At 45.1% G+C, this 72,089-nt stretch overlaps 1 protein-coding gene and 2 pseudogenes across 1 annotated transcript; all 3 read left to right on the forward strand.

Annotated features, from left to right (window-relative positions):
- The first annotated feature begins 35,276 nt into the window (after positions 1-35,276).
- LOC134913851 (5S ribosomal RNA) lies at positions 35,277-35,396 on the forward strand (annotated as a pseudogene).
- A 229-nt stretch (positions 35,397-35,625) lies between these two features.
- LOC134913800 (5S ribosomal RNA) lies at positions 35,626-35,745 on the forward strand (annotated as a pseudogene).
- Positions 35,746-49,761: 14,016 nt separating this feature from the next.
- On the forward strand, positions 49,762-54,195 carry LOC134911235 (putative nuclease HARBI1). The gene is made up of 5 exons (XM_063919538.1): positions 49,762-50,302; positions 50,388-50,760; positions 51,069-51,090; positions 52,395-52,967; positions 54,094-54,195. Exons 1-3 carry the CDS (start codon positions 49,912-49,914, stop codon positions 51,070-51,072), a joined length of 768 nt encoding a protein of 255 aa, XP_063775608.1. The 5' UTR covers positions 49,762-49,911; the 3' UTR covers positions 51,073-51,090; positions 52,395-52,967; positions 54,094-54,195.
- Positions 54,196-72,089: the final 17,894 nt, after the last annotated feature.

A 72,089-nucleotide genomic window follows, 5' to 3' on the forward strand; every position in this document is an offset into this window, starting at 1 on the left:
GGGTGGCTGGAGGGGGGACCCCTTGATTTAAGGGGTTCCCACTCCTCCAGGGTACCCCGGCCAGGGGTGACTAGTTGGGTATGTAATGCCAGGGCCCAGTATAAAAGTGTCCCCCGGCTGTGGCATTATGTACCTGGCTAGTGGAGCCCGGTGCTGGTTTCAAAAATACGGGGGACCCCTACCCTTTTTGTCCCCCGTATTTTTGGAACCAGGACCAGGCGCAGAGCCCAGTGCTGGTTGAAGAAATATGGGGGAACCCCTGTCATTTCCCCCCCCCCATATTTTTTCAAACAGGACCGGCTCAAAGAGCCCGAGGCTGGTTATGCTTAGGAGGGGGGACCCCACGCAATTTTTTTTTCAGTTTTTACACTAAACAGACCCTTTCCCATAGATAACCATGCACATATCTCACTAATCCGTGCATGGTTATCCAAACTCGACTGAAAAAAGCAGGTCTATTTTTTGCTGCTTTTTTTAGCGATTCGGAAAAAAACAGACCCGCACTTGAGCACTCAGAAACTAACACCCAAATACGAATGAATAGTGAATGCCCGTATTGTATGAAATAACAGCCGTGTTTGACCGATGGTCTATTCATTCGTATTTCGGAACTTTGCAAATCAAACCATTACGAATAGTCCAAACACTGCCGAGATTGGTGCTTAGTGAATTCCCAGATTGGGACTTAGAAAAAAACACACAAATCGGACAAACTCGAATTCTTTGTAAATATTGGCCCTGGTCTCGGATCAAGGTGTAAAACCAGACCCAAGGAAAATATCAGCCATAGTGAACATGGAACGTCCGAACAACAAAGACGACGTCAGAAGATTCCTAGGAATGATTACTTACTTAGGAAAGTTTATTTCTCAACTCTCTGAACGAACAGCCTCTCTTAGATGTTTGTTGGACAAAGATAACGAGTGTATGTGGTCACATGAACAAGAAGAAAGTTGGCAAAACTTGAAACAGATCATTACAGAGCAACCAGTGCTAAAATTCTTTGATCCTGCGAAAAGAATAAGAATTTCAGCAGATGCTTCGCAATTTGGCCTAGGCTCAGTGCTGTTACAAGAACATGAGGATACATGGCAACCAATAATCTATGCATCAAGAGCACTGACAAGTGCTGAAACAAAGTATGCTCAGATAGAAAAAGAACTTCTAGCGATCACATATGCATGTGAGCGATTTCATCAGTTTGTGTATGGTCAAACATTTACAGGGGAAACTGACCACAAGCCATTGATAGCTACCATGAGAATTCAACGAATGCTTATCAGACTACAGAAATATGATGTACACTTGCTGTACTGTCCCGGCAAATACATGTACATTGCTGATACACTTTCTCGTGCTGTGGACAAAAGTGAAGGTTCTAAAAGTCTGATGGATGAAGAGATAGAAGCCTATGTTAATTTGATCGTAGCTTCTCTACCAGTGTCTCTTGCAAGACAAGAACAGATTAGGAAAGAAACTGAGACAGATGACACAATGAAAGTGTTGAAAGATATCATTCTGAAAGGTTGGCCAGCAGAAAAACATGCGTGCCCGCTGTCTATTCATGACTATTGGATGTACCGCAGTGACCTTACAGTTGTCGATGGTATTATTTACAAAGGCAATAGGTTTGTCATACCTGCACGACTAAGAAAAAGTATGCTGTGCAAGATACATGAAGGCCACTTAGGAGAAGAAAAATGTAAGCGGAGAGCTCGTGAAGTTATGTATTGGCCAATAATGAACCAAGACATAGAACAGACTACAGCTACATGTGAATGATGTCTTACGTATAGACCGAAACAACAAGTCGAGCCACTGAGTCCTCACCCAGTGCCAGAGAGACCGTACCGGAAAGTTGGCGCAGATTTGTTTGATTGTAATGGGAAAACGTACATTGTCGTGACTGATTATCACTCTAACTACCCTGAGGTGAAGACACTACATACAACTACTAGTAAGCCGTAATCAATTGCATGAAATCAATCTTTGCAAGGCATGGTGTTCCTATGGAAGTGTTCACTGACAATGGTCCTCAGTTTTCCAGTGCTGAATTTAGACAATTTGTTGATGAGTGGGAATTTGTCCATACTACGTCAAGTCCCCACTATCCACGCTCAAATGGGTTGGTGGAAAGTTCAGTAAAAACTGTAAAGAGTCTCATGAAAAAAGCTCAAGAAGGTAAAGAAGATTTCTACGAAAGTCTTTTAATCTACAGCAGTACACCTTTACAGAATGGACTTTCTCTTGCACAAATGCTGATGGGAAGGAGGATTAGAGCAAATCTCCCGATACATGATGAACTGCTTAATACACATAACTCAGCGTTGGTCAGACTGAGTAAGGAACGTCAACAGGCGAAACAGAAACTGTTCCATGAATGGCGAGCAAAAAACTTGTCACACTCATGGCGCTGCAGCTGCTGCGCTTACCGCGCCGGGTGCGCTGGGTCTCCCGGCAGTCGTCGCCCCCGGTGGGCTCCGGGTCGTCACGTCTTGCTGGCGCTGCCTCCGGCAGGTTCCCGGGGTGTGGGCGCCGCCATTGCGCCCGGCATCCACGAGAGCGTGGTGAGCGGGTGACGTCATCGGCCCCTTTCGCCAATCGGGAGAAGGCGGGAAGTTCAAAGGCAGACGCCGTACAGAGCCCCGGCGCCTGAGTATCGTCTTTCCTATGATCACCAGTGCTAGCAGCGTTCAACGTGTTCCCAAGCTGAACGTCTCCTGTGTTCCAGCGTTACAGAGTATCTTTCAGTGGGACATTCCCTGTGCTACCAGCGTTCAGTGTATCACTCAGTGGAACCTTTCCTGTGCTACCAGAGTTACAGTGTATCACTCAGTGGAACCTTCCCTGTGCTACCAGTGTTACAGTGTATCACTCAGTGGAACCTTCCCTGTGCTACCAGCGTTACAGTGTATCACTCAGTGGAACCTTCCCTGTGCTACCAGCGTTGCAGTGTATCTTTCAGTGGGACATTCTCTGCGTTACTAGCGTTACAGTGTATCACTCAGTGGGACATTCTCTGTGCTACCAGAGTTACAGTGTATCACTCAGTGGAACCTTCCCTGTGCTACCAGTGTTACAGTGTATCACTCAGTGGAACCTTCCCTGTGCTACCAGCGTTGCAGTGTATCTTTCAGTGGGACATTCTCTGCGTTACTAGCGTTACAGTGTATCTCTCAGAGGGACACCTCCTGAGCTTCCAGTATTGCAGGGTATCCCTAAGTGGAACGCCTCCCAAACTTCCAGAGTTACACTGAATCTCAAATCTTCATTCATCTCTTCAGCATCGCTCACAAGTTCTGCATTCTTCTGTGTGCTTCAACATCGTTCTCAAATCTTCATTCATCTCTTCAGCATCGCTCACAAGTTCTTCATTCTTCTGTGTGCTTCAACATCGTTCTCAAATCTTCATGCATCTCTTCAGCATTGCTCACAAGTTCTTCATTCTTCAGTGTGCTTTAACATTGTTCTCAAATCTTCATTCATCTCTTCAACATCGCTCACAAGTTCTTCATTCTTCTGTGTGCTTCAGCATCGCCCCAAGCCTTGGCCACAACTAATTCTTTAGCATTACACGTCGGTTACAACGGCTCAGTTCTGCATGAGGAAAACATACATCCGGCCATCCCTGCTCCGGCCCAGCTGTGGTTCCTCTTCCCAATCATCGGAAGAACCCCCGAGTTCTCAACACTCCCAACCCAGGTCAGTGACAAAGCTTATCTGATCTAAAATCGGGTGACCAAGTCCGTCTCAGAGATCACGAGAAAGGTATTTGGGGGCAGAAAGGTATTGTGCAAGCACAAGTAGCACCAAGATCTTATACTATACGTACAGAGCATGGAACGGAAGTAAGAAGAAATCGGGTGGATTTAAGATCTCAACCTTACCATAATGAAGGCAACATGACTGAAGAATACCCTTCATCTGACATGTATGATGATCCTCATAATGGTGAACAAACCACGATTCTAGAAAGGTCCAACATGGTAGATGAAACACAGACTGTGTATGAAAGACCCAAAAGGGAAATACGCAGACCTGAGAGACTCATTGAAACGTGTTAGATGATGTTCTTAATGTGACGTTGTTAATTGTTGCATTGAAGCGTACAGGGCTTATCTTTAAAGATAAGAGGATGTGATGTTAGTGTATTAATATTTGTAGACACTCCCTTACTAATAGCTGTAAGCCTGAATCTTTAGTGATGGTCCCTGGGACCACGGGGATGCTGGGAAGTGGATGGTCTATTGTGCAGTGTGCCTGGAGTTGGAGGGAATAAACAGCACAGCAGTGAACTCACAAATCTCTGTGTCCTGATGACTGGATTTACAAATATATGAACAAAACAGTAAACATACGGAGGGGTGCCAGAGGCACACACTTGAAGGGGGTAGAGGCAAAGATGTGGAGGGGAGAAGGCACACATACAGAACTGTAGGCAGATACAAATACATAGGGGGAGCCAGTCAGGCGAGGGTGAGATTACTGTACTCACATTGTCTTCTTAGGCACAACAGGTCCCACCAATGCAGAAGAAGCTGGTAGAGGAAGAGAGAAGGGAAGGTCTGAGTGGGGATACACATGCTTGAAGTTAAGTGCTGCTCTGGTCAGGGGGAGGAAAAGAATACATAAGCATAGGGGTCCTGGGCCCCTTACATTTGCACCGCCTGTTCCCTCTCATACAGCGATTCGGACCTATGGTTCTCCTTAAGGGCTGATGCCTGGAGGTGAATAGGTCTTTGTTTATGGAAGTTATGCCACTGCTCAGGGGAGCTGGTATCCAGTCACCAAGAGAAAGCCCCTTTAGAGTGTGTAACAGCCCAGGGTTGGTGGGTATGTTTAAGTGGTTGGAAGAGGTATCACAGATGTTAGGTGGCTATGTGACAGATCTTTTCCCTAAAGTGTTCTGTAGTACCTTTCCTAGAGAGGTAGCATATATTGATACACAACAGGAATGAGACAGCAATTCCAACAGGATGTCGTTTTATTGAGCCGCAGTGAACTCTGGATTAAAGATGATGATTAGTTGTTTGGTAAAATTTAGACAATCACAAGAATTACATCAAAGAAGATGGGTAAATCACAGTTGACTAGCTAATGACATGCAGAACACAATTAGTAATTCAATAGGAAAATCAATCTAATCACAGATATATGCTTATTCCAATAAGACACAATAATAATGTGATGATGAGAAGAGTGATGAAAAATCCAATTCACAATGACAGTTTCTATACTCCTAGCTTTCCCTAACAAGGATGTTTCAATCTTCACTGGCAAATAACGTTGGATCTCTCTACAAATCCTGAAGTGCCACAGTTTTGCAAAGGGGGTAATGGCACATGTGAATACAATGAATCGTGTGTTAACAAGAATTTTACTATAACCTAGTCTATGGAAAGAGGATGAAACTAGCGATGGTATATTAGTGTCCCTCAACATATACAGCTCATTTGTAGTAAGGGTTCCTTGGGTAAATAAACTCAGTCCTTTCCATGTAAAGTAACTTCATTTCACTTGCACAAATGACTCCGGGCCTAATTCAGTAGGTATAATTGCGTTTGCATGCTGAAGCCCAGTGCAGTTTGTACACGCGCAGAAGTGGGAGGGGGTGTCAACTCGGCATTGGGCGGGGCGCAGTTTGGATAATGCAGGCGTGTCCAGACCGGTTGAGGGCCAGGCCGCTGCGGTTGGCGTGACATCACCAGCAGCCGCTGCGACCCAAAACATGGCGGGTAGTCGCCTGCATTCGCAGCTAGGCTGCGTAGGCAAAGCGCTACCCTAAACATGCAAAAGCATCGCCTCTGTGTTATGCTTTTGCATTTTTGGAGGGGGGCCGGATCCGGCATGTGGGTCGGACTTGGCCTGTGCTGGACGTCCGTCCGCATGTCAGAGTTTTGGATCGTAGATGTGCATTTTGTCGCACATCTATGATCCATGCTGAATGAGGCCCTCAGTCTCTTTCTCCTTAAAGATCACTTAATATGTTTTTCAGCAGTTCTTGAACAGAATGTGTTTGTCTTAATAGTTGCACTCAAGTGGTAACTCATTTTATATGCTGTAGCTTTGAAGGGCTGTATTACACTGCTTGTTCCATTTACAGTGTGCAGCGTGTGACAAATGGACACTTGGGCTTGGCACTTTGTTTGCCTGTTGCTTGCAACAATAACTGTCTGTGTGTACTCACTCAGAACTTCTGTGGTAGGTGTACTCATTAGCTGAACCTGTCTCAGCGGTTCCTTGCTGCACAAGATGGCCATGGCATATGCACCTTTCAATAGGCCAGGCAGTGTTCGGTCCCCAGCTACGAAGTCTCAAGCTCGCTCACCCAGTTGTCTGCTCCCTGGTACCACCCCATTGCTTCTGCTCTGCAGCGCTGCTCTTACCATCCAGCGTGATCACACGGTTAACACCTGTTACTCAGCTCCAGCTCCACTCTTCACTCAGCCGGTCCTCCCCGATGTGTCCAATCACTTCCAACAGACTCCACCTACTTCTTCCCACAAGGCTCCTCTGCTCCCAGACTGCCTTGTCCCATCCACACTCACCATCTTGAACATCAGGGCCGTAACTACGTGTGTGCCAAGGGGGCTTGGCACACAGCGCAGTTGCCCTGGGGGCGCACGGCCAGCGGCATGTAATGAGTCAAATTGACTCATTACATGCCGCCTCTGTGACTGCGCCGTGCGCCGCGCTGGAGGAGAGAAGACAGGAGCGCCGGGCAGCGGAGGAGGAGGGAGGGGGAGCAGAGAGCCGCAGCAGCGCTATTTGATTGGTAGTAAGCGCTGCTGCAGCATCCCCCTCTCCTTCTGTATTGGCTGCCTGGCGCTGTTGTGGATGCATCCAAGCATCCACAGCAGCGCCAGGCAGCCAATACAGAAGGAGAGGGGGATGCTGCAGCAGCGCTTACTACCAATCAAATAGCGCTGCTGCGGCTCTCTGCTCCCCCCTCCCTCCTCCTCCTTCTCAACTGACTTCACACTGCACGGAGAGGAAGCTGCACGAGGAGCCTGTCAGCGGGGAGAAGGTAAGTATGTTTCTCTCTCTCTCTCTCTCCTGCAATGTGTAAAAAGGGGTCCCATCTGCTGCAATGTGTAAAAAGGGGTCCCATCTGCCGCAATGTGTAAAAAGGGGTTCCGTCTGCCGCAATGTGTAAAAAGGGGTCCCATCTGCCGCAATGTGTAAAAAGGGGTCCCGTCTGCCGCAATGTGTAAAAAGTGGTCCCGGCTGCCGCAATGTGTAAAAAGTGGTCCCGGCTGCCGCAATGTGTAAAAAGTGGTCCCGGCTGCCGCAATGTGTAAAAAGTGGTCCTGGCTGCCGCAATGTGTAAAAAGTGGTCCTGGCTGCCGCAATGTGTAAAAAGGGGTCCTGGCTGCCGCAATGTGTAAAAAGGGGGACTGGCTGCCGTAATGTGTAAAAAGGGGTCCTGGCTGCCGCAATGTGTAAAAAGGGGTCCTGGCTGCCGCAATGTGTAAAAAGGGGGACTGGCTGCCGTAATGTGTAAAAAGGGGTCCTGGCTGCCGCAATGTGTAAAAAGTGGGACTGGCTGCCGCAATGTGTAAAAAGGGGGACTGGCTGCCGTAATGTGTAAAAAGGGGTCCTGGCTGCCGCAATGTGTAAAAAGGGGGACTGGCTGCCGCAATGTGTAAAAAGGGGGACTGGCTGCCGCAATGTGTAAAAAGGGGGACGCTGTCTATTGTAATGTATAAAAAGGGCTCTACCTGGTGTAGTGGCGCTACTGTGCAGCGTAATTTGAATAATGGAGACTACTGTGCACTGTAGTGTGAATTGCTATTATTTTGTTGCCACGCCCCTTCCCGTGAAGCCACGCCCCTATATATTTTTTGCGCGCCTACGGCGCGCACTGCGCCTATCTTGTACGGGGGGGGGGGGCGCCAATGTCAGTTCTTGCACACAGCGCTAAAATGCCTAGTTACGGCACTGTTGAACATATGACGGGGCCAGGGTCTGTCCTTAACCCCTGCTGCACCAGCATTTCACCTTCTCCGGTTGCATACAATGTAAGTTAGCTTTAAAGGTGCACACACATCAAAAGTATGTTGCACAGTCTATGACGGAATAAGACACTTTGGGGTCTATTTACTAAGCCTTGGATGGAGATAAAGTTGCTGGAGATAAAGGCCCTCATTCCGAGTTGATCGGTCGCAAGGCGAATTTAGCAGAGTTACACACGCTAAGCCGCCGCCTACTGGGAGTGTATCTTAGCATCTTAAAATTGCGACCGATGTATTCGCAATATTGCGCTCACAAACTACTTAGCAGTTTTAGAGTAGCTCCAGACTTACTCTGCCTGTGCGATCAGTTCAGTGCTTGTCGTTCCTGGTTTGACGTCACAAACACACCCAGCGTTCGCCCAACCACTCCCCCGTTTCTCCGGCCACTCCTGCGTTTTTTCCGGAAACGGTAGCGTTTTCAGCCACACTCCCATAAAACGGCCTGTTTCCGCCCAGTAACACCCATTTCCTGTCAATCACATTACGATCGCCGGAGCGATGAAAAAGCCGTGAGTAAAAATACTATCTTCATAGCAAAGATACTTGGCGCAGTCGCAGTGCGAATATTGCGCATGCGCACTAAGCGGAATTTCACTGCGATGCGATGAAAAATACCGAGCGAACGACTCGGAATGAGGGCCAAAGTACCTAACTGCTATTTTTCAAACACAGCCTGTAACATGACAGTTAGGAGCCGATTGGCAGGTGCTTTATCTCCAGCGACTTTACCTCCATCCAAGGCTTAGTAAATAGACCCTTCAGTTATTTACCTGCTGCCTGCCAGTCCTGAGCAGGTCATTTTGTATCCAGTACCCTTGTGTCTTCAATTTGTGATTTTGACTGCTGCGATATCCCATTAACAATGCTACAAAAACAGATGTCAGGCTGCCACAGTTACATTTAAATTATTATACCCCGAAAAGGGAGCGCTGGCCGCATTATGGGGGTCATTCCGAGTTCATCGCTCGCTAGCAGTTTGCAGCAGTCGTGCAAACGCTAAGACGCCGCCCTCTGGGAGTGTATTTTAGCTTAGCAGAAGTGCGAACGAAAGGATCGCACAGCGGCTACAAAAAAAAATCATGCAGTTTCAGAGTAGCTCCAGACCTACTCAGCGCTTGCGATCACTTCAGACTGTTCAGTTCCAGATTTGACGTCACAAACACGCCCTGCGTTCTCCCAGCCACGCCTGCATTTTTCCTGCCACGCCTGCGTTTTTCCGAATACTCCCTGAAAACGGTCAGTTGACACCCAGAAACGCCCACTTCATGTCAATCACTCTGCGGCGGACATTGCGAATGAAAAGCCTCGCTATATCTTGTGTAAAACTACATCGCTGTTGTGAAATTACGTCACGCGTGCGCATTGGGCCACATACGCATGCGCAGAAGTGCATCTTTTTCACTTAATCGCTGCGCTGCGAACATTTTTATCTAGCGATCAACTCGGAATGACCCCCTATCTTGCTTAACTGTTTGGGTTTCACAAAAAAGTAAGTGACTTTAGAATTATACAACCATTTAGGAATTCTTTACTTGAAACGACAGTAGCCATGCAAAATATATTTCTCAGAAATTGCCCCATTTAAAATATAATGCTCCTTGTCCCGTCATCCCTAAGTGTTTAGTACTATTTTCACCATCTGTATTTCAATTGCAGAGCACTAGTTACAGCTCAGTGAAGTGGGTCAGTCCAAAATTTGCCAAATGCTCTGCCTTCCCCTCTTGTCTGCCTGGAAGAAAATGAATCCAATATTTGTCTCATTACATCAGTGATATTGGGCACAGCTTCCATCTGCAGATGCCAGGGCAGCATTGTGTGCATGGCACCTGTGTATTGGAATCCCACTACATATAACGACAGGGTACAACTTTATGCCAACTTCTCAACCCACTCCTTAATCACACCGCCTCTCTGCTCCACCAACATACTAAAACTCTGACTGCAACAGCACATTCACCTAGACAGTATATTCTATAAATATAATAGATAGATAGATAGATAGATAGATAGATAGATAGTAGAGACTATCAGCAAATGACAAGTTTTACTGTTACAATTTTTTTTGATAAATAGTACATTTATTAAGATATGTTTGTGTATTAATATCTGTATAATTATGTAATACTTATTTACAGTATTAGGAATTCTTAGGAGAAATTAAAATCATGACTGGGACATAGCTATACCGGTATATACTTTATTTAGGAAGGATAGAATGGTAAAAGTCGGAGAAGGGGTAGCAATGTATGTAAAAAAAAGCATAAATACTACCGTAATACTAAGTATTGAAGAAAAAACTGAGGCCCTTTGGGTGACCATAGAAACAGGGGAGAGTCGATTATTAGTAGTGGCATGATATACAGGCCACCAGGACAGGAAGAAGAACTGGACAAGAACCTATTGCAGGACATAACTAAAATGGCATTAAAAGGAGAGGTAATAATCATGGGAGACTTCAATCTTCCTGATGTAAACTGGGAGGTGTCTATTGCTAGTTCCACTAGAAATAGGGACATTTTAAATTCCCTTTAGGAAGCATCCCTCCACCAATTGGTGAGGGAGCCCACTCGGAAAGAAGCAATATTAGACTTAATACTTACAAATGGAGACAGAATAAAGGACGTAAAAGTGAATGAAAACCTGGGATCCAGTGATCATCAAGCAGTATGGTTCAGCATAAAGACAGAGGCTGACTCACCCGATACAAAAACAAAGGTGTTGGATTCTAGGAAGGCCAATTTTGTAGGGCAGGAAAATGTGAAAAAGCGATTCTTTGGCAGAGTGGAGGAACTTGGAAGCTGTGCAGGAGAGGTGGGAAACATTAAAAAAGTGCAATATTAAAGGCAACAGAGCTTTGTATCAAAAGTGTTAGGAAAAACACAAGGAAAAGGAAGCCAGTGCGGTTTGCGAAAGAAGTACAGTAGCAAATATTGGAAAGCAAAAAAGATGGCTTTTAGGAAATATAAGCAGACACAAAAAAATGAAGACAAAGAGATATCTTTTTAGATAGAAGGAGACTAAGGGGGTCATTCCGAGTTGATCGCTCGCTAGCTAGTTTTAGCAGACGTGCAAACGCTATGCCGCCGCCCACTGGGGAGTGTATTTTAGCTTAGCAGAAGTACGAATGCATGTGCAACCGAGCTCTACAAACCAGTTTGTGCAGTTTCAGAGTAGCTCTGAACCTACTCAGCACTTGCGATCATTTCAGCCTATTCGTGTCCGGATTTGACGTCATACACCCGCCCAGCAAACGCCCAGCCACGTCTGCGTTTTTTCAGACATGCCTGCGTTTTTGCAAGCACTCCCTGAAAACGGTCAGTTGACACCCAGAAACGCCCCCTTCCTGTCAATCTTCTTGCGGCCGTCAGTGCGACTGCAAACTTCGCTAGAACCTGTGCAAAACAACAACGGGCTTTGTACCCGTACAACGCGCGTGCACATTGCGGTGCATACGCATGCGCATGCGCAGAAAAGCCATTTTTTAGCCTGATCACTGCGCTGCGAACAACTGCAGCTGGCGATCAACTCGGAATGACCCCCTAAGAAGGTAATCAGATGTGCAAAGGCACAAGCTGAGGAGAAAATGGCCCAGTCAGTGGGTAAAGGAGGTAAAACGTTTTTTAGGTATATAAGCGAAAGGAGAAAAACAAAAGGTAGAATAATAAAACTAAAGACAGAGACTGGGAGTCTTGTTGAGGGAGACAATGTAATAGATCATCTTAATAATTATTTTTGCTCAGTATTCACTACTGAAAGAGAGGGGAAGGGGCTACAGTTAAGTTGCAAGGAGAAGGTCCTAACAGAACTTTTAAAGCTGAAAGTGGAAAAATCTATGGGGCCAGATGAGATACATCCAAGGATACTGAAAGAACTTAAAGAGGTGCTGGTAGCACCATTGACAGAATTATTCAACCAGTCATTAGCTACAGGAGTAATTCCAGAGGACTGGAAAAGAGCAAACGTAGTCCCACTGCACAAAAGTGGAAGCAAGGAAGAGGCAAACAACTACAGACCAGTGAGTCTTACATCAGTAGTAGGGAAATTGATGGAAACACTCTTAAAAGAAAGAGTTGTGGATTATCTCAAATCCAGCAATTTATAGGATCCCAAACAGCATGGATTCACTGGGGGGAGATCATGTCAAACAAATCTTATTGACTTTTTTGACCGTCTGACTAAAGTGATGGATAAAGGCGGAGCCGTGGATTTAGCTTATCTAGACTTTAGTAAGGCTTTTGATACTGTTCCTGTTCCACATTGTACACTGCTAAATAAATTTGGAAGTTTGGGATTGGATACTAGGATTATTGAATGCATAAGATAAGATCTTGGTTGCAGGATAGAAAACAGAGAATTGTGGTAAATGGAGTGCATTCACAGAAGTACCCCAGGGATCTGCACTTGGACCAGTGCTTTTTAATATCTTTATTGGCGACTTTGCAAATGGCATTAAAGGGAAAGTATGCCTTTTTGCAGATGACACAAAGGTATGCAACAGGGTAGACAACCCAGGTGGGGTAAAACAAATGATTGAGGGTGTAGGTAGACTAGAGGAATGTTCAAGAGTGTGGCAATTACAGTTTAATGCCAAAAAATGCTAAATCATGCAATTGTGTCTCAAAAATCCAAAGGCTAAATATAGTATTAATGGCACTATACTGGAAACTACTAAGGAGGAAAGGGATCTAGGATTCACTATTTCAGGTGACTTAAAAGCAGGTAAGCAATGTAACAAGGCAATGAGGAAGGCTAGTCAGATGCTTGGCTGCATTGGGAGGCGAATCAGGAGCAGAAAGAAAGAAGTAATAATGTCACTGTATAGGTAATTAGTACCGCCTCATCTAGAATACTGTGTTCAATTCTGGAGGTCATATCTTCAAAAGGATATTAATACATTAGAGACTGTACAAAGAAGGGCAACTAAAATGGTCCATGGCCTACATCACAAAACGTACCCACAAAGATTGAAAAATCTCAATATGCATAGTTTGGAGCAGAGAAGGGAAAGGGGGAACATGATAGAAACTTTCAAATATATCAAGGGTTTTAACAGAGTCCAGGAGGGAAACATTCTCCAAATGAAGAGAAGCAATAGGACACAAGGACAGTCTGGTGGGGGGGGGGGAGGTTCAATTTGAGGAAAAATGGCTTCACAGAAAGGTTAGTGGACAAGTGGAATAGACTCCCATCAGAGGTGGTAGAGGCTAAGACAGTAGAGCAATTTAAACATGCACGGGACAGACATAAGGATATCCTTACAAAGAAATAAGGATCAAATAAAGTTTGAGATATAAATATGGTAAAAAAAGGGGCAGACTAGATGGTCCAAGTGGTTCTTATCTGCCGTCCAATTCTATGTTTCTATTAAATGTTATGTGTCTTTTATCTAATGAGTCATATTAAAGATCTTCCAGTTATCCATTCATTAATGGTGACTGAGGATTAGCATACCACTTTGCTGATCCATAGTACAGAATATTATTTTCTGGGGCATCTTCATTAAGAAGTTGATCCATTACTCAGTGGAAGTTGGATCCATATATAAATGCATAGCTTAGTTTATGTGTCTATTATTTAGCTTGGATTGAGAATTTAATAACATTGCTTTAAAGTAGAATAGAAAAGAGGAAGAAGGCAGAAAAAGCAGGTGGCGAGCTTTAGCTCAGTCAGGTCTCTCCTCCACCGATGTATCCTTGGCTCCACCTGGTGTCCAACTCTTGATTACTCTCATATTGTGCCTGCTTCTCAGTCACGTGCATCTGTGGCCATAGCGAAAAGGCTACTTACTTCCTTACAAGAAGCTGCCAAAGATCCGAGCATCTGCATGTGGAAGCCTATCTCACCCTCTGGTTTTATGTCAGCGGCTGCAACATAGCGGGCATACACACTCATAACACTCCCATGACACTTTCATGACACGCCTAAGACACTCCCATGATACATGCATGACACTCCCATGACACGCGCATGACACTCCCATGACATGCCCGTGACACTCTCACGAGACAGAAGAGTTCCATGCAAACTCATGATCAACACCCAGTTACCAACCAGAAACACCCATTACTTGGACAGTGTATTCCGTAGATGGACAGATCAATCAGTTTGCACCAGCGATTGTCATCTGTGTGCGTCTGCCTGATACGGACCAGTATACTGAAATCCACAAGACCATTTGCATGTCCACTTACGTCCTTCTCAGAATCCGGTCCATTGTATTCCAGACTACTTTATCATCCCTCAGGTTTGTTTTTACAATTTAATTTTAGTAAATTCTCATTACAAGTATGGGAAATGTGATCTGGTTACTATAAAAATGTAAATTTAAGGGCTGGGAGGAAAATTTTGAAAATTCTCATCCAAATGCACATTAGCACACCCAGGTGATACTAAAATAATGTGAAAAAGGTGTGAAAACACATTTTTTCCACATTATTTTAGTAAAAATAATTTTTATAGATATGCCCATAAGGCTGAATGAATATTGTGGGTTCATATTTCATGCATTCAGGGGTGTATCTAGGGGTCCAAGTGCCCCTGGCAAAGTAAAGGACTAGTGCCCCCCCCCCCCCTGCCATTTTTGAAATAGGGAAGGTGTGTGTGCCAAAAAAGTGGCATGGCCACTGAATAGTACCCCAATTCAAAATACACCAAACAGTAATGTTTCTTACTCACATCACACAGCAGAGTAATGTCCATTCACGTTATGCCACACAGAAGTGCCCATACATATGGGAAGGCATACGTGCTCCTGGGAAAGTGGGTGTGGCCTCATTATTTTATATTATGATATCAAACTATAAATATATAATCATACCCTCCTACACATGTACACACACAATGCCCACAGTAGTGCTCCTTACACATAATGTCCCCATTATAGTGTCAGATACACATAACATACCCCAGTATTGTGCCAGTTACACATAATGACCCCAGTAGTGCAGTGCCGGATACATATAATGCCTCCTAGTATAGTGCCAGACACACATATGCCCCCACAGTGCCAAACACACACATGCCCCCACAGTGCCAGATACACATACTGCCCCCACAGTGCCAGATGCACATATGCCCCCACAGTGGCAGACTCACATATGCCCCCACAGTTCCAGACACACATGCCCTCATAGTGCCAGACACACATATGCCCCCACAGTGCCAGATACACATACTGTCCCTACAGTGCCACATACACATAACGTTCTCATAGTGCCAGACACACATATGCCCCCACAGTGCCAGATACACATACTGCCCCCACAGTGCCAGATGCACATATGCCCCCACAGTGGCAGACTCACATATGCCCCCACAGTTCCAGACACACATGCCCACATAGTGCCAGACACACATATGCCCCCACAGTGCCAGATACACATACTGTCCCTACAGTGCCACATACACATAACGTTCTCATAGTGCCAGACACACATATGCCCCCACAGTGCCAGACACACATATGTCCGCATAGTGCCAGATACACATATGCCCCCACAGTGCCAGATACACATACTGTCTCCACAGTGCCAGACACACATACTGTCCCCACAGTACCAGATACACATTTGCCGGCATAGTGCCATATACACGTATGCCCCCATAGTGCCAGTCACACACATGCCCCCACAGTGCCAGACACACATATGCCCCCACAGTGCCAGATACACATTTGCCGCCACAGTGCCAGATATACCCCATATTGATTTTACTATTATAGACAGCAGGTTTAGATAGATTCACTTCTAGTGGCAGCAGCTATTCCCCCACCACCGTGTTGTTCCTCACCAGCAGAAATGCCCAGTAACAATCACAGCATGCAGCAGCGGCAGCCGCTGTAATTGGCGCCGGTTTCCGGTACCACACCACACCACACTACAAACAAGACACTCTACATAAACGACAGCTCTCAGCAACCTTTGCTCCCGGGAGCTCCTTGCAACAAGGGCTGCTGGTACTGTAGGTGTAGTTAATGTAGAGTTTCTTGATTGTGGTGTGGTGTGGTGCCGGACCCTGGCTCCAATTACAGTGGCTGCAGCTGCTGCATGCTGTGATCATTACTGGGCATCCCTGCTGGTGAGGAACTACACGGGGGTGGGGGGGATAGCTGCTGCCTCTAAAAGTGAACATACCTACTGGCCGCGAGGCCCTCCTCGGCTGGAGCCCCTGGCAAATGCCATCCTAGCCAACAGGTAGGTACACCCCTGCATGCGTTCTGTGATCTAGTTCAGACCTGGTTCATAATAGTATGTCCTCAAATTGAATTAAATATTACCACATTTTCATAAAAAATGAAGTAAGACCCATTCCTCAGCTAAATCACACGATGACAACTAAAGTATGTTCCAATGCCTCTATCACAAATGCTGTGGGAGGCTGCTCCTGTGCCAGTACCACCTAGTCTCACATTCTCTGTTATAACCAGGGGCTGCCACACAGGTTTTATTTATACAACTGACCCAAAAAAGTAAGTCTGCTGCTAGAATAATTGAAGTTGCCATGGATTCTGGCTCCTGGGATTTGCTGCTCACCTATGGCTGCGAAATTCCAATTCCCTATGTTGCTTGCTGAGTCAGAGCGACACTCAGGAAAAGACACAGGCATTTATATTAAAATCTTTTTTTTTATTTTTTTATTAAACAATGACGCTGACACAGTTATTATAGACCACAGTCTGCATCTTATTGAAGTCATTCTTCTACATTCATGTTTTTCAACTGACAACCATAGCTGGTAAAAATAATGTGCACCAGTCATCTACACGCAATGGAAGTAAATTATTGACTGTAAAACGGCAGAGGCGCAGACCAAACTCCTCTTTGCTGGCTCTTTGTGACTCCATTTATGCAGTTGTGCATACTGTGAATTTCCAACAAAGGCTATTGAGTTTGTAGAGCAAAATAATGTTGTTTGTAGAGGTCCAATATAGAGATGAGCGCCTGAAATTTTTCGGGTTTTGTGTTTTGGTTTTGGGTTCGGTTCCGCGGCCGTGTTTTGGGTTCGACCGCGTTTTGGCAAAACCTCACCGAATTTTTTTTGTCGGATTCGGGTGTGTTTTGGATTCGGGTGTTTTTTTAAAAAAACACTAAAAAACAGCTTAAATCATAGAATTTGGGGGTCATTTTGATCCCATATTATTATTAACCTCAAAAACCATAATTCCACTCATTTTCAGTCTATTCTGAATACCTCACACCTCACAATATTATTTTTAGTCCTAAAATTTGCACCAAGGTCGCTGGATGACTAAGCTAAGCGACACTAGTGGCCGACACAAACACCTGGCCCATCTAGGAGTGGCACTGCAGTGTCACGCAGGATGTCCCTTCCAAAAAACCCTCCCCAATCAGCACATGACGCAAAGAAAAAAAGAGGCGCAATGAGGTAGCTGACTGTGTGAGTAAGATAAGCGACCCTAGTGGCCGACACAAACACCGGGCCCATTTAGGAGTGGCACTGCAGTGTCACGCAGGATGTCCCTTCCAAAAAACCCTCCCCAATCAGCACATGACGCAAAGAAAAAAAGAGGCGCAATGAGGTAGCTGACTGTGTGAGTAAGATTAGCGACCCTAGTGGCCGACACAAACACCGGGCCCATTTAGGAGTGGCACTGCAGTGTCACGCAGGATGTCCCTTCCAAAAAACCCTCCCCAATCAGCACATGACGCAAAGAAAAAAAGAGGCGCAATGAGGTAGCTGACTGTGTGAGTAAGATTAGCGACCCTAGTGGCCGACACAAACACCGGGCCCATTTAGGAGTGGCACTGCAGTGTCACGCAGGATGTCCCTTCCAAAAAACCCTCCCCAATCAGCACATGACGCAAAGAAAAAAAGAGGCGCAATGAGGTAGCTGACTGTGTGAGTAAGATTAGCGACCCTAGTGGCCGACACAAACACCGGGCCCATTTAGGAGTGGCACTGCAGTGTCACGCAGGATGTCCCTTCCAAAAAACCCTCCCCAATCAGCACATGACGCAAAGAAAAAAAGAGGCGCAATGAGGTAGCTGACTGTGTGAGTAAGATTAGCGACCCTAGTGGCCGACACAAACACCGGGCCCATTTAGGAGTGGCACTGCAGTGTCACGCAGGATGTCCCTTCCAAAAAACCCTCCCCAATCAGCACATGACGCAAAGAAAAAAAGAGGCGCAATGAGGTAGCTGACTGTGTGAGTAAGATTAGCGACCCTAGTGGCCGACACAAACACCGGGCCCATTTAGGAGTGGCACTGCAGTGTCACGCAGGATGTCCCTTCCAAAAAACCCTCCCCAATCAGCACATGACGCAAAGAAAAAAAGAGGCGCAATGAGGTAGCTGACTGTGTGAGTAAGATTAGCGACCCTAGTGGCCGACACAAACACCGGGCCCATTTAGGAGTGGCACTGCAGTGTCACGCAGGATGTCCCTTCCAAAAAACCCTCCCCAAACAGCACATGACGCAAAGAAAAATAAAAGAAAAAAGAGGTGCAAGATGGAATTGTCCTTGGGCCCTCCCACCCACCCTTATGTTGTATAAACAAAACAGGACATGCACACTTTAACCAACCCATCATTTCAGTGACAGGGTCTGCCACACGACTGTGACTGATATGACGGGTTGGTTTGGACCCCCCCCCAAAAAAGAAGCAATTAATCTCTCCTTGCACAAACTGGCTCTACAGAGGCAAGATGTCCACCTCATCATCACCCTCCGATATATCACTGTGTACATCCCCCTCCTCACAGATTATCAATTCGTCCCCACTGGAATCCACCATCTCAGCTCCCTGTGTACTTTGTGGAGGCAATTGCTGCTGGTCAATGTCTCCGCGGAGGAATTGATTATAATTCATTTTAATGAACATCATCTTCTCCACATTTTCTGGATGTAACCTCGTACGCCGATTGCTGACAAGGTGAGCGGCGGCACTAAACACTCTTTCGGAGTACACACTTGTGGGAGGGCAACTTAGGTAGAATAAAGCCAGTTTGTGCAATGGCCTCCAAATTGCCTCTTTTTCCTGCCAGTATAAGTATGGACTGTGTGACGTGCCTACTTGGATGCGGTCACTCATATAATCCTCCACCATTCTTTCAATGGTGAGAGAATCATATGCAGTGACAGTAGACGACATGTCCGTAATCGTTGTCAGGTCCTTCAGTCCGGACCAGATGTCAGCATCAGCAGTCGCTCCAGACTGCCCTGCATCACCGCCAGCGGGTGGGCTCGGAATTCTGAGCCTTTTCCTCGCACCCCCAGTTGCGGGAGAATGTGAAGGAGGAGATGTTGACAGGTCGCGTTCCGCTTGACTTGACAATTTTCTCACCAGCAGGTCTTTCAACCCCAGCAGACTTGTGTCTGCCGGAAAGAGAGATCCAAGGTAGGCTTTAAATCTAGGATCGAGCACGGTGGCCAAAATGTAGTGCTCTGATTTCAACAGATTGACCACCCGTGAATCCTTGTTAAGCGAATTAAGGGCTCCATCCACAAGTCCCACATGCCTAGCGGAATCGCTCCGTGTTAGCTCCTCCTTCAATGTCTCCAGCTTCTTCTGCAAAAGCCTGATGAGGGGAATGACCTGACTCAGGCTGGCAGTGTCTGAACTGACTTCACGTGTGGCAAGTTCAAAGGGCATCAGAACCTTGCACAACGTTGAAATCATTCTCCACTGCGCTTGAGACAGGTGCATTCCACCTCCTATATCGTGCTCAATTGTATAGGCTTGAATGGCCTTTTGCTGCTCCTCCAACCTCTGAAGCATATAGAGGGTTGAATTCCACCTCGTTACCACTTCTTGCTTCAGATGATGGCAGGGCAGGTTCAGTAGTTTTTGGTGGTGCTCCAGTCTTCTGTACGTGGTGCCTGTACGCCGAAAGTGTCCCGCAATTTTTCTGGCCACCGACAGCATCTCTTGCACGCCCCTGTCGTTTTTTAAATAATTCTGCACCACCAAATTCAAGGTATGTGCAAAACATGGGACGTGCTGGAATTTGCCCATATTTAATGCACACACAATATTGCTGGCGTTGTCCGATGCCACAAATCCACAGGAGAGTCCAATTGGGGTAAGCCATTCCGCGATGATCTTCCTCAGTTGCCGTAAGAGGTTTTCAGCTGTGTGCGTATTCTGGAAACCGGTGATACAAAGCGTAGCCTGCCTAGGAAAGAGTTGGCGTTTGCGAGATGCTGCTACTGGTGCCGCCGCTGCTGTTCTTGCGGCGGGAGTCCATACATCTACCCAGTGGGCTGTCACAGTCATATAGTCCTGACCCTGCCCTGCTCCACTTGTCCACATGTCCGTGGTTAAGTGGACATTGGGTACAACTGCATTTTTTAGGACACTGGTGAGTCTTTTTCTGAGGTCCGTGTACATTCTCGGTATCGCCTGCCTAGAGAAGTGGAACCTAGATGGTATTTGGTAACGGGGGCACACTGCCTCAATAAATTGTCTAGTTCCCTGTGAACTAACGGCGGATACCGGACGCACGTCTAACACCAACATAGTTGTCAAGGCCTCAGTTATCCGCTTTGCAGCAGGATGACTGCTGTGATATTTCATCTTCCTCGCAAAGGACTGTTGAACAGTCAATTGCTTACTGGAAGTAGTACAAGTGGGCTTACGACTTCCCCTCTGGGATGACCATCGACTCCCAGCAGCAACAACAGCAGCGCCAGCAGCAGTAGGCGTTACACGCAAGGATGCATCGGAGGAATCCCAGGCAGGAGAGGACTCGTCAGAATTGCCAGTGACATTGCCTGCAGGACTATTGGCATTCCTGGGGAAGGAGGAAATTGACACTGAGGGAGTTGGTGGGGTGGTTTGCGTGAGCTTGGTTACAAGAGGAAGGGATTTACTGGTCAGTGGACTGCTTCCGCTGTCACCCAAAGTTTTTGAACTTGTCACTGACTTATTATGAATGCGCTGCAGGTGACGTATAAGGGAGGATGTTCCGAGGTGGTTAACGTCCTTACCCCTACTTATTACAGCTTGACAAAGGGAACACACGGCTTGACACCTGTTGTCCGCATTTCTGTTGAAATAGTTCCACACCGAAGAGCTGATTTTTTTGGTATTTTCACCAGGCATGTCAACGGCCATATTCCTCCCACGGACAACAGGTGTCTCCCCGGGTGCCTGACTTAAACAAACCACCTCACCATCAGAATCCTCCTGGTCAATTTCCTCCCCAGCGCCAGCAACACCCATATCCTCCTCATCCTGGTGTACTTCAACACTGACATCTTCAATCTGACTATCAGGAACTGGACTGCGGGTGCTCCTTCCAGCACTTGCAGGGGGCGTGCAAATGGTGGAAGGCGCATGCTCTTCACGTCCAGTGTTGGGAAGGTCAGGCATCGCAACCGACACAATTGGACTCTCCTTGTGGATTTGGGATTTCGAAGAACGCACAGTTCTTTGCGGTGCTACTGCTTTTGCCAGCTTGAGTCTTTTCATTTTTCTAGAGAGAGGCTGAGTGCCTCCATCCTCATGTGAAGCTGAACCACTAGCCATGAACATAGGCCAGGGCCTCAGCCGTTCCTTGCCACTCCGTGTGGTAAATGGCATATTGGCAAGTTTACGCTTCTCCTCCGACAATTTTATTTTAGGTTTTGGAGTCCTTTTTTTACTGATATTTGGTGTTTTGGATTTGACATGCTCTGTACTATGACATTGGGCATCGGCCTTGGCAGACGACGTTGCTGGCATTTCATCGTCTCGGCCATGACTAGTGGCAGCAGCTTCAGCACGAGGTGGAAGTGGATCTTGATCTTTCCCTAATTTTGGAACCTCAACATTTTTGTTCTCCATATTTTAATAGGCACAACTAAAAGGCACCTCAGGTAAACAATGGAGATGGATGGATACTAGTATACAATTATGGACGGACTGCCGAGTGCCGACACAGAGGTAGCTACAGCCGTGAACTACCGTACTGTGTCTGCTGCTAATATAGACTGGTTGATAAAGAGATGTCGTAGTATGTATGTATGAAGAAGAAAGAAGAAAAAACCACGGGTAGGTGGTATACAATTATGGACGGACTGCCGAGTGCCGACACAGAGGTAGCCACAGCCGTGAACTACCGTACTGTACTGTGTCTGCTGCTAATATAGACTGGTTGATAAAGAGATGTCGTAGTATGTATGTATGAAGAAGAAAGAAAAAAAAACCACGGTTAGGTGGTATACAATTATGGACGGACTGCCGAGTGCCGACACAGAGGTAGCCACAGCCGTTAACTACCGTACTGTACTGTGTCTGCTGCTAATATAGACTGGTTGATAAAGAGATGTCGTAGTATGTATGTATAAAGAAGAAAGAAAAAAAAACCACGGTTAGGTGGTATACAATTATGGACGGACTGCCGAGTGCCGACACAGAGGTAGCCACAGCCGTGAACTACCGTACTGTACTGTGTCTGCTGCTAATATAGACTGGTTGATAAAGAGATGTAGTAGTATGTATGTATAAAGAAGAAAGAAAAAAAAACCACGGGTAGGTGGTATACAATTATGGATGGACTGCCGAGTGCCGACACAGAGGTAGCTACAGCCGTGAACTACCGTACTGTGTCTGCTGCGACTGGATGATAAATAATGATATAAAAAATATATATATATCACTACTGCAGCCGGACAGGTATATATATTATATAATGACGGACCTGCTGGACACTGTCTGTCAGCAGAATGAGTTTTTTATAGAATAAAAAAAAACACACCACACAAGTGAAGTCACACGACGAGTGTTTAACTTTTTCAGGCAATCACAATATAGTATACTACTAACTATACTGGTGGTCAGTGTGGTCAGGTCACTGGTCAGTCACACTGGCAGTGGCACTCCTGCAGCAAAAGTGTGCACTGTTTAATTTTAATATAACATGTACTCCTGGCTCCTGCTATAACCTATAACTGGCACTGCAGTGCTCCCCAGTCTCCCCCACAATTATAAGCTGTGTGAGCTGAGCACAGTCAGATATATAATATATACATAGATGATGCAGCACACTGGGCTGAGCAGTGCACACAGATATGGTATGTGACTGTCTTGTACTCCTGGCTCCTGCTATAACCTATAACTGGCACTGCAGTGCTCCCCAGTCTCCCCCACAATTATAAGCTGTGTGAGCTGAGCACAGTCAGATATATAATATATACATAGATGATGCAGGCATGCAGCACACTGGGCTGAGCAGTGCACACAGATATGGTATGTGACTGAGTCACTGTGTGTACCGTTTTTTTCAGGCAGAGAACGGATATATTAAATAAAACAACTGCACTGCTGGTGGTCACTGTGGTCAGTCACTAAACTCTGCACTCTCTTCTACAGTATCAGCCTCAGGTCAATCTCTCTCTCTCTCTCCTAATCTAAATGGAGAGGACGCCAGCCACGTCCTCTCCCTATCAATCTCAATGCACGTGTGAAAATGGCGGCGACGCGCGGCTCCTTATATAGAATCCGAGTCTCGCGAGAATCCGACAGCGTCATGATGACGTTCGGGCGCGCTCGGGTTAACCGAGCAAGGCGGGAAGATCCGAGTCGCTCGGACCCGTGAAAAAAAACATGAAGTTCGTGCGGGTTCGGATTCAGAGAAACCGAACCCGCTCATCTCTAGTCCAATAGTCTGCACCATAGGCATGTGAATGGGGTCCTCAACATCTATCTATAGTGTCTCCTACCATCATCTCAGCCGGCTCCCATTGAATCCAAGATGGCCTCTTATTGAATCCAAGATCAGCCATCTTGCATTGTAAAAAAAGTTGCCTCTTCTCTGAGAGCCAGCAACAGCAGGAAGAATACTACAAGGTTAGTATTACCGGTATATGTCCAAGTTGGGGATTTGCAGTGTGGGTAGTATATGACTGGAAGGCAAGCTGGTAATGTCGATGGTGGATGTCCATGTGTGTGTGTGCATGTGTAGAAGGTTTGGTAGTGTGGGTAGAGTAAGTCCCGAATGAAAGGCAGGGTAGTCTATGTCTCGGGGTAAGGGGTGCTTTGCTACACACCCCTTTCCCTGAGCCTGCGCACCCTATGGTTTGCAATATCCGAGGTGAGCACTTGTGTCTACGTTTTCAGTGGTGTTTCACTCAAAACACCAGACTTTTATACTTTATTTGTAGCCACAATGGTGGTCATTCCGAGTTGTTCGCTCGCTAGCTGCTTTTAGCAGCATTGCAAACGCTAGGCCGCCGCCCTCTGGGAGTGCAACTTAGCTTAGTAGAATAGCGAACGAAAAATTAGCAGAACTACTAAATATTTTCATGCAGTTTCTGAGTAGCTCCAGACCTACTCCTAGATTGCGATCAGCTCAGTTCGTTTAGTTCCTGGTTTGACATCACAAACACACCCTGGGTTTGGCCAGCCACTCCCCCATTTCTCCAGACACTCCCGCGTTTTTCCCTGACACGCCTGCGTTTTTTTTTGCACACTCCCAGAAAACGCTCAGTTACCACCCAGAAACGCCCCTTTCCTATCAATCATTCACCGATCAGCAGTGCGACTGAAAAGCGCCGCAGGAACACCAGCAAATCTACTAAGTTTTGTGTTAAATAACTTAGCGCATGTGCTCTGCGTACCATGCGCATGCGCATTTAGCAACAAATCGCAGCATAGCGAAAATCGGCAACGAGCGAACAACTCGGAATGACCACCAATGTGCTGAATACAAGGAAACATTTAAATACACAAAAGAGACATGTAATAAAAGGTAACCTTGATGTCGCCTGTTTTTCATGATTATTGTTATGCCATAAATTAGTATATTAGGAGAAAAATGTAAAACTTTATTTTAATGAGAGGCGGGTTCAAAATTCAAAACTTTCTACCTTTTGGTAACCTCCCAGTATATTTCATTTAGATAGAGGTAAGCTAAGGCAATTTGCAGTGCCCATCCAGTACTCTTACTAAATGAGGACTAGTGGGGGCAGCAATTTGTGGGCTGATAATAATCATAACAATATTTACACAATTTATCAATCCATCACTGCTAACCCGAATGCCAGCCTTCACCGGGTATGGGCTTATGAATAGGATAAACCAAAATGTCCACAGAGAAGAGAATAACTAACAAGATATTAAAGGGAGAGTAAAGGGACAATTAGACATTAAATAGAAGACATGGAGCCTGATAATGGTTGGACATAATATAATTTGTGTCCCATAGAAATGTAATTTGACTAATGTGAATGAGTGAAATTTGTGTCCTGGCAGATGAGCACAGTTTGTGCCCTTATTATCAGTTGATCGTATGGTAAACTTGCAGCCCTATTTCCATGAAAGGAAGATCGGAGCCAGTATACTACAAGCAGTTTTGGATGCAGCTATGATGCACCACAGGCGCTAAATTAATTAATCTAGGTATGAAAGTCTAAGAATTGCTACTCATGGCGGAGTGTCTAAATCAAGTCATATCACTCTATATGGTACAAAAAGGAAGGTGAATGAAGACACATCTGTATAGCCTACCTAAAGCCTTTACAGCCTATAGATGTGTCCTCAGGGTTGGGATTAAAATGCCGGCGTTCAGGATGAGCGCTGCATCCCAATGTTTAGAAGCCCAACAGGGGAAGGTAAACATACTTGCCTTTCCCCAATGGCCCCCTAACCCCCCCTACCAACAGCCTAAACCTAACCCTCCCCCCAGCAGCCTAATGCTAACCGTCCCCGAGGTTCCCTAAACCTAACCCCCCCTCGAAGCAGCCTAAACCTAACCCCCCGAAACCTGGCCCCAACCCTCCTTGGGGTGCCTAAACCTACCCCCCTCCCTGCAGCCTAAACCTAGCCCCCCTCCCCCGGCCCGCAGCCTAACCCTATCCCTCCCCATGCAGCCTAAACCTAACCCAACTGCCACCCCCACGGCATACCGGTCAGACGGCAGGCAGACGCTTGTTCGGGGTCCTATTCGGGGTCCTGTTCTGGGTAGTGTCAGGATTCCGGGGTTAGTATTTAGACTGCCGGGATCCTGACCGGATCCCATGTCCTCATACATCTAGCCTCAGTACACCATGCAGAGCAAGATGCCTGACTTAAGTGAGCGCCAGGTCCCTTGCAACTATGCTAACGTCGGGTGTCTGTTTTGCCAATAATGTGTCTTTCGCAATGCAGTGCGGCTAGGTTGAGATATGACACTTGTTTATTGTGGGTGACTTAGTCTGTATACACAGCAAAACAGAACTTGTCTTGAAGAAAAGCAGTGGCTGCTACATTGTAGCACTTTATGTACAGATTCAGAGACTCAGTCACACACAGATATACAAGTGTCATATATCAAACTAATCAGCACAGTCTCCCTGTGTGTCCTTGTCAATTGCATTGTGAAAAAAGCAAAAAAAACTCTCAATACCAGGAGATTCTCACGTGACCTGGTGTGCCAAGAGGGGCTGTTTGTCGTTTCTGTAGCAAATATGTGAGGACACATCCATATGTGACTGCTCCAAGTGACCCCCTGCTCTTACTAAATAAAAAAATTCTGCAGTTAGTAGTGGTAAAAGGAACTGTGTTCGGTTGCGCATCCTCTGTAAAGCGACACTGTAATAACACAAGAACAATCCAGACTCCGACATTAACAAAAGGTAATATTTGTAAAAGGCATTGGTCATACAGTATTCCATACACCAAAGAGTGATTCAAATAAAGGGCCTAATTCAGACCTGATTAATCCTCTGCTATCAGATAGGCGCTGCCCACAGAGTGAAAACCCGCCCCGTGGAAGTGTGCGAATGCATGCGAACGCCGTGCGAAAACTTTGCCAGACATCGGACATCTGCAAATCCATTTGCAACTCACTCACCATTGAATGAATTTTCCATTCTATTCAGTCTGTGCGTAGCCCAGGACTTACTCCTACAGTGCGAAAGAAACAGGCTGATCAGGGCCGGAGCTGACGTTACACACCCACCTTGAAAGTGCTTGGGAACACCTGCGTTTTTCCTGACACTCGCAGAAAACGGCCAGTTACCACCCACATATGTCCGCTTCCTGTCAATCACCCTGTGTACGCCTAGCGATCATCAAAATTTTTGCACCATTTTGTAGCTGTAAGGGCTGTAACACACTGGCCGGTTTCTCCCGGATGGAAAAAAGCCAGACAAACTTTGTCCGGCTTTTTGTCATCCGGGAGAAACCGGCAGAGTCTCGCACACAGGACGGCTTTGAGCCGTGTGTAATGCTGTGCGCATGCGCAGCATCAGACACGGCTTGGAAAAAAACCGTTGTGTGTGAAAGCTCCCCTTCACACACATGGTTCACTGGCTGCAAAGACGGCCCGGCGGCCGCCCGGCCTTCCAGTGGTGAGACCCGGCTGCAACCCGGCAGCCGGGCCGGGGCCGTGCAGTGTGAAGGGACCCTAGACCTCACACTGTTAACTACAATGCCGACACGGGAAAAAGCCGTCCGGCTTTTTCCCGGCCGGCAAAAGCCGGGTAGTGTGTTTTAGCCCTAAGGGCTCACGCGTGCACATTGCGGTGCATACGCATGCGCAGTCATTCGATATTTCACACAACAGCGATCAGGTCTGAATTAGGCTCAAAATTCCAAGATATCAAATCCACTGCACCACCCTCATAGGACTTCACTAACGCAAGGAATTCATTCTAAAATCGTCATACAGATGCGGTAATATTCTAAACTGTATCACACAGGGTAATAGACAGAACTAAAGGTAAGTGAAAGCTGGGGACTACATGGTCTCCCTGGACATACAGGATGCTTACCTGCATATTCCTATAGCAGTGTCACATCAACAATACTTGAGGTTCGCTATTGGCAACCTCCATTACCAGTTTCGGGCATTACTTTTGGTTTAACAACGGCTCTGCGAGTCTTCACCAAAGTTATGGCGGTGATGACGGTGGTACTTCGCCGTCAAGGGGTCAGGATACTGCCGTATCTGGACGACTTGTTATTCCTGGCAAATTCCCCAGATCTTCTCCTGCGTCATCTGGATATGACGGTCTGCTTTCTACAAGCCCACGGGTGGCTCATCAACTGGAAGAAATCCTCCCTGGTCCCTGCTCAGAGCATGGTGCATCTGGGAGCGCTGTTGGACACTCACAACCAGAGGTTGTTCTTGTCTCAGGAGAAAGTCCTGAAACTTCAGGACAGGATTCGTTGCTTCGTTTCTCGTCCACAAGTGTCGATACATTCGGCAATGCAGGTGCTGGGCCTCATGGTATCAGCATTCGACATGGTGGAGTATGCTCAATTCCATTCTCGCCGCCTGCAGAAGCTGATTCTAGCCAAGTGGGACGGCCTGCCTCACCGGATCAGGTCTCAAATGATCTTTTTGACTCCGGAGGTCCGTCTGTCGCTGCTCTGGTGGCTCCAGGACCGACAATTGTGCAGAGGCCGTCCCTTCTGGATATCCAACTGGGTCCTGTTGACGACAGATGCCAGTCTAAGAGGTTGGGGCACGGTGCTGGAGCAGCACTCCTTGCAGGGTCAGTGGACCAAGGAGGAATCTCTCCTTTCGATCAACATTCTGTAATTGCGGGCGGTCTTCAATGCGTTGAGACAAAAAACACAATAAAGTGGCCCCTTAGCGCTGGTTGACAATTAGTAATTAATACGTATGTTTATGCTATACCGTTTCCAAAGGATCAATCAAACAAGCAATCAAAGAAATCTGCAAGCAGCTCACTGTAGATAGGGGGACTTCTCTACCCCCTCAGTACAATATGCTCAAAAAAAAGAAGAAAAAACAGACAGCGCTAATAGATTTCTTAATAAAATACTTTTATTCATTAATTTTATCTAGATATTTCTTTAGCTAAAATAGCCCTTTTTTTCCCTACCTATAAATCTAATTCCACATATCACTTGTATATATTTTATTAAAATTCAAGCCAATAAAACAATAATACATCAATAATATATATAATATAGTACAATAGCTCTGCTCTGTATACTTGATTTTTCAATACACCACTGAAACAATTGGATACAAATGCAACAAACTGTTTCCTTCCAATGCTGTAGAGGTCTCCAGCCTCTAAGTTGATATTAGATTGCTCATTCAACTTGAGGTAGAAGCTTTTTTTAGATTGTTGCTATATTGAAAAATAGCTGTTACAATTCCTTATTTATTGGTCAGGGTGTATAATTAAGTTCCCAGATCCACACTCTACTGACCACAACACTTAGAATTTCCAGATGAATTAGTATATGATTTTAATAGCTGCTCCTTTTCATTTAGAAAGTGTCGCTGATTTAATACACATCAGTAGTAGGTTAGTTGTTCATAAATTGATCTACAGGGAAATACACATGCTTTCCTCAAGGCAATAGTAAAAGTTCATGCAGCTCAGCTGATATTCAGAACTGGTTCAGTATATGGCAGCAGCCAATTAATTGCTTATAGATTGACATGCAAGGATATATGCAATTGCTTTTGCTTATAGCGGTGATAAAAGTTCATACACCTCAGCTGATATTTTAAAACATGGCCATGTTATATATTACCACTTTCCTCCTGGGTCAAAATTCTTTGCTCACTCCCGGCTCTGGTGCTCAAATACCTTTTCATGAGCCTTATCCGGAGATCCTTTAGAATTCTTCCCAGCGTGTTGAGATAGACTCGTGGTAGGCTGATCATAGGTGGGTAAAATCAATGAGACGCGTTTCTCCGCCTGTAAACGCTCGGCGGCTTCTTCAGTCGGATATTTTAAACTCTGCCGCCCTGCTCCTTTTTATCTCCGGCATCTCTCTAGTGCGTCTGCGCGCACTCATTGCGCTCCAAGCCTCGCCTTCCGTGTAGCGGCTATTAGCAATCAATCAGAGCTAACACTATGTGTCTAATTGTGCTTCAAGACTCATTTTCCGTGTATCGGCTGTTGATCATTTAGCAAGGCTGTCACTATGCAGTTAATTGCGCTCCAAGTTCTGTTGCTGTACAGACATTCATCAACTGTTGATAGAATTTATTCATCTATTTGTACTTAATTCAACCCATAGCTCTTGAAATTGGGCTTTTGCTTATATCAGATTTGTGGTATTCGTAAAACTCACATCAAGTAGTGTGTATACACCATTAAAATGCCGGAATATGAGCCAGAGCAGAGTAATAAAATATACTCAAATAAATTATACTCAAATAAGTTCGCTATCTAAACACTTATATATCTAGACTTATAACAAGGTAAAATTATTCCTTATGGAAACGTACAGCACATACCATTCCAATATTATTTATCAACTCTTCAAAATATCTCAATATATATATTTTATCCATAATTATCATAATCTTAAATGTATCTTCAGGGCACTCAATGCAACATAATTAACATCTATATTTACATATTATATTTTTCATACGCTTTTTCATGACCTAGTTGATACTGAACCCCATATCAGCTGGGAAGAGGACTTTCAACAATTAAACTCTGTTTTACGCAAACAAATCAGAACAAATTGGGATCTGACTACTCTTGAAAATTACATCAAAAATAAAATATCCCCACGCGGTCTGCGCCCAAGAGTTTTTCCGACATTTGACTTAGCAAGTGAGAAACTGAAAAAGGAATGGGAACATACTTTACTTAAATGCTCTAATGAACTTATGAACATTCTAATTAAACATAATAACTTAGTTTTGGAAGAGTGTGAACACAATCTAGAGGATTTGAGTAAGAAATTAGAAAGCTGGGAAAAGGATTCTCAATTCCAGAGATGCTTTGAAAAAAACAAATTGGAACTCCAAGCTTACGAACAAACGATTATAGAGAGAAAGAAGACTAAGTACGCTAGAGATAAGAGAGATTTTGTATCCGGAAAAATCTTTGAATGGCAGAAGACATCTTGGAAAAGAGAACCTCCTAGACACACAAGTCAATACTCGTCATCAGAGGCGGAGACATCTGGAACAGAAGAAATTCCTGAATACACCACCGACAGATACTCCAGTACCAGAAGTGATACATCAAGTAACCCTCAAAACTCAACTTCTTCTTTTTTAGGCGATCCTCGAGGAGGAAGAGGCAGACAAAGAGGAGGAAGACAAGGCGGGGGAACAAGAGGAAGAAAAGGACCACAAAAATGGGATTCCTCACCCCCCACGACCCGCAATACATACAGGAGACAACATCAACCGGACCGGTGGTAACCCCAACCACTGAAAACAATGACTCAAAACTTAAGATTATCAATTTGTCAGATCATAAACTTACAGAAGCACAAGAATTCATACTTCAAAAGGGTTTAACCTTTTCCCCTACACAACACTTTGATCGATTCAAAGGAGAAACAGACCTTAAACTATTTGGCAGAAAATTGCTGCTAACCAAACTATACTCTAACAAAGAGATACTCTCTCCATTGGCTCAATTGGAAGTAGAGGCTAATGATGCAGCTACATCGGATACTTTATCTTCAGGCCTATTTCAGATAGAACAAGAAGCTCTCTCTGCATTACAAGAACTGGAATATGAACAGAGTTCAGAAACAGAAGATGAGCCCAACACTAGACCGACCTGTAAGAAAAAGTCAACATATTTTCCTCAAGAGCAAATTTGTCCTGAAGTACAGGTCTTTCTGAAATTGGTAGCTAAAGAGTTTGATCAAATTCACATAAATAAAAATAAATATTTGGGATTTTCCAACCTTACCCGACAAGAAAGAACTGCAATTAAAGAAATACAGACATGGCATGACGTTGTCATTAAGCCCTCTGATAAAGGGGGCAACATTGTCATCTGGCCTCAAACGGATTACATCAAGGAAGCAAGGCGACAACTGGAAACCACTAACGGTTATAAACGGATTCTACTTAATCCACTTCAGAATTATAAAATGATCTATGACAACATTATCAATCAAGCACTAGCACAAGGAACAATTAATAAACAGGAGTATGATTATCTATCAATCCAGAATCCCAAAATTCCAACGTTCTACATGTTGCCTAAAATTCATAAAAATATCCATAACCCACCAGGGAGACCCATTGTGTCGGGTATAGGGGGTTTAACAGAAAGAGCCAGTATTTTCCTTGATCTGCACCTCCGGCAATTTGTCTTGGATCTTCCCTCATATGTCCAGGACACGACTGACATATTAAGGAAAATACACGATCTAAAATTAGAGGATAACCAATACCTGGTATCACTAGATGTTGAGGCACTATATACCTCCATAAGTCACCAAGATGGGGTAAGAGCTGTAGAATATTTTCTACACAACGAAGGAAGAAAAGATTTTCATCTCTTTCTCGTTAAGCTACTTCACTTTGTGCTACACTATAATTTCTTTACGTTTAACGATCAATTTTACCTCCAAACAAGAGGTACGGCTATGGGGGCAGCCTGTGCACCTACATATGCCAACATATTTCTTGGATGGTGGGAGAGGGAAGTCGTCTTCAAGGATACCAATGACACTTTTACAACCCATGTTATCATGTGGAATCGTTACATAGACGATATCCTTATGATCTGGGAAGGTGAGTTACCGCTACTGCACCAATTTATTGAACATCTCAATAACAATAATTTCAATATCCATCTCACGCATACTATAAGTCAATCAGAACTGCCCTTTCTAGACCTATTGATTTATAAAAACCCAGAAGGAATGATTGCAAGTTGCCATGAGTTGGCGTAGATCAAAAAATCTGAGGGACAGATTCGTACGGAGTCATTTTCAAAAATGTCCCACTAAACAACCTGTAGTTACAGGCACATATCCCTGCGGAAGATGCAAAGTTTGCAAACACATTGATCCTACAAAGGAAATAGAGGATAAATATGGGGAAATGATACAGATTGTGGACTATATGAACTGTCTAACTGAAGGGGTCATCTACTGCCTTAGATGCAGCTGCAATCAAAAGTATATAGGCATGATAACGCGTCCTTTCAAACAGCGCATTCTAGAGCACATAGGATCCATCCGCAATGCCGCTTCAGATAAAGCCAAGATGAAACAACTGACATCTGTCGCCCGTCATTTCTATACGTACCATGAAAGTAGGTGGGAAGAATTAAAAGTCTTTGGCTTGGAGAGGATAAGACTCAGGATCCGAGGTGGTAATCTCACCGAAAGTCTGCTTAGAAAAGAAAGTGAGTGGATTTTCAAGCTCGGATCCATACATCCAGCAGGGATGAATGAAAATATAAATTATGGAGTATTCCTGAACTGAAGCCTACTATGATTCATGGCAATCAGCATCATACTGATCATGGTCCATCATCATATATACAAGGTTACTGCATTCGTACTAACCTAAACACATCATTTACATATCCCATTGCATCACTAGCCCATATCCATATATGCACCATAAAGTTCACGTAACATGCACAATTCTCACTTTTTATCACCAGAGTTTACCATGGGCTCTTCATGTAATTGTTTTTACAAAATATCAATAAATTGCCCTCGTATTGTTTTAACACTTATACACTTACAAATTTAATTTATTATACAACACTATAGCCACAAATATTTCACCCTTCCATATGCACCCTTGCATTACAGACACCCCCTCCTAATTCATACCACTCCTATTCTATGTCATTCCTCATTAGCACAACTATCTCTGTACCTCTTTCTCAATCTATTTTTCAAATTCATTACCTAACATACACTATATTTAAGACAATGCCTATTAAAATTTATTATAATTTACTATACTTCATTCTAATACACCTCATCCCTAATTTTTCCTCCTCACATATTATTCGTATATCTCAATATATTCATAATCATTATAATATTACTTTCTACTCATTCCAGTGTTAATCAAAAAGCGTTTACAGTTTAATTAATTTAATTTAATTATATACATACATTGGTTTGGATTAATTATTCACTTTAATAATTCATATAATCAATTACATGTTGCACAGCAAGATATCAATTTATCACACTTAACGATAAATTAAAATTAATTTATGAACTCAGCTCATTAATAATTCAATTGGCATACAAATGTATTAGTAACCATGATATCAGGTTACAGCCCTTATTAACTCATATCCCGCATATCATATATATTATTTACACATCCCTAATTGCCGTCCTACAGAAACATCTAGTATCCTCAACCATGCAATTAAATGATCCAATGTGGGTTGACCCAGAGTTAAACAATTATCAGGCCCAATTAATCATCAGTACTCTTGTTTAAAAACTGCAACTCTCAGCTAACACATCACGTCCTGTGATCAAGCACTTAATGCGAAACGTACGTCAGGAGGAAGTACTGCGATCACGTGATGCGCACACGTGACCGCACTAGCCGGAATCCCGAGGACGGTCACCAGGCAACGGCCGCAAACTCCGTCTTCTGAACGGGGAGACCTCGACCACACGCCGCTGCAGCCCCTGAAGTCTCTGGAGCACGGGCACGGCAGCAGGCGGGTCCCACAGTGACAGCATTAAGACCGGAGCTGGTATCGTATACCCCGCACTCCCTTTATTGCGATCTGCACATACAACAATCAGCTTGTCAGCAAAAAGTTTTTTCCTCCCTCTATTCTTCTCTTTTCTTCCTTTCTTCCTGTCTTTGAGCTATTAGTAGCCATTATAAGTGATATCATAATCTCCAGCCGTATTGTCATACTCATATCATGTTAAAGAGCAATACAGGATAAACTGTCCCAACCAGTAATACCACAAGGACCTTATACCCTCAGCATCAAGGTATACCATTGGGATTATCCACACTGGCTACAAACATCAATTGCAAGCTGACATTAATTATATAGGTATCACTGACTGTGTTTTCTCTTTTTGAAATTCAACAATGGCAAATTTCAGCAAATGCTCATAACTTAGAACTTATTAGGCTCAAGCAAATCAACAAATGTGCAAATCATCTACAAGCACCTAGTTCCAGCCTGCTTTTCTACAATATACGCAGGTATCTATTAGAGGTTCTAGGCATCAGGCACCTTTCAGCTATTGTCTGGTATAGTGCATAAGGGTGTACCATAAATTGATTATTTAGAAAATTCATTTCTGTGCAGCATAATCATATCCTGCACCTATATAGTTACTGATTTTGGTCCGGCCGTTCTGGTGTTCTTTGGGCATTCTCAGGAGTGATAGGCAAGTCCTAATTGTGGACATTGTGTGGTGTCCAGGAATTTTACCCACACAACAGGCCTTCACTCATGTGTATATTGTTATCCATGATTGATATGTTACAGGGTGATTAAGCCAGGTGGCTACACATTATCCCATTTAATTTTTCGAACATTGTACCATATGTATATAAAACTTGTTATCTGTGGCAATCGCAATTTATAAATTTGGATGATGCAGGAGGGTGAGTACAATATTTGCGGTCATACCTCACTGGAAATGCCCAATCTCTTCTGACCTTGGAAGCTAAGCAGTGAAAGGCCGGGATAGTAAAAGGATGGGTGACCACCTTTGAACACCCAGGTACTGCAACAAATTGACTCCCCTATAGTGTCATCCACACCCAAAATATTGGGCATTTGGAATTCCAAAAAATTGGTTTGCATCAGTGAAAAGGCAAGCCCAAATTGTGGATGCTGTGTAACCTTCCCGTTACAAAAATAGGGCGTCAATATGTTTATATCCTATTTGTGACTGCCAAGTTAAAGGGTAACTAAACCAAGTGGCTGCACGCATCTAGGTGATCCAAGAGGGAGAGTACAATATTTGCGGTCATACATCACTGGAGATGCCCAATCTCTTCTGACCTTGGAAGCTAAGCAGTGAAAGGCCGGGTTAGTACTAGGATGGGAGACCACCTCTGAACACCCTGGTACTGCAAGAAATTGATTCCCCTATACAGTGTCACCCACCCATATATATACTACTGGGTACCTGACTCTCATATGACCTATGATTTAATTCTCTGCATTTATTGTAATCCACAATGGATATCTGCTGAACAAATGATGGTCATACATTACATGAGTCTGAATGTGTAATGATTAATGAACTCTGTAACAACAGCCATTAATCTCCGGCAACTGATACATTGTGATATGGATATCACGTACTATTTGTAATTTGTTCTATATTTTCGCAAAGTTTCTAATTTTTCACGCAGATACTCCTTAAAAAATTCTTTAATGTGTAACCTAATAAAAATGGTTTTATCAGTATTAATAAATTATATTGCCACCCTCTGAATTAGAGTGCTCCCAAAAAAGAGTCTACTTTCCAACACTTCTTTGTTTTGGTTTTTTCTATAACCCTTATCCATACAGATCCCCACAACATGTTATACTAGAACCACTATATTAGCTTGTATATATGGGATAGCCACACACAAATAATGTGTGTGGTATACTAAATGTTCTTTCCTCTTTACTCTTTCATCTATCCCCTCCTATTTCCAAGATAACCCCACCATGCAACTAATATTCTCCGACCCCCCATTAGTCAGAGCCTATACATATACATGGTATAATGATCATACCCCCATGGTCTAGCTGATATGGTTCAGTTCCACCGTATCATTTAGGCCATCAGGGGCCAAGGTGGCCAATCTAAATATCCAATAGGCCTCTCTACGACACAAGGTATTAAACCTATCTCCCCCACGTGCAGTGCTTTTAATTTGCTCAATACCCAATACCTTAATATTACCAGGTGTATAGAGATCACACTGTGCAATGTGGTTGGACAGAGGGTGTGTTCGCACATTTTTGTTTATATTCCTCCAATGCTCCATAAACCTAGTATGGAGCATCCTAGTTGTGCGCCCCACATATTGTCTGCCACAACCACACTGCACAGTGTAAATGACAAACTTAGACCTACAGTTCAAAAAACCTTTTATTTGAAATTTCTCCCCACTATGATTAGAGACAAACTCAGTTGTTTTTCTGTCCGTATGTAGACACGTATTGCATGTGGAACTCCCACACTTGTGAAAACCTGTTGGTCTCATGGGTATCCAAGTGTTCCCTACCTGTGTATGCTCAACCTTCTTTTGTTTAAAATGACTCGTAGTTAGTCTATGTTTCAAATTGTCCGACTTTCTAAAAATTACTCTCCTATCAAGATTAACTGTTTTTCTAAGTACTGTATCCAGCTTCAAAAGTTCAGAATTTTTCTTAATAATTCTCTTAATGTCATAGGAATAATTATTAAACTTAGTTGTAAATAGGGATAATCTATCTTCCTTGTTCCCCTTATCTACATCTGATTCTTTATATATGGGTTCTTTATTTATATTTTTCTTCATATTTAGCAATGTACCTCTTTCCATATCTTCCACTTCCCTTAGAGCCCTATGTAAAATTTCCTTGGGATAACCTTGTTCCAAAAATGAATCAAACAGTTGATCTGCCTGTTTTTTAAATAATTCTAGCGTTGAGCAATTCCGTCTGATTCTGATAAATTGCCCCTTCGGAATATTTACTTTCCATGTTTTTGCATGAGAGCTTTTAAAATTTAAATATCTGCTTCGGTCCACCGGCTTAATAAAGGTTTCTGTTACAATTTCTCTACCCTCTACTGACAGTGCAATATCCAGAAAACTAATTATTGGAGGAATATAAACAAAAATGTGCGAACACACCCTCTGTCCAACCACATTGCACAGTGTGATCTCTATACACCTGGTAATATTAAGGTATTGGGTATTGAGCAAATTAAAAGCACTGCACGTGGGGGAGATAGGTTTAATACCTTGTGTCGTAGAGAGGCCTATTGGATATTTAGATTGGCCACCTTGGCCCCTGATGGCCTAAATGATACGGTGGAACTGAACCATATCAGCTAGACCATGGGGGTATGATCATTACACCATGTATATGTATAGGCTCTGACTAATGGGGGGTCGGAGAATATTAGTTGCATGGTGGGGTTATCTTGGAAATAGGAGGGGATAGATGAAAGAGTAAAGAGGAAAGAACATTTAGTATACCACACACATTATTTGTGTGTGGCTATCCCATATATACAAGCTAATATAGTGGTTCTAGTATAACATGTTGTGGGGATCTGTATGGATAAGGGTTATCCCTGATAAATAAAAGAAAATAGGTTTTATTCTGGATGTGCTTACAAGATGTGTATGTATATATGCATGTATATATGTATGTGTATGTATATATACATTATGATATAAGGTTCTACAGTAGCGTATGAAAAATATAATATGTAAATATAGATGTTAATTATGTTGCATTGAGTGCCCTGAAGATACATTTAAGATTATGATAATTATGGATAAAATATATATATTGAGATATTTTGAAGAGTTGATAAATAATATTGGAATGGTATGTGCTGTACGTTTCCATAAGGAATAATTTTACCTTGTTATAAGTCTAGATATATAAGTGTTTAGATAGCGAACTTATTTGAGTATAATTTATTTGAGTATATTTTATTACTCTGCTCTGGCTCATATTCCGGCATTTTAATGGTGTATACACACTACTTGATGTGAGTTTTACGAATACCACAAATCTGATATAAGCAAAAGCCCAATTTCAAGAGCTATGGGTTGAATTAAGTACAAATAGATGAATAAATTCTATCAACAGTTGATGAATGTCTGTACAGCAACAGAACTTGGAGCGCAATTAACTGCATAGTGACAGCCTTGCTAAATGATCAACAGCCGATACACGGAAAATGAGTCTTGAAGCACAATTAGACACATAGTGTTAGCTCTGATTGATTGCTAATAGCCGCTACACGGAAGGCGAGGCTTGGAGCGCAATGAGTGCACGCAGACGCACTAGAGAGATGCCGGAGATAAAAAGGAGCAGGGCGGCAGAGTTTAAAATATCCGACTGAAGAAGCCGCCGAGCGTTTACAGGCGGAGAAACGCGTCCCATTGATTTTACCCACCTATGATCAGCCTACCACGAGTCTACCTCAACACGCTGGGAAGAATTCTAAAGGATCTCCGGATAAGGCTCATGAAAAGGTATTTGAGCACCAGAGCTGGGAGTGAGCAAAGAATTTTGACCCAGGAGGAAAGTGGTAATATATAACATGGCCATGTTTTAAAATATCAGCTGAGGTGTATGAACTTTTATCACCGCTATAAGCAAAAGCAATTGCATATATCCTTGCATGTCAATCTATAAGCAATTAATTGGCTGCTGCCATATACTGAACCAGTTCTGAATATCAGCTGAGCTGCATGAACTTTTACTATTGCCTTGAGGAAAGCATGTATATTTCCCTGTAGATCAATTTATGAACAACTAACCCACTACTGATGTGTATTAAAGCAGCGACACTTTCTAAATGAAAAGGAGCAGCTATTAAAATCATATACTAATTCATCTGGAAATTCTAAGTGTTGTGGTCAGTAGAGTGTGGATCTGGGAACTTAATTATACACCCTGACCAATAAATAAGGAATTGTAACAGCTATTTTTCAATATAGCAACAATCTAAAAAAAGCTTCTACCTCAAGTTGAATGAGCAATCTAATATCAACTTAGAGGCTGGAGACCTCTACAGCATTGGAAGGAAACAGTTTGTTGCATTTGTATCCAATTGTTTCAGTGGTGTATTGAAAAATCAAGTATACAGAGCAGAGCTATTGTACTATATTATATATATTATTGATGTATTATTGTTTTATTGGCTTGAATTTTAATAAAATATATACAAGTGATATGTGGAATTAGATTTATAGGTAGGGAAAAAAAGGGCTATTTTAGCTAAAGAAATATCTAGATAAAATTAATGAATAAAAGTATTTTATTAAGAAATCTATTAGCGCTGTCTGTTTTTTCTTCTTCTTTTTCAATGCGTTGAACCTAGCCCAGCATTTGATTCAGAACCGTCCTGTTCAAGTACAGTCGGACAACGCCACCACATTGGCTTACATAAATCATCAAGGCGGCACTTGAAGCCGTTTGGCAATGAAGGAAGCCTCACGGATTCTACGTTGGGCAGGACGCCATCTACCGGCAATATCGACAATATTCATTCCGGGAGTCCTGAATTGGGAAGCGGACTTTCTCAGTCATCAGGATGTGCATGCCGGCGAGTGGGGCCTCCATCCAGAAGTGTTTCAACTCCTCGTGGAAAGGTGGGGTCTTCCAGATGTGGATCTGATGGCGTCTCGACACAATCACAAGGTTCCGGTCTTCGGAGCAAGGACAAGGGATCCTCAAGCAGCATTCGTGGATGCGCTGGCAGTGCCGTGGAGGTTTCGGCTGCCGTACGTGTTCCCTCCGGTGTCACTCCTGCCCAGGGTAATTCGGAAGTTCAAGCAAGAAAAAGGAAATCTGCTTCTCATAGCTCCGGCGTGGCCCAGACGGCACTGGTTCTCAGACCTGCAAGGCCTATCGTCAGAGCGTCCACTTCTACTTCCACAACGCCCAGACCTCCTCGTTCAGGGCCCCTGTGTCTACCAGGACCTAGCCCGGCTGTCTTTGACGGCGTGGCTCTTGAAGCTTCCGTCTTAAGTGCTAAGGGTTTTTCTGAAGAGGTCATTAAAACTATGTTGCGGGCCCGGAAACCGGCCTCTGCTCGGATTTACATTCCTACTTTGTTTGGTGCGCCAAACTTTTGGCTTTTCTACAGCAGGGCCTAGATTTAGGCCTGCGTCTGGCCTCCCTCAAGATTCATATTTCTGCCTTGTCGTTGTGGTTTCAGAGAAAAATTGCGACTTTACCTGATGTTCATACTTTCACTCAGGGTGTGTTGCATATCCAACCTCCCTATGTCCCGCCTGTGGCTCCTTGGGACTTGTCGGTGGTTTTGGAGGCGTTGCAGGAGCCTCCATTTGAACCTCTTGGTTCAGCTGACCTTAAGTGGCTTTCCCTTAAGGTAGTGTTCTTGCTGGCTATTGCCTCTGCTAGAAGAGTGTCGGATTTGGGTGCCTTGTCTTGTAGTTCCCCATATCTGATTTTTCACCGTGACCGGGTGGTTCTTAGGACTCGTCCCGGATATTTACCTAAGGTGGTTTCTTCGTTCCACCTTAATCAGGAGATTGTGGTTCCAGCTTTTGTCTCTCCTGATTTGTCTCCCAAAGAGTCTTTGGATGTGGTACGGGCTCTCAGTATTTATGTGAAGAGAACTGCTTCTATTCGAAAGTCTGATTCTCTCTTTGTTTTGTTTGGATTTCACAAACGTGGCTGGCTTGCTCACAAGCAGACCCTGGCCAGGTGGATTAGAATGGTGATTGCGCATGCTTATGTGAAGGCTGGTCTGTCAGCTCCTGTTCACATTACGGCCCATTCTACTCGGTCTGTTGGACCTTCTTGGGCGGCCCAACGTGGTGCGACCCTTGATCAATTGTGCAAGGCGGCTACGTGGTCCTCCGGGAACACGTTCATAAGGTTCTATGCCTTCGATACTGCCGCTTCCCAGGATGCTTCCTTTGGACGCCGGGTTCTTGTGCCCGCTACAGTGCGTCTCCTCCCATAAGGAACTGCTTTAAGACATCCCCATTGTCCAGACTTGTGGAGCCCAGTGTACCCCGCAGCAGAAAACGAGTTTTATGGTAAGTACTTACCCTTGTTAAAACTCTTTCTGCGAGGTACACTGGGCTCCACAAGGCGCCCACCCTGACGCACTTAGCTTCTTTGGGTTGATATGGCATTAGCCGCTGACACTTCTCTTGTCGTGAGAGTGTGGTGTATGTGGCTACTAACCGTTGTCGTCTCTTTTCCTGCTACTGCATTGGGCTGGTTAACTAAACTGAGCTCCTGTGCTGGGAGGCGGGGTTATAGAGGAGGCGGCGCTGTGCATTCTGGGAACAGTCAAAGCTTTGAGCCTGTTGGTGCCTCGGATCAAGATCCTACTCTACACCCATTGTCCAGACTTGTGGAGCCCAGTGTACCTCGCAGAAAGTGTTTTAACAAGGGTAAGTTCTTACCATAAAACTCGTTTTATTACAGTAACCATGATAATCAGCTGCGTGTTTTTTACAGGCAGTTTGGATTTGTAAATCAGCAGCAATTTAATTGCAATCTTGAGTATTATATTGAGTGGATATCTGTTAATTGATGTAACTTTACAATGGAGTTTGGAGGTGTAGGGTTTGTGGGGGATTTTAGCATTTTCTGTACACATGTACTATGCATGATAATAAGTGTGGTATAAACACAAGTGTCATGTATAGATCAGAGGGGTATTCGGATGATAGATAGACAGCATCTAGTTAGACAGTCAATAGATAGACACCATATGTTAGACAGACATTAGGTCGACAGGGTCAAAAGGTTGATATAAAAAAAGGTAAACAGTTCAAAAGGTCAACAGGGTCAAAAGGTCGTCATGAAAATGGTCGTCATAAAAAAGGTAGACACAGTTATTATTATTTTACATGTTTTTGGACTACTTCATACCTTCACTATCCATGTCGGCATAGAGTTGGTTTTCCTTGTGGCGAGCGCAGTGAGCCACCGAGCCCAAAGTGTGGCGAGCGAATCGTGGTGAGCGAAGCGAGCCTTGCGAGGGGATGCCTGTCTACAATTGTGGTTCCCAGATGACAAAACTATCCACACAAAACTGCAAAAAAATGGTGTCTACCTTCTTTTGTGTCGACCATTTTCATGTCGACCTTTTGACCCTGTCAACCTTTTGTACTGTCTACCTTTTTCATGTCGACCTTTTGACCCTGTCGAATTAACGTCTGTCTAACATATGGTGTTTATCTATTGACTCTCTAACTAGACACTGTCTATCTATCATCCCACACCCATCAGTGGAATAGGGGCGTCACACCCATCAGAGGAATAGGGACGTCACACCCATCAGAGGAATAGAGACGTCACACCCATCAGAGGAATAGGGACGTCACACCCATCAGAGGAATAGGGACGTCACCCCCATCAGAGGAATAGGGACGTCACACCCATCAGAGGAATAGGGACATCACACCCATCAGAGGAATAGGGACGTGACCCCCATCAGAGGAATAGGGACGTCAAACGTCCCGAGGAATAGGGACGTCACACCCATCAGAGGAATAGGGACGTCACACCCATCAGAGGAATAGGGACGTCACACCCATCAGAGGAATAGGGACATCACACCCATCAGAGGAATAGAGATGTCACACCCATCAGAGGAATAGGGACGTCACACCCATCAGAGGAATAGGGACATCACACCCATCAGAGGAATAGAGATGTCACACCCATCAGAGGAATAGGGACGTCACACCCATCAGAGGAATAGGGACATCACAACACATCAGAGGAATAGAGATGTCACACCCATCAGAGGAATAGGGACATCACACCCAACAGAGGAATAGCGACGTCACCCCCATCAGAGGAATAGGGACGTTAAACGTCCCGAGGAATATGGACGTCACACCCATCAGAGGAATAGGGACGTCACACCCATCAGAGGAATAGGGACGTCACACCCATCAGAGGAATAGGGACATCACACCCATCAGAGGAATAGAGATGTCACACCCATCAGAGGAATAGGGACGTCACACCCATCAGAGGAATAGGGACATCACACCCATCAGAGGAATAGAGATGTCACACCCATCAGAGGAATAGGGACGTCACACCCATCAGAGGAATAGGGACATGAATGGATGAATTGCAGCGTGGCTATGCCATCCCTACGTACACAGCAATGCTGCTGTGTGGGAGCTAATTGCCACTGCCGTGCTGTACTGATGTATAAGGTAAAGCAAAGTGTTTGATGTGAGAAATGTAATGTGATTATAGGAGCCTTGGGAGAAATGACAAGTAGAGTGTGATGTAGTTAAATGAAGAACTTGGAACGGCTGCAGACTGCAGTAGGTCTGTGGCTGTCCTTGGGCTAAAGCCTTGTGGCTGAGTGCATTGTATTATAAGGAAGAAAGTTTTATTCTGAGTCCTAAAAATGAGCAGATACGCAGACAGCAAATGAACCATCCCATACTGGAAGCCTGTGCAAAGGTCTGATGCAGGGGAGATAGACATGACCTCTTAAATCTGCGTCCTGACTGGGGATACAGTTTGCTCTATAGCTGATATTGGGAATCTATAAAAGAATATTAGCAAGTATTGGACAAAAATGGGGCTATACACACACTCACACATACGTATGATATACATTCAAGATACCGGCTGTCAGGATCCCGATATTATGTCGCCAAAATCCCAACACCCGTCAGAACACAGACGCTGAAATCCAGAACAGGTCAGGATCCTGTTCAAGATACCAGCTGCCACGTACTGATCCCATACATATACACACACACACACACACACACACACACACACACACACACACACACACACACACACAACCTCTAAAAGATCCAACCTGCTCCATATATAACAGAAGGACATTGCAATAGACATGCTACAAGCAATTATGTTTCTGAAACATACCACACTGAGGTGTCTACTTATACAATACTTGAAAGGCTTAGCTGAAGAATATATTCAATTTAGAAAGACTCATTTATTCTTACAAAGGCACGTTTTGGTACAACATGCCGGTGGCCAGAAGACTAACCGTGGCATCCCGATGCTTAGTATTCCAACAGGGGCTAAGTAAGTATACTTACCTGCCCCCAGTGCTCCCCTAACCCTCCCTTTCCAAGCCTAAACCTAACCCTGCCCCCTGAATCTGAACCCTAAACCTCCCAGCTGGTGCCAAAACCCAACACCCCCCCATCCCGCAGCCTAATCCTAACCCTCCCTCCCCGCAGCCTAACTCTAACCCAACACGGGGTGCCTACACCTACCCCTACCGCCCCTCCGACACACACACACACACACACACACACACACACACACACTCCCTGCAGCCTAACCCTTACCCACTCTTTCCCAGAGCCTAACGCCTAACCCTCCCCCTGTAGCCTAGATTTACACCCCTTTCCCCCCAGCGGCTTACCTGAGCGCCTACCTAGAGCCTTACATCCTACAGATATGTCCTCATACATCTAGCCTCTATACGCCATGAAGCGCGAGATTCCTGGCTTAAGTTTATAGACATCTGGAAAGCAGAGGTATTACATTTTCAGGAATGTACAATATGCAATGATGGAAAATTCAAAACATGAAAACATGGTGACAACTTGCACTGCTGGATCTTCTTTGTTGCTGGATAGGAGATAGAGAGATGGACGGATGGATAGAATGTTTTAGGGTAAGATTTGCAGACAGGACGGAGCAGTAGGCAAGTGGTATACAGTATGTAACTACAGCAGCCGTCATGAGATCAGCAGCTGTTTCATCCCTTGCAATCTTCTTACTACATGCCACATATTCTAGGCCGTGTCAGTAAAGACACTCACAAATCTATGCATTCCATCAATCTATCACCTGTCTCACTGTACTGAGACACAAGTAAAACGCTGGTGGTACTTCAGGACCAGTGGCGGATCCAGGGGGGGGGCACCCAGGCACGTGCCCCCCCTGTCATTTTTTTTTTTTTTTTACCGACGAGAAGCTTTTTAAGCTCCTTACACTGGCCCTCATTCCGAGTTGATCGCTAAGAGTCATCGCATCGCAAATGTCCGAAATGTAAGTATCTGCGCATGCGCAAATGCGTGATTACGCATGCGCGAAGACATACGTACGACAACTGTGCAAAATTACTTTGGAAAAAAAAAGCCGTAACTGCCAAACGAAAACGAGGAGTGGCGTGGGCGTGGCGGAGGCGAGACTTCGCAATGCTCCGACATGGGCGTGAAAGTGGGCGTACTGTGTGGGAGTATGCAACTTGCAATGGGCGTGTTTTTCGCAAATAAACTTTGTCGCTGTTAAAACTAACATAGGAAACCGTAGCAACATTCACGCAGCAGCAGAGTAGGTCTGCAGTTACTCTACATTTGCGAAGTACTGGTACAAGTGTGTATGCAGTAATTAGCAGTTAATTGGAGAGCACATTCATCTGATGTTCAATTACTTGTTAATTACTGAGCACATGAAAGTTACCAACCAGCAATTGACTGAACACACATTACATGTTTATTCTACTCACATATTAATCTCACACACTGTTAAATAAGGTTGTTATTTGTGTTTAACTTGGTGTGTAAGCATTGTGACGAAATGTTTTAATGTGTGTTAGACTACTAAATACAAACAAGTTACATTTTAATTTAAAGTTATATAATTCTGCAACATTCTGATTAATTAACCAACACCCACATAATGCCGCATACACTATGTTTTATTTTTAAAAGTCACAATAATATATGTTTTTAACATCTGTCAATGTTTTCAATGATGTCATGTTGTCCAAAGATATTTTATCAAGTTGTCGTGTCTGTTTTATTAATATGGACATTAAAGTGTGGTGCAAAACATACCTTTTTTTAACATTTTTGTTTAATTTTAAGGAGAATTAGCAGATTGGTCACCAAGTGTCTATATGTTGACCTAATCTTTTGGTAACTAAGATTTTGCTAATGCATTACCTTCAAGAAATTGCACACATTTTTTATTTTTAATTTTTATTACAGTAATAATATTATCCAACATTTAAACATGGCTCCACATGAGTCTCACAGGCAGAGATAGACCAAGCACCAAGCAGATGGCACTGACAATAATTATATAGCAGAACTCAGTACTCTGCAAATTTCTGCTTCTGACAAAAGTATCTTATAAATTCATAAATTCAACATATTTCACACCCTGCCACACAAAAATTAGAGACAAACTGAGAAATAATTAGTATCCACCACACAAACACAACAATACACAGCACACTAGTGAGAGGAAGATGGCTCTGTTGTTTGTTAAAAGAAACTCACAGGCTACAATTCCTCCAAACAGAAAAAAGTCATTTCACTAAGAGGGAGTGATCCATTCTGGCCACACAAGCCAAGTCCAAAATAACATAGAGGCAACTACAAAAACATGGGTGCTGCCCATCTGGAGAGACATCACTTTCTTCTTTTTCGCCCCGCCTGAGGCTGATCTTCTTTGCTTGGTCTGCGGAGTGACCTTCGTTGGGCCTGCCCAGTGTCCTGTTCTTCCTGGGCAGGGGCAGGGGAGGGAGCCGATGTGGTTGGCTCTCTGCCACTGTGGGCAAGGGAGACAGCGATGGCCTGGAGCCCTTGCAAGATGTTAGTTGCAAGGCTTTGGTTTGAGGAGGCCAGTTGTTCTTGGGCCTGCCTGATCTCTGCCAGACTTTGGCAGAGTTGAGCAACACCTTGCTCAACACAGGTTCGGAGCTCAGTGAGCCGGACAGTTATCTGGCTTACCTCCCGGATGACCCCGTCTTGAAATGTGTTTAGGCTCTCACCATACCTAGCAATTTCAAGCAGGATCTCCGGGATAGCAGAGGGTTGGGTGGGGGGGCCAGTAGGAACCTGCATAGGTGGGTTTTGTTGGCCCACACTGGCAGACCCACTAGGTCCCTCCACCTCAGCCTCAACCACATAACCGGCCTGTGACTCAAACTGTTCACCCCCCTGTGCTGTGTTTTGTGGCAAGCAAATAGAAGAATGTGTGGGGGAAAAGTTGGAGTCAAAATTAGTTTAAGATTATTAATACAGTTCAAATTTCAGACAAATACATGTGTAAACTTACCTTCCAAGTCATGTCCCGTCAGAATCTCAGGCAGGTCCGTGTCCATATGAGACACCCCTTGGCCCTCCTCATAACTCACACAGGCCATCGCCATCTCCTCCAAGTCAGTAAACTCCACAGCGACAGGTGGTCCCCCCCCTGTTGCCCTTGAGGCATTCCACTCCGCAGCCCTCTTTGCCTTCAGGCGGGATTTGAAGTCGGCCCACCTACATAAATATTGTGAAAGAGGGAAAAAGTTGAGTCTTCTTATTGTTCAAAGTAAATATATAGCACACATGTTCTGCTTGTGTTTGCTAGACATAACATGACATGTAACTACATTTTTTATGCAACTTAGCACAGAAAAAGGATTGTCAAGATGCACTTACCGTCGTCTCACTTCCTGTGATGTTCTGACGACAGAGCCAACTTCATTCACAGATTTTGTGATGTCTCTCCAGATGCGTTCTTTGGAAGCAGCCCCCATGTTTTTGGGGCCCCTATGTATTTTGGACATGGCCTGCGTGACCAAGACACGCAACTCCCTCTTAGTGAATGCAGGCTGTCTTTTTTTCCGTCTGGAGGTAGCCTGTGAGGTTTCTTCAGGTTGGTCATCTCCATCTTCCTCCTCACTAGCAGCTTCTGTCTGCTGTGTTTGTGTGGCTAAAGTCAATTCTCCCTCAGTTTGCTCACTATGTGTGTGTGGCAGGGTATCCACACTCAATTGTTGAGGTTCAGAAGCAGAAATTTGCAGAGTACTAGGTCCTGCATCAACCTCCGCAGAGGCGGATTCTAACAAGCGCCTTTGACACTCTAGGCGTTGTTTCTGCAATGCCATCTGCTGCTCTGCAATGCGGTCTATCTCTGCTGCGATTTGCTCACGAGAAGCCATGTTTGTGATGACGTGTGTACGCCGAGGTGTGTGCGCTTATATACCTACGTGCGACTCGTTAATTCACACAGGTGTACACTGTTATTCTGTTTAATGATTGCACTGCTTATTTAAGGGCCTACTGTGCATGCTGTAAGTGTTGGTAGTTTGGCGTTTGAGTTGTTGGCTTGTGCGGGAAGGTGATAGTGGAATTGGCAGAGTGAGTAATTGTCAAGCATACCTTTGTCCTTTTCTTTGCGTTTTGAATATAGACAGTGTTGCATTTTTTGTGCGTATTTTCGTTTGTGAGTATTCAGAATTGTTTTGTATTTTTTTGTGTTGGCAAGTTTTTTTAATACATTTTAATATTTTAATTTTTATAACACATATATATTTTGCAAGTCCATTTGTGAAAATATTCCCGTGCTTCTTTGTTTTGACTGTTATTTGTGTTCTCTTGTAGGAGTTTACTTTTTGGTGAGAAAAAGCAAATTTTTTTTCTATTTTGGGTGTGGGCCCCAACACCAAGACTTTATTTCTTTAGGAGCAGGTAAGTGTCCTTGGCCTGTGTTGGAGCTTGTTTGTTGGAAGTGTCTGTATGCTGTTTTTGACTGTCATTTGTGTTCTCTTGTAGGAGTTTATTTATTGTTGAGAAAAACCAATTTTGTATTCTTTTTTGGGTGTGGTCCTCAAAAACAAGACTTTATTTCTTTAGGAGCAGGTAAGTGTCGTTGGCCTGTGTTGGAGCTTGTTTGTTGGAAGTGTCTGTATGCTGTTTTTGACTGTCATTTGTGTTCTCTTGTAGGAGTTTATTTATTGTTGAGAAAAACCAATTTTGTTTTCTTTTTTGGGTGTGGTCCACAAAAACAAGACTTTATTTCTTTAGGAGCAGGTAAGTGTCCTTGGCCTGTGTTGGTGCTTGTTTGTGTTTGTTAAAAGTTTTTTTTTTTTTTTTTATTCAAGTTTGCTAAACAAAGTGTTTGGGTTTTCCAGGATTGATCTGCAAAGTAGTGTTTGTCTTTCCTGGACTAGGTACTAAATTTCTTTTTTTTTTTTTTTAATTTTTTTTATAAAGTTTTTTTGCATTAATATATGTTTTTTCTATCCAAATATTAAATTTAGTTTTATTTGCTTTTTATTTTTGCATTTTGGACATGAATTCAACACAGAAAAAATGTACGCTCCTGCAGTAAGTTGACACCACAATTGTAAAAACAGTTATTGTGTAAAATTTTGGTAAACTTTGAATTATTTTTTTTAAACATTTTTTAACATTCTCTCCAAAAAGTGTGTGATGTCAATACATATTGCGGCAGAAGCCCTACCTCCCCAACCCACGCCAGCACTCCCACCCCAACCGCCAGCCCCACAACCACAGCCGGCTCCTCATCAACCAAGGCAACGGAGGCGTGCTAGGCCACCAATTTTCAGAACCCGTGTCATACTTTTTGGGATGCCAGATGATGTGGTGGTGCGTAGATACCGGCTGCCACCACATCTAATCCTAGACACTCTCTCCATAATAGAGAGTGATCTGGAGTCTGAAATTCGGTATCCTACAGCAATACCACCATTGACACAATTCCTTGCAGTGTTACATTTTTTGGCCACAGGATCATTCCAGCATGTGGTTGGAGACCTGGTTGGCATGTCGCAGGGCCAGTTCAGTAAGGTCCTGCGACGTGTCTGCCAGGCTTTCCTCAAGCGTGTTAAGCAATTTATTGCTATGCCTTTGGATGTTGGTGCCCTAGATGTGGTGAAGCGGCAATTTGCGGAAGGTGGTAGTCGCTTCCCACATGTTATTGGGGTTGTGGATGGCACACATGTAGCTATTCAGCCACCAAAACATAATGAAGAAATTTATAGAAACAGGAAACTGTTTCATTCTCTGAATGTAATGGTTGTTTGTGGGCCATCCCTCCAGATCCTTTCCCTGAACGCAAAGTTTACTGGAAGTTCCCATGATGCGTATGTCATTAGACAATCAGGGATATGGCAGAGATTAAGATCAAGTCAACGACCAGACATGTGGTTATTGGGTGAGTTGTTGCTCAAATATTTTTGATAAAAAAAAAAAAACTTTTAAAAATTTTTAGATCTAAAATTTTGCTTTTATTCCAACAGGAGACCGTGGATATCCTTGCACCCCCTGGCTCATGACTCCTTACCGTAATCCCAGGCCAGGACCACAGATGGCATTTAACTCCGCGCTTACTGCCACTAGGCAGCTGGTGGAGCGCACAATTGGTGTCCTGAAAGGGCGGTTTCGTGTGCTCCACCGCACTGGTGGCGACATCATGTATTCGCCGGAGATGGCAAGTAAAATAGTGGTCCTGTGCGCAATACTCCATAATATCGCGGTAAGGAGTAGTGTAGAGCTTCCTCAGGCAGAGGAATTGCCTGATGAGGAGCCAGGGGTTGTGCCACGCTTCGGTGGGGGGAGTGTGACACGGAGGGGGAGCCAAGTGAGGGCAAGAATTGTAGCAGAATATTTCAGGTATAGTGTTTATATATTTTATATTTGCCCAAATAATACAACACAGTATGCTTCTGTTTTATAAACCATGATTTCAATTTGTATGATCTTGTAAAGTGATTGGGTACGGATTTTGTGGTGTTGGAATGTGTAATTGTTTTTGGTTCAAAATCCAAAAACACGTTAAGCTTACAATGTTTATTTTGAAATTTAAATACTGTAATGTTGCTAAATAGTGTCCTTATTTGTTTTATATCATCAAATCCTGATTATGTAACCAAACACACAAACAAATGATACTCAATGTTTCACACTTTGTGACTGTCCAGCTGAATGATCACACGAACTGTGGTGAGTACACAGATATGTTTAGTATTTTTAAATAAAGTCTGTGTCTCTGTGTGTTTTGTTTGCTTAAATTTGTGTACCAAACATTTTCGCTTCTGCTAATGCGTTTTTACGCTCGTGCCAAATAACACTCTGCTTTTCACAGCATTGCAAAGATCAATAAAGTTATTAGAAATGACAACATAGATTTTTGACCAATCACATGCTAACAGACACTATAAATATATGCCCAAATAAGGAAAACGCCATTGCCATGATGCGTGCAGCACCGTTCACCAGGCGGGAGCTCCGCGTGCTGGTTGCGGTGATGGACCGCCGCGTAGGCCGCGTTGGGCGCTTCATCCCCAATCGGGTGAAGCGCGAGGCCTACGCGGAGGTCCGCCGCCTGCTGCGGACGCGAGTCCGCAGCAGGCGGACAATCATCCAGCTCGAAAGGAGGTGGAGTGATCTCCGTAGGCGGACTCCCGATTTGTTGGCGGAGATCCGCCAGCAAATCCGTGCGCTGCATACACGAAGTAAGTTACCTTACATAAGTTTTTTGCCCTAAATTGTGCTAATGTGTTATTTTCCAATTTTTGGCCTTCCGTAATTTATGTAACAATTGTTAAATACAATGAGCACTGCAGGGGAAGCATATGTAACATGTGCAGAGAGAGTAAGTTTTGGGTGGGGTGTGTTAAATCAGGTGCAAAAATTTGCAATGCTAAAATAAAGCAGCATGTATTTACCCTGGCCATAATTTTAAATTATAAAAAAAAAAAAAACTCTCTCGGGACATGTTATATCTGCCACCCCTGCACTGCACATGCTTTTGGCCAATTGCCTACTAAATACCTGCTGAAAACCCCTTGGATTTGCAGACATTTTACAGTAAGTGGTAGGCTAATTGCAACCTGCAATGCCCTTTTATGGAAATTAGGACACTGTGTGTGGTTAGGTAAAACAGTACTGACTGTAGCAAAGTAACACCAAACAAGTGCATGTTTACAAAAAATAAGAAGCAGGCAGGAAATTAATCCACAATACTTGATCAGTGCAGGCTATATAATAAGGTGCCTTGAATAGTAATCTGGTGATGTTGCCGAGACCAATCACTATGACTCAATTGCCTAGATTAAGGAATGAGCTTCAAAGTTAAATTTTAGACTCATTTTGTTTGCTGTGGCCAACATGAAGAGGATCTTAACATGTTTGCTTTTCTTTGGAACAAAACAAAGAATTTAACAATGAACAGAACATTGATAAAACAAATTGATTACTATGTAATTTCTCATGTTTGAACAATTTGAACAATATTATCATTCTAGGACAACAACAACGGCAAAACTCCCCACCCCCTTCCCCTTCTCACTCCCCCTCCCCTTCTCACTCCCCCTCCCCTTCTCACTCCCCCTCCCCTTCTCACTCCCCCTCAGCTTCCCAGTCCCCCTCAGCTTCCCAGTCCCCCTCAGCTTCCCAGTCCACCTCAGCTTCCCAGTCCCCCTCATCTTCCCAGGCCCCATCAGCTTCCCTGGCCCACTCCACTTTCCATTCCCCTTCTCACCACACCTCTCCATCTCTTTCTGGGACCCCTTCTCCTCCTTCCCATACCCCTTCTCCTTCAAAATCAACATCACAATCTGAACCACCCTCACCCTCTATTGCTTTAACTTTTTCTCCGCCCCCCTCGCCCTCTCAATCAGACCCCCCCTCTGAAATTGCGGACCAAATCCAGCCTCCTTCCCCCATCCAGCCTCCTTCCCCAATCCCTCCTCCTTCCCCAATCCCTCCTCCTTCCCCCATCCAGCCGCCTTCCCCCATCCAGCCAACATCCCCACCAAGTGAATGGGCAGAGGAAGCCCCTGCAGAACGTTCCGGGAGTCTGGATGTTGCCGTGGAAAGTAAGTATATTTTAATTTTGTAAAAAATGATTACCCACTTACACTTACAATGCCAAAACATGCAGTGTTGTACTGTTTGAATTCTTGGACCCTGGAAAAATATATAAAAATTTCATCATGGTGTACATGTTGCCTTTACATATTTGTGAGTGTCATTATATGTACAGTGTGTATGTGTGCAATGTTTTGTGTGTCCACTCTAGGTTGACACTCATTAGGTAGCCAGGGTTGCCAGGAGAACAGGGTTTATATGTGTTACTTTTTCTGGGAAACAGTTAGACCTGAGTGGAGTTTAGTATGTTTGCCTTTTACAGTTGGGCCTGTGTAGTCTGAATATTTACACTTAAAAATCACATGCTTCACTTTGTTATGCAGCCTAATGACACACTGTTTTTTTGTGTGAAAGTTACATTCTCAAAATTAATAAGTGTTCGAGTCAAACCTGTTTGCACTTATTTAGTAAGGGCAGCTTTCAGGGAGTGTGGGAATGCTATGATATGTTGGCCTTCTGAAGATGTGGATATGCAGTGTGATGATGCAGGACCAACCCCCTAAAAATAAAAAACAAATAAAACAACAAATGGGAATGAATGCCAACATGGTGTCACATTGACGAAGATGGTAGTTATCTTTAACATGGGATGTCGGACATAGCAACCAATAAGATTATACTTAAAAAATTGGGATCCACTTCTACAATATAATAATCATATTTTTGCTTGATTGCTATGGGCAACGTTCCATCTTAAATATAACTCACATAGTAGTAAATGTAACACATGGTCTGGAACACTTTAAAATCTGATAAAAAGGCTGAGCAGGCTTGTGTGTTCTGCTAATGATTGTACCATAAAACAGCCAGGATGTAGTAACTTTGCCATTAAAGCAGGCCTGTCCAAACTGCGGCACTCCAACTGTTGAGAAACTACACATCCCAGCATGCCCTGACACAGCTTTGCCATTCCCTGACCACAAAACTGTGTAAAGGCATGCTGGTATATGTAGTTTCACAACAGCTGGAGTCCAGCAGTTTGGACATGCCAGCATTTAAGTGTGCTTTGCGCCTTGCTTGGCTAATAAGTAATGTAATTAAGTTATTAATGTTTGTGTTGCATCTTAATTTCAGATGTTGCAGTTGGAGATCCCACAAGTTTTTCAGGGATACTTTACACCATGCGCCAACACCTGCAAGGAATGATGGATTGTGTGGACCATTTGCAAAAATTTGCTTGAGTTTTATTCTTTGATTTAAAAATAAAAAAAATTATTAACAAATAAAAAAATAAAAAAGTTGATTAAAGTTAACCGGGTGTTGTGTTTATTAATGCAAAAAAGGATCAGCAGATTGGCAGGCAGAATTTGTTTTTAAAAAAAAATTACACACATCTAACGTTACATTTTTACCAAAAAAAAAAGGAGATTATTGTGTTAAGAAACATGTAAACACCTTCATTCACAAACAACACCTTTAAAAATTAAAAAAGTGAAAAAAAAAAAAGAAAAAAAATTTACACTTTGACATGTTGATGGGCAATTATGGCAACAAAGTGTTAATTTTTTTTATTCTCAGACTTAATTGTTTTGGAACATTATCAATCATTACACTAATTGGGTTCGTAATTGAAAAGGGCTTGTGGTCTTTAAAAGGAAAGGTGTAATTGCACTTAATAGGCCAAAAAAACATTTTTGTGCGTTTTACCTTAAAAGTGTGCACTTTTACGCAAAACTTTGTAAATATACTCAAACTTAGTATTTTTACGATTAAGTATGTGTTATTGCGATGATTTCGCAATGCTGCGATGGTTTCGCATTACTGCGATGTCATTTGGCGTACGCCCACTTTGTGTAATACTGCGTGCGAATTTGCAAAAATACGTTGAGGGCGGAGGTTCGCAAATTTACTACATTAACGCAACTTTGCGAATATGTTGTGCGTCCGAAAAACTTTGCGAACAACTCGGAATGAGGGCCACTGTCCGAGTGACAGTGTGAACCTGGCTGCTGCTGCTGCTGCCGCTGGTGGCTGCCTGTAGGGGGAGCTGCAGCGGAAGCGCAGCTCCTCTCAGGCAGTTCAAGGGGCCATATGAGACAGAGCTACGTGAGGCAGTGGCTGCTGTCTTCGGCTCCCACAGTAATGTAAGGTGAGGAGGGGGTTCAGTTTACTATTAATGAGTGTGTGTATTGCTGTGTAAATGTATAGAATGTGTGTGTAACTATGTATATATGCTGTATGCATGTGTACTGTGTGTGCATATATGCTCTGTGTGTGTGTGTGTGTATGTATGTACAGTATGCTGTGTGCATGTATAGTGTGTGTGCATGCTGTGTGCATATATACTGTGTATATGTATGTACAGTGTGTGTATGTATAATATGCTGTGTGCATGTATACTATGTATGTGCATGCATACTATGTATGTATGTTTGCATGTATACCGTGTTAGTATGTATGTATGTATGTATGTATGTATACTGTGTGCATGTATACTGTGTGTGTGTGTATGATGTGTGCATGTAAACTGTGTACGCATGTATGCTGTGTACAGTATGTGTGTGTATGTCGATGTACAGATGTTCTGTGTGCGTATATATATTTTTATATATATATATATATATATATATATACATACATACACACACACACACCTTGTGCACGTACGGACCCCCCCCCCCCCCATGAAAATCCTGCGTTTGCCACTGATACCATACAGTAACAGGGTGCGTAGTCAGCTGTGTTAGCGTGCATTGCCTCCGTGTCCCTTACAGCAGCGCCAGTCCCGGCTCCCGGCAACGTCGCACATCTGCTGTAAGTAGGATGCGACACTGCCACAGCCTGACAGGGGATCTGGGAGAAGAAAGCAGGCTTTGCTGCTGTGAGGTGGGTGGACGTAAGGGGACAGGTAGATGCTGGAAACAGGACGGGGGACAGAGGGCATAGGCGTAGGAACGGGGGGGGGGCAGCTTGACCCCCCCCCACACACACACACAAACATGATGCGTCGCCCCTTTCTGTACTAGCCGTCTGTCTCTCAATTGGTGATGTATTACTGGAGGAGGCATGGCTGTGGGCCACGCCTTCTCCCAGTAATGTATCACCATTGAGGAGACAGCTGGGTATTACAGAAGAGGGGACACCGCCCACGGGGATGCAGAGGTAAGCGCCCCCCCGCACTGAAGGAGAGCGACCAGCACCACAGCGGAAGCGGAGGGGAGGGAGGGGAGGGAGGGGGGGGGGGGGTGTTTGAAGGAGAGGAGATCGGCACCACAGCAGGGGCGCCAGAATGAAATTCAAACTTGCCCCCCCAGTGTGAAATCATTCTGACGCCCCTGACAGAGGGCACTATATTAAAAACACACTGGACCACTCCAACAAAAATGGGGACTATAAAAAAAATAATTACAGAAAGGGACGCTGTAACTAAAAACACACTTGCCCTGTCCCCTACCAGGCCTGTCCCCGCACACTTGCCCTGTCCCCGCACACTCACCCTGTCCCGTACCAGGCCTGTCCCCGCACACTTGCCCTATCCCCGCACACTCACCCTGTCCCCGCACATCGCCTTGTCCCCTACCAGGCCTGTCCCTGCTCACTTACCGTCCCCGCACTCTCATCCTGTCACCCACTGCCCTAGTACTCCATGCCCCCAGCGTGATGAAAACGAGGGCGTGACGCATGGGTATGGCATTCTCTGTGAGGCCAAACCCCTTGTTACAATGCCACACTCTTCACAGGAGCATGTGCCGAACCCCCCCCTTCCTTCCCCTATTGTGGTGCCCCCCCTGTCATTTTGTTCTGGATCCGCCCCTGTTCAGGACCTCTGTAGCATGCTTAGGAATGACACAGTGACAATAGGTGAACAGCAGCCAATGTTTACTTTATACTGTATGTCTAATTAACATAGTAACTCACTTTGCTGTATTAGCAGAGCTAGGATTCAGGAATGTCACATTTCTCTTTATTATTTTTGCATTTTTAACATAATTTAAATGACTCGGTCACATGTTCTGCTCCTGCAATATAATACAAAGAATTTCATCTGTAGCGCACGATTCTTTGCTGAAGAATTTCAGGTGTTATTTCAATTCCGTTTCTAATTATACACTGCTGTAGCCGTTCTACATCATCATTGCAGGAGCTGTCACTTCTGAGAACACCCCTTACATAGTAGCCTATTGAGAGAATGCTTTACACAGTGACTTGTAATAGCATGACATAAGGAAAATCACAGCTACTGACACACTATATTGCTCTGTATGGGATACATCATACAGCAGGTGACACTACAACCCAGGGCTTAATAATGTAATGCGCTGAATATATATGTATATGTCCTGCATTTAAGAGTCATCAGCCTGAAGATTTTTTTAAGCTAAGTTGCTACCTATCTTAAATACCGTTACATCCGAATTCACAGGGTATCTTCACTGAATTATATATTAGACACTAGTAGGCGCTTTTATTTACTTCATCTTTTTAAATATATATATATAAATATACATACAAGGGTCCCCACCCCAAGCCGTCGTATCGCGGCACCTCCACACACACACACACACACACACACACACACACACACACACACACACACACACACACACACACACACACACACACACACACCTGGCAGCTGGCAGCACCCCTTCCTGTCTTCTTTAGTGCAGCTGACTTTGCACTGCAGAAACAACGCTGGGTGAGAGAGATGGGGAGTGTGTGTGTGTGTGTGTGTGTGTGTGTGTGTGTTTGATGGGCCCTGCGCATGCTCCCGCAAGGCAAATGCAGAAATTCCGATTTGCGATCCAACCTGAATTAGCCCCATAGTGTGAGATACAGGACAGGTTGGATACAGTGCGGGATACAGTGTGGGTTGGATACGGTGCTGGTTCGATACTGTGTGGGTTGGATACAGTGCTGGTTGGATACGGTGCTGGTTGGATACTGTGTGGGTTGGATACAGTGCGGGATACAGTGCTGGTTGGATACGGTGCTGGTTCGATACTGTGTGGGTTGGATACAGTGCGGGATACAGTGCTGGTTGGATACGGTGCTGGTTGGATACTGTGTGGGTTGGATACAGTGCGGGATACAGTGCTGGTTGGATACGGTGCTGGTTGGATACTGTGTGGGTTGGATACAGTGCGGGATACAGTGCTGGTTGGATACGGTGCTGGTTGGATACTGTGTGGGTTGGATACAGTGCGGGATACAGTGCTGGTTGGATACGGTGCTGGTTCGATACTGTGTGGGTTGGATACAGTGCGGGATACAGTGCTGGTTGGATACGGTGCTGGTTCGATACTGTGTGGGTTGGATACAGTGCGGGATACAGTGCTGGTTGGAGACGGTGCTGGTTCGATACTGTGTGGGTTGGATACAGTGCGGGATACAGTGCTGGTTGGATACGGTGCTGGTTCGATACTGTGTGGGTTGGATACAGTGCGGGATACAGTGCTGGTTGGATACGGTGCTGGTTCGATACTGTGTGGGTTGGATACAGTGCGGGATACAGTGCTGGTTGGAGACGGTGCTGGTTCGATACTGTGTGGGTTGGATACAGTACTGGTTGGAGACGGTGCTGGTTCGATACTGTGTGGGTTGGATACAGTGCGGGATACAGTGTGGGTTGGATACGGTGCTGGTTTTCGATACTGTGTGGGTTGGATACAGTGCGGGATACAGTGTGGGTTGGATACGGTGCTGGTTCGATACTGTGTGGGTTGGATACAGTGCGGGATACAGTGTGGGTTGGATACAGTGCTGGTTGGATACTGTGTGGGTTGGATACAGTGCTGGTTGGATACAGTGCTGGTTGAATACTGTGTGTGTTGGATACAGTGCGGGTCGAATACAGTCCTGGATAAATTACTGGTTGGATACAGTGTGGGTCGGAAACAGTGCAGGTTGAACACAGTGTGTGTCGGATACAGTGCGGGATTCACTGTGGATCGGATACAGGGGGTAATTCAGACCTGATTACAAGGGTGCGTTTTTTGCATCCCTGCGAGCAGGTAGTCGCCGCCTACAGGGGGAGGGGAAATTGCTGTGTAAGTGAACTAATTTTGAGCAGTCTCTGCACGGCCCAGGACTTCCTCTTCCAGTGCGATGATCAGGGCCGGGACTGACATCAGAAACCCTCCCTCCAAATGCCTGGTCCCTCCTGCGTTTTTCCGGATACTCCTTAAAAACGGTCAGTTGCCACCCACAAACGCCCTTTTCCTGTCAATCTCCTTGCAATCGTCTGTACGTTCAGATTTATTGCACCATCCGTTTGCTGACCGGCGCTCCCCGTTGCTGCGGACCGTCGAGCCTGTGCATTGCGGTGCATACGCATGCGCAGTTCAGACCTGATCGCCCGCTGTGTGAAAACGCACAGCAGCTATAAGGTCTGAATTACCCCCACATTGCGGAATAAACTGCGGGTCAGATACAGTGTGGGTCGTATACAGTGCTAGTTGGATACAGTTCGGATCGGATACAGTGCTGAATATATTGCTGGTTGGATGCAGTGTGGGATACAGTGCGGGTCATATATAGTGCGGGATACATTGCTGGTTGGATGCAGTGTTGGAAAGATATAGTGCGGGATACAGGGGGTCATTCAGATCTGATCGCTGCTGTGCGTTTTTACACAGCGGTCGATCAGATCCTAACTGCGCATGCATATGCACCTCAATGTGCAGGCGCTTCAGACAACAGCACCAGGCATCGCCGGCCAGCAATCGTTCCAATCGTAGTCCACGAAAAACGCATGTCGACCTTTTGACCTGTCGACCTAGAACATGTCGACCTAGAGCCCATGTCAACCTAGAAACCCTGTCGACCAATAGTGGTCGACCTAGATAGTGTCGACCTAGTTACTGTCAACCTAGAGACCGGATCCCATGCACCACAATGCACACGTGTCACCAAACAGCAACAAGCTGGTGCAATAATTTTGATTGCACAGCAATTCACAAGCTGATTGAAAGGAAGAGGCCATTTGTGGGTGGTAACTGGCCATTTTCTGGGAGTGTCAGGGAAAACACAGGCGTGCCCAAGCGTTTTCTGGGAGGGTGTGTGACGTCAGCTCCTCAATGGTGAGTGAGTTGTAAACGGATTTGCAGCTGTCCGCTGACTGAGGGATATTTTACACATGCAGTCACACACTTGCACGGGCGAATTTACTCTCCCCATTGGGCGGCGACTATCTGATCGCAGGACAACCAAATTTGCAGCACAGCGATCAGGTCTGAATTAGGCTCACACTGTAAGGAGCACTACTGTGTGGCATAATGTGTATAAGGGGTACTACTGTGTGGCGTAACATGAGTAAGGGGCACTACTGTGTGTTGTAATTTGAATTTGTGTTACTATTTTGTGGCCATGCCCTGTTTTCGGAACACACACCTTCCCTATTTCAAATATGGGGGGGCACCCATCCCCTTACTTTGCCAGGGGCGCTTGGACTCCTAGATACACCACTGCCAGCAGGGTCGGCAGTGCTGGAGTGCCGTAGGTATCCTCAGTGCGGGGGTGTCAGCAGCACAGTAGTGCCGGCGGTAATCTCACTGCGGGGGTGCCGGCAGTGCGGTTGGCGGTGTTGGTAGTGCGGGCAGCGGTGTCATTAGTGCAGTGTGGGCTGCCATTAATTCTATGGGGACTTGCTGATTGGCTTAGAGCCGTGACATATGGCTCTCTCAACCAATCAGCGGTCAGCCCATTGACTTAATGGGACTTTTGAAATTGGCGCTCGAGCTGAAACCGCGAGATCCAACAGCGGAACTTGTGCTTTTGCCTCAGGTCGGTTTCCGATGCAGCCAAGGCAGATCCGAGCCCCGGCTCGACTGCCTTGGATCCTGGATGTTCAGAGCAGTACGGATTTCTTAAAATCTGAACCACTCATCTCTAATAAATAGAGCATGGCTACATCGCAGGCGGGGGAGCCTGGCGTGCCTGGGCGCGTCTGCACCCATGCATGCCGGTGAGCGCACAGAGACACTCCCATTCACTTTGAATGGTGCGCATGCGTGTCTACGATGCACTCACATCCCAGTCGTGCCCAGCGATCCACCTCGCCGGGCGCACTCAGTTGCAGATGGAGCCATGATCAGTGTGGCTCCATCTGTGTATGTATATGTGTAAATATATATATATATATATATATATATATATATATATATTTCTCTGACGTCCTAGTGGATGCTGGGGACTCCGTCAGGACCATGGGGAAATAGCGGCTCCGCAGGAGACAGGGCCAATAATAAAAGCTTTAGGATCAGGTGGTGTGCACTGGCTCCTCCCCCTATGACCCCCCTCCAAGCCTCAGTTAGATTTTTGTGCCCGACAAAAAGGGTGCAATCTAGGTGGCTCTCCTGAGCTGCTTAGAATAAAAGTTTAAGTTAGGTTTTTTATTTTCAGTGAGTCCTGCTGGCAACAGGCTCACTGCTACGAGGGACTTAGGGGAGAGAAGAAAACTCACCTGCGTGCAGGATGGATTTGCTTCTTAGGCTACTGGACACCATTAGCTCCAGAGGGAGTCGGAACACAGGTCTCACCCTGGGGTTCGTCCCGGAGCCGTGCCGCCGACCCCCCTTGCAGATGCCGAAGTTGAAGAGGTCCAGAGGTCCAGAAACAGGCGGCAGAAGACTTTCAGTCTTCATAAGGTAGCGCACAGCACTGCAGCTGTGCGCCATTGTTGTCAGCACACTTCACCAACAGTCACCAACTGTCACTGAGGGTGCAGGGCGCTGGGGGGGGCGCCCTGGGCAGCAATGTATAATACCTTTTTATGGCTAAAATACATCACATATAGCCCTTGAGGCTATATGGATGTATTTAACCCCTGCCAGATCTCACAAACTCCGGGAGAAGAGCCCGCCAAAAAGGGGGCGGGGCCTATTCTCCTCAGCACACGGCGCCATTTTCCTGCTCAGCTCTGCTGTGAGGAAGGCTCCCAGGCTCTCCCCTGCACTGCACTACAGAAACAGGGTTAAAACAGAGAGGGGGGGCACTTATTTGGCGATATGATTACATATATAAAAATGCTATAAGGGAAAACACTTGTATAACGGGTTGTCCCTGTATAATTATAGCGTTTTTGGTGTGTGCTGGCAAACTCTCCCTCTGTCTCCCCAAAGGGCTAGTGGGGTCCTGTCCTCTGTCAGAGCATTCCCTGTGTGTGTGCTGTGTGTCGGTACGTGTGTGTCGACATGTAGGAGGACGATGTTGGTGAGGAGGCGGAGCAAATTGCCTGTATTGGTGATGTCACTCTCTAGGGAGTCGACACTGGAATGGATGGCTTATTTAGGAATTACGTGATAATGTCAACACGCTGTAAGGTCGGTTGACGACATGAGACGGCCGGCAAACAAATTAGTACCTGTCCAGGCGTCTCAGACACCGTCAGGGGCTTGTAAAAACGCCCATTTACCTCAGTCGGTCGACACAGACACAGACACGGACACTGACTCCAGTGTCGACGGTGAAGAAACAAACGTATTTTCCTTTAGGGCCACACGTTTCATGTTAAGGGCAATGAAGGAGGTGTTACATATTTCTGATACTACAAGTACCACAAATAAGGGTATTATGTAGGGTGTGAATAAACTACTTGTAGTTTTTCCTGAATCAGATAAATTAAATGAAGTGTGTGATGATACGTGGGTTTCCTCCGATAGAAAATTATTGGCGGTATACCCTTTCCCGCCAGAAGTTAGGGCGAGTTGGGAAACACACCTTAGGGTGAATAAGGCGCTCACACGCTTATAAAAACAAGTGGCGTTACCGTCTCCAGATACGGCAGCCCTCAAGGAGCCAGCTGATAGGAAGCTGAAAAATATCCTAAAAGTATATACACATATACTGGTGTTATACTACGACCAGCAATCGCCTCAGCCTGGATGTGCAGCGCTGAGGGGGCTTGGTCGGATTTCCTGACTGAAAATATTGATACCCTTGACAGGGACAAGATTTTATTGACTATAGAGCATTTTAAGGATGCATTTCTATATATGCGAGATGCGCAGAGGGATATTTGCATTCTGGCATCAAGAGTAAATGTGATGTCCATATCTGCCAGACGACAGTGGTCAGGTGATGCAGATTCCAGACGGCACATGGAAGTATTGCCGTATAAAGGGGCGGTCCATCGGACCTGGTGGCCATGGTAACAGCTGAAAAATCCACCTTTTGTTACCCCAAGTCACATCTCAGCAGAAAAGGACACAGTCTTTTCAGTCTCAGTCCTTTCGTCCCCATAAGGGCAGGCGGGCAAAAGGGCCAGTCATATCTGCCCAGGGGTAGAGGAAAGGGAAGAAGACTGCAGCAGGCAGCCCATTCCCAGGAACAGAAGCCCTCCACAGCTTCTGCCAAGTCCGCAGCATGACGCTGGGGCCGTACAAGCGGACTCAGGTGCGGTAGGGGGTCATCTCAAGAGTTTCAGCACGCAGTGGGCTCACTCACAAGTGGACTCCTGGATCCTACACGTAGTATCCCAGGTGTACATTGGAAATTCGAGACGTCTCCCCCTCACAAGTTCCTGAAGTCTGCTTTACCAACGTCTCCCTCCGACAGGGAGGCAGTATTGGGAACAATTCACAGGCTGTATTCCCAGCAGGTGATAATCAAAGTACCCCTTCTACAACAAGGGAAGGGGTATTATTCCACACTATATTGTGGTACTGAAGCCAGACGGCTAGGTGAGATCTGAAATATTTGAACACTTACATACAAGCGTTCAAATCAAGATGGAGTCACTCAGAGCAGTGATAGCGAACCAGGAAGAAGGGGACGATATGGTGTCACTGGATATCAGGGACGCTTACCTACATGTCCAAATTTGCCCTTCTCACCAAGGGTACCTCAGGTTCGTGGTACAGAACTGTCACTATCAGTTCAGACGCTGCCGTTTGGATTGTCCACGGCACCCCGGGTCTTTACCAAGGTAATGGCCGAAATGATGATTCTTCTTAAAAGAAATATGGACGCTTTTTCTGATAAGGGCAAGGTCCAGAGAACAGTTGGAGGTCGGAGTAGCACTATCTTAAGTAGTTCTACGACAGCACGAGTGGATTCTAAATATTCCAAAATCGCAGTTTTTTCCGACGACACGTCTACTGTTCCTAGGGATGATTCTGGACACAGTCCAGAAAAGGATGTTTTCTCCCGGAGAAGAAAGCCAGGGAGTTATCCGAGCTAGTCAGGAACCTCCTAACACCAGGAAAAGTATCAGTGCATCATTGCACAAGGATCCTGTGAAAAATGGTGGTTTCTTACAAAGCGATCCCATTCGGTAGATTTCACGCAAGAACCTTTACGTGGGATCTGCTGGAAAAATGGTCCGGATCGCATCTTCAGATGCATCAGCGGATAACCCTGTCTCCAAGGACAAGGGTGTTTCTTCTGCGGTGGCTGCAGAGTGCTCATCTATGAAAGGGCCGCAGATTCGGCATTCAGGACTGGGTCCTGGTGACCACGGATGCCAGCCTGAGTGGCTGGGGAGCAGTCACACAAGGAAAAAATTTCCAGAGAGTGTGATCGAGTCTGGAGACTTCTCTCCACATAAATATACTGGAGCTAAGGGCAATTTACAATGCTCTAAGCTTAGCAAGACCTCTGCTTCAAGGTCAGCCGGTATTGATCCAGTGGGACAACATCACGGCAGTCGCCCACGTAAACAGACAGGGCGGCACAAGAAGCAGGAGGGAAATGGCAGAAACTGCAAGGATTCTTCGCTGGGCGAAAAATCATGTGATAACACTCTCAGCAGTGTTCATTCCGGGAGTGGAAAACTGGGAAGCAGACTTCCTCAGCAGGCATGACCTCCACCCGGGAGAGTGGGGACTTCATCGGGAAGTCTTCCACATGATTGTAAACCGTTGTGAAAAACCAAAGGTGGACATGATGGCGTCCCGCCTGAACAAAAAACTAGATATTGCGCCAGGTCAAGGGACCCTCAGGCAATAGCGGTGGACGCTCTGGTAACACTGTGGATGTACCAGTCAGAGTATGTGTTCCCTCCTATGCCTCTCATACAAAAAGTACTGAGAATCATGAGAGGGAGATGAGTAAGAATGATACTCGTGGTTCCGGATTGGCCAAGAAGGACTTGGTACCCGAAACTTCAAGAGATGTTCACGGAAGACCCGTGGCCTCTACCTTTAAGAAAGGACCTGCTCCAGCAGGGGCCTTGTCTGTTCCAAGACTTACCGCGGCCGCGTTTGACGGCATGGCGGTTGAACGCCGGATCCTGAAAGGGCATTCCAGATGAAGTCATCCCTACCCTGGTCGAAGACAGGAAGGATGTAACCGCAAAACATTTTCACCGCATTTGGCGAAGATATGTTGCGTGGTGTGAGGCCAAGAAGGCCCCTACAGAGGAATTCCAACTGGGTCGTTTCCTACATTTCCTGAAAACAGGACTGTCTATGGGCCTAAAATTAGGGTCCATTAAGGTTCAAATTTCGGCCCTGTCGAATTTCTTCCAGAAAGAACTGGCTTTAGTGCCTGACGTTCAGATGTTTGTAAAAGGGGTACTGCATATACAGCCTCCTTTTGTGCCCCAGTGGCACCTTGGGATCTCAATGTTGTTTTGAGTTTCCTAAAGTCACATTGGTTTGAACCACTCACCACTGTGGACTTAAAATATCTCACATGGAAGGTGACGATGCTATTAGCCCTGGCTTCAGCCAGGCATGTGTCAGAATTGGCGGCTTTATCATATATAAAGCCCTTACTTAATTTTTCATTCTGACAGGGCAGAATTGAGGACTCGTCCTCAATTTCTCCTTAAGGTGTTTTCTGTTTTTCACATGAACCAACCTATTGTGGTACCTGCGGGTACTAGGGACTTGGAGGACTCCAAGTTACTTGACGTTGTCAGTAGAGATGAGCGCCTGAAATTTTTCGGGTTTTGTGTTTTGGTTTTGGGTTCGGTTCCGCGGCCGTGTTTTGGGTTCGAACGCGTTTTGGCAAAACCTCACCAAATTATTTTTGTCGGATTCGGGTGTGTTTTGGATTCGGGTGTTTTTTTCCAAAAACACTAAAAAACAGCTTAAATCATAGAATTTGGGGGTCATTTTGATCCCAAAGTATTATTAACCTCAAAAACCATAATTTACACTCATTTTCAGTCTATTCTGAATACCTCACACCTCACAATATTATTTTTAGTCCTAAAATTTGCACCGAGGTCGCTGTGTGAGTAAGATAAGCGACCCTAGTGGCCGACACAAACACCGGGCCCATCTAGGAGTGGCACTGCAGTGTCACGCAGGATGTCCCTTCCAAAAAACCCTCCCCAAACAGCACATGACGCAAAGAAAAAAAGAGGCGCAATGAGGTAGCTGTGTGAGTAAGATTAGCGACCCTAGTGGCCGACACAAACACCGGGCCCATCTAGGAGTGGCACTGCAGTGTCACGCAGGATGGCCCTTCCAAAAAACCCTCCCCAAACAGCACATGACGCAAAGAAAAAAAGAGGCGCAATGAGGTAGCTGTGTGAGTAAGATTAGCGACCCTAGTGGCCGACACAAACACCGGGCCCATCTAGGAGTGGCACTGCAGTGTCACGCAGGATGGCCCTTCCAAAAAACCCTCCCCAAACAGCACATGACGCAAAGAAAAAAAGAGGCGCAATGAGGTAGCTGACTGTGTGAGTAAGATTAGCGACCCTAGTGGCCGACACAAACACCGGGCCCATCTAGGAGTGGCACTGCAGTGTCACGCAGGATGTCCCTTCCAAAAAACCCTCCCCAAACAGCACATGACGCAAAGAAAAAAAGAGGCGCAATGAGGTAGCTGTGTGAGTAAGATTAGCGACCCTAGTGGCCGACACAAACACCGGGCCCATCTAGGAGTGGCACTGCAGTGTCACGCAGGATGGCCCTTCCAAAAAACCCTCCCCAAACAGCACATGACGCAAAGAAAAAAAGAGGCGCAATGAGGTAGCTGTGTGAGTAAGATTAGCGACCCTAGTGGCCGACACAAACACCGGGCCCATCTAGGAGTGGCACTGCAGTGTCACGCAGGATGTCCCTTCCAAAAAACCCTCCCCAATCAGCACATGATGCAAAGAAAAAGAAAAGAAAAAAGAGGTGCAAGATGGAATTATCCTTGGGCCCTCCCACCCACCCTTATGTTGTATAAACAAAACAGGACATGCACACTTTAACCAACCCATCATTTCAGTGACAGGGTCTGCCACACGACTGTGACTGATATGACGGGTTGGTTTGGACCCCCCCCAAAAAAGAAGCAATTAATCTCTCCTTGCACAAACTGGCTCTACAGAGGCAAGATGTCCACCTCATCTTCACCCTCCGATATATCACCGTGTACATCCCCCTCCTCACAGATTATCAATTCGTCCCCACTGGAATCCACCATCTCAGCTCCCTGTGTACTTTGTGGAGGCAATTGCTGCTGGTCAATGTCTCCGCGGAGGAATTGATTATAATTCATTTTAATGAACATCATCTTCTCCACATTTTCTGGATGTAACCTCGTACGCCGATTGCTGACAAGGTGAGCGGCGGCACTAAACACTCTTTCGGAGTACACACTTGTGGGAGGGCAACTTAGGTAGAATAAAGCCAGTTTGTGCAAGGGCCTCCAAATTGCCTCTTTTTCCTGCCAGTATAAGTACGGACTGTGTGACGTGCCTACTTGGATGCGGTCACTCATATAATCCTCCACCATTCTATCAATGTTGAGAGAATCATATGCAGTGACAGTAGACGACATGTCCGTAATCGTTGTCAGGTCCTTCAGTCCGGACCAGATGTCAGCATCAGCAGTCGCTCCAGACTGCCCTGCATCACCGCCAGCGGGTGGGCTCGGAATTCTGAGCCTTTTCCTCGCACCCCCAGTTGCGGGAGAATGTGAAGGAGGAGATGTTGACAGGTCGCGTTCCGCTTGACTTGACAATTTTGTCACCAGCAGGTCTTTCAACCCCAGCAGACCTGTGTCTGCCAGAAAGAGAGATCCAAGGTAGGCTTTAAATCTAGGATCGAGCACGGTGGCCAAAATGTAGTGCTCTGATTTCAACAGATTGACCACCCGTGAATCCTTGTTAAGCGAATTAAGGGCTGCATCCACAAGTCCCACATGCCTAGCGGAATCGCTCCGTGTTAGCTCCTCCTTCAATGCCTCCAGCTTCTTCTGCAAAAGCCTGATGAGGGGAATGACCTGACTCAGGCTGGCAGTGTCTGAACTGACTTCACGTGTGGCAAGTTCAAAGGGCATCAGAACCTTGCACAACGTTGAAATCATTCTCCACTGCACTTGAGACAGGTGCATTCCACCTACTATATCGTGCTCAATTGTATAGGCTTGAATGGCCTTTTGCTGCTCCTCCAACCTCTGAAGCATATAGAGGGTTGAATTCCACCTCGTTACCACTTCTTGCTTCAGATGATGGCAGGGCAGGTTCAGTAGTTTTTGGTGGTGCTCCAGTTTTCTGTACGTGGTGCCTGTACGCCGAAAGTGTCCCGCAATTCTTCTGGCCACCGACAGCATCTCTTGCACGCCCCTGTCGTTTTTTAAAAAATTCTGCACCACCAAATTCAAGGTATGTGCAAAACATGGGACGTGCTGGAATTGGCCCAGATTTAATGCACACACAATATTGCTGGCGTTGTCCGATGCCACAAATCCACAGGAGAGTCCAATTGGGGTAAGCCATTCCGCGATGATCTTCCTCAGTTGCCGTAAGAGGTTTTCAGCTGTGTGCGTATTCTGGAAAGCGGTGATACAAAGCGTAGCCTGCCTAGGAAAGAGTTGGCGTTTGCGAGATGCTGCTACTGGTGCCGCCGCTGCTGTTCTTGCGGCGGGAGTCCATACATCTACCCAGTGGGCTGTCACAGTCATATAGTCCTGACCCTGCCCTGCTCCACTTGTCCACATGTCCGTGGTTAAGTGGACATTGGGTACAGCTGCATTTTTTAGGACACTGGTGACTCTTTTTCTGAGGTCTGTGTACATTTTCGGTATCGCCTGCCTAGAGAAATGGAACCTAGATGGTATTTGGTACCGGGGACACAGTACCTCCAACAAGTCTCTAGTTGGCTCTGCAGTAATGATGGATACCGGAACCACGTTTCTCACCACCCAGGATGCCAAGGCCTCAGTTATCCGCTTTGCAGTAGGATGACTGCTGTGATATTTCATCTTCCTCGCAAAGGACTGTTGAACAGTCAATTGCTTACTGGAAGTAGTACAAGTGGGCTTACGACTTCCCCTCTGGGATGACCATCGACTCCCAGCGGCAACAACAGCAGCGCCAGCAGCAGTAGGCGTTACACGCAAGGATGCATCGGAGGAATCCCAGGCAGGAGAGGACTCGTCAGAATTGCCAGTGACATGGCCTGCAGGACTATTGGCATTCCTGGGGAAGGAGGAAATTGACACTGAGGGAGTTGGTGGGGTGGTTTGCGTGAGCTTGGTTACAAGAGGAAGGGATTTACTGGTCAGTGGACTGCTTCCGCTGTCACCCAAAGTTTTTGAACTTGTCACTGACTTATTATGAATGCGCTGCAGGTGACGTATAAGGGAGGATGTTCCGAGGTGGTTAACGTCCTTACCCCTACTTATTACAGCTTGACAAAGGGAACACACGGCTTGACACCTGTTGTCTGCATTTCTGGTGAAATACCTCCACACCGAACTGACCGAAGAGCTGATTTTTTTGGTATTTTCACCTGGCATGTCAACGGCCATATTCCTCCCACGGACAACAGGTGTCTCCCCGGGTGCCTGACTTAAACAAACCACCTCACCATCAGAATCCTCCTGGTCAATTTCCTCCCCAGCGCCAGCAACACCCATATCCTCCTCATCCTGGTGTACTTCAACACTGACATCTTCAATCTGACTATCAGGAACTGGACTGCGGGTGCTCCTTCCAGCACTTGCAGGGGGCGTGCAAATGGTGGAAGGCGCATGCTCTTCACGTCCAGTGTTGGGAAGGTCAGGCATCGCAACCGACACAATTGGACTCTCCTTGTGGATTTGGGATTTCGAAGAATGCACAGTTCTTTGCTGTGCTGCTTTTGCCAGCTTGAGTCTTTTCATTTTTCTAGCGAGAGGCTGAGTGCTTCCATCCTCATGTGAAGCTGAACCACTAGCCATGAACATAGGCCAGGGCCTCAGCCGTTCCTTGCCACTCCGTGTGGTAAATGGCATATTGGCAAGTTTACGCTTCTCCTCCGACAATTTTATTTTAGGTTTTGGAGTCCTTTTTTTACTGATATTTGGTGTTTTGGATTTGACATGCTCTGTACTATGACATTGGGCATCGGCCTTGGCAGACGACGTTGCTGGCATTTCATCGTCTCGGCCATGACTAGTGGCAGCAGCTTCAGCACGAGGTGGAAGTGGATCTTGATCTTTCCCTAATTTTGGAACCTCAACATTTTTGTTCTCCATATTTTAATAGGCACAACTAAAAGGCACCTCAGGTAAACAATGGAGATGGATGGATTGGATACTAGTATACAATTATGGACGGGCTGCCGAGTGCCGACACAGAGGTAGCCACAGCCGTGAACTACCGCACTGTACTGTGTCTGCTGCTAATATATAGACTGGTTGATAAAGAGATAGTATACTCGTAACTAGTATGTATGTATAAAGAAAGAAAAAAAAACCACGGTTAGGTCACTGGTATATACAATTATGGACGGGCTGCCGAGTGCCGACACAGAGGTAGCCACAGCCGTGAACTACCGCACTGTACTGTGTCTGCTGCTAATATATAGACTGGTTGATAAAGAGATAGTATACTCGTAACTAGTATGTATGTATAAAGAAAGAAAAAAAAACCACGGTTAGGTCACTGGTATATACAATTATGGACGGGCTGCCGAGTGCCGACACAGAGGTAGCCACAGCCGTGAACTACCGCACTGTACTGTGTCTGCTGCTAATATATAGACTGGTTGATAAAGAGATAGTATACTCGTAACTAGTATGTATGTATAAAGAAAGAAAAAAAAACCACGGTTAGGTGGTATATACAATTATGGACGGGCTGCCGAGTGCCGACACAGAGGTAGCCACAGCCGTGAACTACCGCACTGTACTGTGTCTGCTGCTAATATATAGACTGGTTGATAAAGAGATAGTATACTCGTAACTAGTATGTATGTATAAAGAAAGAAAAAAAAACCACGGTTAGGTGGTATATACAATTATGGACGGGCTGCCGAGTGCCGACACAGAGGTAGCCACAGCCGTGAACTACCGCACTGTACTGTGCTGCTGCTAATATATAGACTGGTTGATAAAGAGATAGTATACTCGTAACTAGTATGTATGTATAAAGAAAGAAAAAAAAACCACGGTTAGGTGGTATATACAATTATGGACGGGCTGCCGAGTGCCGACACAGAGGTAGCCACAGCCGTGAACTACCGCACTGTACTGTGTCTGCTGCTAATATATAGACTGGTTGATAAAGAGATAGTATACTCGTAACTAGTATGTATGTATAAAGAAAGAAAAAAAAACCACGGTTAGGTCACTGGTATATACAATTATGGACGGGCTGCCGAGTGCCGACACAGAGGTAGCCACAGCCGTGAACTACCGCACTGTACTGTGTCTGCTGCTAATATATAGACTGGTTGATAAAGAGATAGTATACTCGTAACTAGTATGTATGTATAAAGAAAGAAAAAAAAACCACGGTTAGGTCACTGGTATATACAATTATGGACGGGCTGCCGAGTGCCGACACAGAGGTAGCCACAGCCGTGAACTACCGCACTGTACTGTGTCTGCTGCTAATATAGACTGGTTGATAAAGAGATAGTATACTACTAATATTATATACTGGTGGTCAGGTCACTGGTCACTAGTCACACTGGCAGTGGCACTCCTGCAGCAAAAGTGTGCACTGTTTAATTTTAATATAATATTATGTACTCCTGGCTCCTGCTATAACCTATAACTGGCACTGCAGTAGTGCTCCCCAGTCTCCCCCACAATTATAAGCTGTGTGAGCTGAGCAGTCAGACAGATATATAATATATATAGATGATGCAGCACACTGGCCTGAGCCTGAGCAGTGCACACAGATATGGTATGTATGTGACTGAGTCACTGTGTGCTGTGTATCGCTTTTTTCAGGCAGAGAACGGATTATA

This window comes from Pseudophryne corroboree, chromosome 4 (genome assembly GCF_028390025.1).
Source record: "Pseudophryne corroboree isolate aPseCor3 chromosome 4, aPseCor3.hap2, whole genome shotgun sequence".
NCBI classification, from domain to species: Eukaryota; Metazoa; Chordata; class Amphibia; order Anura; family Myobatrachidae; genus Pseudophryne; species Pseudophryne corroboree.

What these genes read in the sequence shown, in the direction of transcription:
- LOC134911235 (XM_063919538.1), top strand. Translation starts at nt 49,912, where the DNA reads ATGTCGCAGGGCCAGTTCAGTAAGGTCCTGCGACGTGTCTGCCAGGCT. An exon ending in ACCAGACATGTGGTTATTGG is followed by an intron (nt 50,303 to 50,387) that starts GTGAGTTGTTGC and finishes TTATTCCAACAG; the next exon opens with GAGACCGTGGATATCCTTGC.